Raw genomic sequence first — 72,089 nt, 5'->3', positions numbered from 1 at the left:
ATTATAAGTTTTTTTTTTATTTATTTATGTTAATTATTAATAATTAAAGAATAATTTTATTTAATGATTTATAGATAATATAATTAAATACAAATAAAAAAAATTAATATAACAATACAATTCATAACTAAATTGAAACACATAATTGAAATACAAATGCAACTTGAAACACATAATTCAAATACAAATGCAAATACAATAAATTAATATATTTAATATAAACATTATTCATAATTAAAAATATATTAAATAAAATATAATAATTAATATATGTAAAATTAAAGGAATATTTCGAGAATATTCTTTTTAGTGTAAGATTTGAATTAAATGGGTCGGAGATGGATGTTGTATTTGATGCAGAAATCGCACTATTTTAGTGTAAAATTTGCACCAAAATAGATTTTGTGGTTGGAGATGGTCTTAGTACATTTAACAAAACTTACGAAAAAAGCACGTGCGAGTCATGTAAATATTCATTAGATAATATACTAATTAAATAATTATTGCTAGATTTTCCTATGTATTTTATGCTATAACTCGTCAGTTTTGGTTGACAGAGTAGCTGCTTCTTGTGTTCTAATCCATAGTGATTATTTGGTGGGGCCGCAAATGGCTAAATATTCTTCGTTTTGATATTTTTTGCATTAAAAATAGACAAAATTACCCTTGATGTTCCTTTTTTAATTTCACTAATAAAAATAATTTTTATAGCTATTTATTTTTAATTTTGTTAAAAAGCTATATTAATTACAAATTATTTTATTTATTCGGTACATAAAAATAAAAAGATAATCCTGGTTATACAATTTAGGTTAGTTACACTCAAAACTTATATTTTACATTATAACTTACAAAAATTTCATTGAATCTAATTACATCTGTTTTATTTTTTTATTTTCTGTTATCCTTGGAAAGTACATCATCTAACATGACTCATAAAAAAATCTAATCTTTAATTTTAAATGGATGATTGGAAAATAAAATGTTAAAATATATTGTAGAAATTTAATATTTTACATCATAATATTAATTACTAAAAAACTTTTATGAGATCGTTTCACAATTCAAGTTTGTGAGATAAATCTCTTACCCGACTCGATCCATGAAAAATATTATTTTTTATGACAAAAATATTATTTTTCACTCTAAGTATAGATCGGATCGACTCATCTCACATATATATACTCGTGAGACGGTGTCAAAGGGCATACCTCTATTAACTAATCACCTAATCTTAAAATTCCTCTATTAACTAATCACCTAATCTTATAATTTATTCCACACAATCAATTCGAACTATTGCATGATAATTTAAAATATAATTTTTTTAATCTATTTTAAAAATAAAATAACTTTTAAAATCTCTATTTTTCTCACTTTTAGTTGTAGTAAATAAAAAAATGAACAGACGTGTAACATATACAAAAAAAGAAAAAATTATCTCATCAAAATATTAAACTCAAATTGAAAAATGAATAATTAAAATAATGGCACGAATTTAAAATGATTTATGAGTATATTAAAATAAAAATAATCAATTCATAGAAATGTTCACCCATTTAGAATTTATTGGTTAGGAAATTTAAAATCTTATTTTGAGAAAGTATTATCCTAATAATAAAAAACATATAGGAAAATAAAAATAAAATTACTAAAACTTTGCATATAAAAATAAGGAAATGAGTTATGGTTTGAAATGAGTAGTACAAGTCTCATAAGAAAGTGTGATGAATTTAGTAACTTGGTCTTATTCTGATGTCAACGTTGCTAATTTCATTATATCATGATAATATAACATTACAGACATATTGTTGAAATATTAAATTTTTTATTTGATTTAACAACTTGTATTTTTTTAAAAAGCATAACAGAATTGCAAATAATTGAAAAAAAATTACAATTACATATAATTAAATTTTAAAGCTTACACGCAATTTTAAAAAAACTAACACAATAAATTTAAAAAACATTCATAATTTTAAAAAATGCACATAATCTAAAAGCAGGTTTATTTATAAACAAATGCTTGAATTTTTAAAATATGATGGTTAGTAATTTTTTTTAAAAAAAAAAATTCAGATTATTTTTTCTATTTTTTTTAATTTTTATAATATTTAAAACAACCAAATTAATCTGGTCGTTTACCATTTCAACCTGACCATTCACAATTTTTTTAAAAATAAAATAAATAAAAAAAGAGGTAATTGGTAATCTTCACCGCGTAAAGAATCTCCACGTAGGCCCTCCAACGTCACCACACAGGATAATTTGTCATTCCTCTTACGTATTATTATTTTTAAATAATGAAATTATTATATTTTTATTTATTAGAAATGTCTTAATTTGACTAATCTTTGTATAAATAATGATATGTATTTTATCATTATTTTAGTTTTTTTAACCATCGAAATATGACGCTTGAACTGCATTAAAATTTTAAAAATTTGAATTGTATCATTACCACTAACTATAGTTTTATAAAACGCTACATTTTGAAACAATATTTCAGCCATTATAGAAACTTAATTCATTCTCTTTAATATATTAAGATATCAATCAATTAATAATATAGTTTTGTTCTCCTCAAACAAAGTTATAATTAATAAGTTTAATACACATTTAAAGTCTACACAAGATATACACACATGTATGCAAATCGTTTTCACGCGCAAAACATTTTTTAAAACGATACCCAAGAAATTTTGTATTCAAATCGATCATAATCATCGTCACACTTTACATGTACATAAATTAATAAATGGGTACGCGTATATATGCATTTATACAATCAGATAGATTTGAAATCTAGCGATCAAAGCAAAATGCAAGTGACGATAAATTCTTATTTCCTTAAAAAAATACAAAACTAAGCCTACACTCTTTCTTTTTTAAATAATGATACAATCTTTTTTTAATTTAAATTTTCTCGTCAAAAAAGCCAAAAACCACTATAGGTCTTTAAATAAACATCACAAAGACTTGTCGCAAAACTTGATCATCATGTCTAAAATCTAAACAAAGACTCATAAACTTTGCTTTTTTTTTTTTTTTCCTTAAAATTTTTTTTACTTTGTCTTGGTCTTCGCCATTTGCATAAATAAACAACTAAAATCTATATAAATGCCCTATTTTTTTTAATTAAAAAAAATATCTAAATCATATAATTTGGAAACATATAATCGACTATTTCAAATCAATTATCCCTTCAGCGCAAAAGATAAGAAGAAAAAAACGATGAATCATTGTTTAATGAGTAGGTCTTTTGTGAGACGATCTCACGAATCTTTATCTGTGAGACGGGTCAACATTATCGATATTCACAATACTCTTAGCCTAAAAAGTAATACTTTTTCATGGATGACCCAAATAAGATATCTGTCTTACAAAATACGATCCGTGAGACCGTCTCGCACAAGTTTTTGCCTTGTTTAATTATATATTTAGTATTATTTTATTTTTTCGTTTAACAATCTAATCTATACATATTCATTAAATGCATATCATGGATTAATGGATCATCCAATTGAAAATAAATCATTCAAAGACCAACTTTTAAATCTTGGATGGAAATTGTATTCGATACGAATTGAATTAACAAAATTATCAGTAAACAAGATCAAAATGTCCTCAGTAGCTCAGAGTTTCACCTACTTGAATCGGATATTTAATATCGATTTCCAATCAACAAAAAGTAGATCTATAGACGATTTCGGGCTCTTTCCACCCGGGGATCAACAAATTGACTCTCCCGATCATTTTCTTTAATCAGTACGAAATACAAGTCCGAGGGGAGCGGAGGGGAGGGGAGGGGAGGGGAGGGACAATCTTGTGCCCTAATTTGTTATACCAATCAACGAAACTATACAATTTGACTAGGAAAAAAAATGAGAGTGATGGGTGACAATTAACAATTGTTTAATACTTGAAAATTACGAGTGCCATTCTCAAAAACAAAAACAATAATAATTGGGATGACAAGTTCCGAAGTCTACGAAGGACGAGTTCAGTAGCATTTAATCATTCGGGTTTTTAGTGTTTTATAAATGAAAAAACTTAAAATGTGTGTTAATATAAGATTTTTGTAAAACGTTATTGAAAAATAGTTTTAAAAATATGTTCTATAAGTATAGTTTTTAAAAACAATTGAGAGATGTTTTTTTGATTTTTTAGAATAACCAAACATTTCATCAACTCAAAAAACATTTTTATGGAATAATTATACAAATATATATTTATTCTTAAAACAACTTTTGAAATATTTTATAATTTTTTGGTATAAAAAACTTTTGTAAAAATATTTTATAAATACTTGTTCAAGCGAAGGCTCGTTTATCATATTTAATATTCTTTATATTAAAAAAAAAAAGTGATGGCTTCAAGCAGACCCAAAATAATGATCTCATGAAAAAATTACTAAAAATGTTCGAAATGGAAAATGATTATGTTTTTTCACTAATTCTTTCAATTTTGAGTTTTAGTTTACTGAATTTTTAAATTTTGGTTTTGGTATACTAAATTTTAATTTTTTTTGCTATTTCGATACAATTGTTGACTTGAAACAAGTCAGCAATTTCTGATGTCATATCTGTATTTTCTGGTGTTACGTCAATACTTGACCAAATAAGAATGAAAACCAAAAATAAAAAATAAATCATAGTATGCCGAAACTAAACTTTGAAAATTCTGTAGATAAAAACTCAAAATCTGCAAAATTAATGGATCAAAAAAGGTCTATAAGGATAATACAATACTCGAAATCCTTAAAAAAAATCAAGTAATACTACGTATGTTTCGAGTATGGTACAAGTATACCAGTGTCAAGAATGCTTTATATACAACAAAAAATATTCCAAAAAACGTAGCAGAACAAAGACCCGATAAACAACAAAGAGATTGTTCATAAACTTCAGAGATGAAGTCGTTGATGGAAAAATTCTCATGGCTGTTTAATACAGTTTCAGTATCGGATATCGAATATGCAGAAGAACTCCAATTCCAAGAAGTTCTGGATGCCTCTTTACGCATGTACAACATAAGGCATGCCTCGTCCTCCTCGTCGAAAATTTGTTGTAAAATTTGTTACGACGATAAAGAAGATAAAGAAATGTTCGAAATCCAGGGCTGTGCCGACTCGTTTTGCTCGGATTGCGTGTCGAGACACGTAGGAGCAAAGCTCCAAGATAACATCGTATTCATTTCTTGCCCTGGTGAGGATTGTACAAGTGCAATAGATCCCGAGACTTTGAGTTCTATTATCCCATCAAATGTCATTTTCCGGTGGCAGGAGGCGTTGAGCGTGTCGGCTATTCTTGCTTCGAAGAAATGTTACTGTCCTCATTGCTCAGAGATATTGTTAGACGAAACCGATGAAGGGGATGTGGTAACAATATCGCAATGTCCCTTCTGTCAAGAATGGTTCTGTCTGCAATGCATTGTTCCTTGGCATTATGGAAAGAGTTGTGAAGAGTTTAGAATATTCGAGAAGGATGAGAAAGGAAACGAAAAATTAAGGCAGTTGGCACAAGATAAGGAGTGGAAGGAGTGTCCTAATTGCAAGATTTTCGTGGAGAAGACTGATGGCTGTAGACACATGACTTGCAGGTGTGATCAGTTTTATCTATTCATTAAAAAATCCGAATAATATCATCGTAATAATCTTGTCTGATTCGCGGTTTAACTCGAGGATCAATGTTTTCTCAGGTGTAAATTCGAGTTCTGTTACTTGTGCGGATCCAAATGGAGTTCAGAGCACTGGAATTGCAAGGATGAGGAGTGATCCGGATTTTTCTTTTTTTTTTTCCCACTTTTTGAGCAAATTTAAAGTTTCCAGTTGTTTAAGAGCTGAATTTTGTCTTCCTGGAATCGTGGTTTGTATACTTTTGTCTTTCTAATCTGGGAAATAGGGAAGTTTTTTCATAAGAATAATCTTTCAAAAGATTATCCCGGAGCTAATAATGACCGCTATTTTATAATGGTTTTGTTACGATATTTAATTAACGTCCACTACTTTGCGAAGATTTTGACAAAAAAAACCGTCGTTATTTGCGACAATTTTATTCAAGACTGTCATTAAGTAGTAACTGTTTTTGATTCAAACCGTAGACATTTGCGAAGGTTTTTTTTTCAAAAACAATCACTGAATTTAAAATTTTCAGAAAATTAAATAATAATAATATAATTATGATATTTAAATATTATCCATCGCCATTTGCGTTTGTTTTTTTACTCTAAATTAAAATTTTCAAAATATTAAATAATCATATATTATATATTATAATTTTCTTAAATATTAAATTACTATTTAATATTAATGTAGTACATTATTTTAAGTAATAATTAATATCAATAATTATATATAACTTGCTACATAGAAAATGTAAATTTATATAATTATTATCAAATTAACATACATAAAGAAATACACTACAATACATGCACAAATATACTAGTTAGATCTAACATATAATTAAATAATACAATAAATCAAATAATCTAACATACATAATTTTCATATCAAAATCTACTAGTTGACAATAAAACTAGGTATATGAGATGCAAGTCCTCTACTGCATATATACGTCTAACATATAATTAGAAAATATATAACATGCTTGCAATTCCATACAATATATGACAATAAATTAAATTTGGACGTGAGCAAAAATCGTCCAATACGAGAATGTACGAGTATACAAACTGATATGATGCATGCGTAATGCAATATGCTTGGATATCAAAGATCAAGTCAAGAATCTCACGCTCAGTCTAGAGACGCCTGAGTGTGTAGTCTCTGATCTGCCCTAGGCATGTTTTGGCTCCCACACTCATCATCAAGACGTGTACCTACAATGTCCAGTCATCAGAGCTCGTGGGTCCCGTCGGACACTGTAGCTCTCGATGCCCCATCGTCCACAATACAGGATAGGGCTGAGCGGCCCCAACAAACGAGGTATATCTCAAAAGATATCAGGCTCAACATGATATGTCATGCATAATATGCCAAAGCAGTAAAACATGTATAATGCAACACATAAATATGCAGCATAAAAGTGTGTATATTATGCTTGGATATCTCAGTCAGTACATCACGTACCTCACTAAAACAATCTGATAGAAAGCTCTTAACCTAGACAATACCAACAATATGAAATCACTATCAAACCAGATTCTGAATTACCAAACATGCTATAAAGTTCTTCCTAAAGGCTTTAGGATTATACCTGCGTCCGTCGTCAGCCCACTGATGATGTTTCGATCTCAGTTCACCGACCCCCCCTCGAGACGACACTAGCTCCGAAACTTCCCGACACCAAAGTGCCCTAGAAACTGGCTAGAAAACCTAAGGTAAAAGACTAGAACTCTCTCTCTGAAGGATGCGGTGTAGGAAACAAAAGAATTCGGCTTTCATTTATAGGCTGCATCCGGACTATTTTAAAAATCCGAATCAATCTTATCTGCCACGTGTCAGAATCTCATTCGTCTGGTTGGATTTCTCGAGATAACGTAATCGGAAGTAGATCAGGTTATCCATTTAAAATTCGGTGGATCCAACAGATTAATCCCAAATTATCAATTCGTTAATAATACTTAATTAACAACTCTTTAATTATCTCTTAATTAATACTTCATTCAAAATAAGAATTTGGGTCATTACACGTTCCATACAATGCACCTAAACAACCCTATTATGTATGTTTTTCATACACTTCAAATTATTCGCAAAAACATTTTTGGTTGCTATGCTTCAGATGATGAATTTAAATGCATGACATCTATATAATGAGTAAAGACACTTACCTTGAACCATTTCCACGTATTGTTGGAGCAATTCTCATCCACTGGAATTGGTTTCACAAGTAGTAGGGGGTGTAGTTTGAGAATCAAACGGAGTACTTCGTGGAAATGAGAGCTCACTGTTTGTCCACTTCGTAAATAATCATGACCAATTATTCTAACTTTCTTGTGATGTGCTAAAATAGATAAAAACATTGCCACCTTTTCCTCAATACGAACATATCTCAAATCCACTACGCCACTCACATTTTTTACCAAATAACAAAGACATGCAAATGCATTACGATCCATTCTCAAATTCGAAACACACTGCACATCTCCTAATTCAGTAATCCTATGTAGATGGTTGATTTAAGCAGGTATTCTCCTAGTAAAATTGTAAGAACGGTCTCTTCTACGGTATCTACGAGGTGACCGTGCTACAAACTTCGTCAAAAAACGTGTTAACAGCACTAAGAACATGAAGGACCAGCTCAAATGTTGGTGTACCGCTACAAATTTTGCGATGTGACGATGTACTTCAGCCATGACAGAAAGATTTATGCCACAAGTTCTAACCATTTAAAGTGGTCTACTAAAAACCAAGAACACCATATAACAACGTATATCGCAAAAAGTATATAAGCTGTACAACAAAAAAATCCATAAGAAAGAGGAAGTAAGTACTACGAAAATGTAACAAAACCAACAAAAATACAGAGAAGTGAACAAAGTACTCCTTCGCCTCGGAAAAAACACAAACAAAATAATCAGATCTTCTGTAAAAATGATGGATACGAAAATATCTAACCCTTTGTAAGAAGATAGTAGATGGCTTCCAGTTTAATTCTTACATGAATTTCATGGATGCTGCATTCCCATTTACGGCCGCGGAAAGAAGAAAAATGAGATTTCTCGGTGAATGTTATAATAAATGCTAGGGCTTGGAGGTTATTTTTGTAAAATGTGTTTGTGTACTACATGAAACTGTACATATTGCATATAATTGTCTTGGGTTGCAGATGGTATTGATAATATATGCCATACAGTACATTGTAACGGGCCCATACACAAGCACACATACATTGTCTTCGTACCAATCATGGTACTAAATCTGAATTTAATATAAAATAGCCACTTATACAGGTTACCAAACGGTGCCAATAAGTACAAATCACGTCAGTCGGTAAATTGCACTAAGTTTGACCGATACAAAATGTTGGTAGGAGAAAATAAACTTGTAACCATTTGACATTGCACATGTATACTTTATTAGCTAAGACACCCCAACGTAATGTAGATAATAGTTAGAAAATCAAGAGGGTTATGTAAATATTTCTCAATATGTATAACATTAATACCTAATGGGCTCAAAACTCTTTTAAACCACTTAATTTTTAATTAGGGCCCATTAAAGTGTTATTATATTAACCTAAACCTAGCTTTACAAACCCTAAACACCCCTAACCATCAGAAGCCATCCCCTCCCCATCCTTGCAGCAGCTTTTCGAAGCACTTCAGCAGCCAAGTCTCGGTTTCCCCTTAGATTCCAGAAAAGATCATTCCCCGCTCATCTGGTGCCTCTCCGACGTGGATTTCTTCTAGTTTGTGAGCATATAATCATCAAGGCATGTTTGTATTTTTGTTTTCTCATCATTCACACCCATATTATGCTGAAAATTATGTATGTGCTCGAAAATGTAGTGATCTATGTTGAGGTTGCATGTGTTTACAAGTTATACATGAAATCTTGCACCTTTTTGCATCTTATTCACGTTTTTCATGTGGATGTGCAAGGGAGTGTCGGTTGCTGTTGCTAGGAGGGATGAAACATGTCAAGGTTTAAGGGAAAATAGTGCTGGAGTCGGTGAGGGTTCGAGTGGTTGAAGGGTCGGGCGCTTTCCTTGAAGGTGTGGCTCGGTTGTGGGGTGATTGGCGGTTGGGTTTGAGCTGGCGGTGCAAGGGCCAATCCAAGGCATGGACCAGATCCTGTTTGGTCTGAGACATGGCTCAAATGCTGCTGGACCTTCCCACAAATCCGATCGATCGGGTTAGTTAGAAACGGCCGCGGGTGGTGTTTCTTTGGTGACTTGCGGCTGTTGGAATGGTGCAACGTGCATGGGGCCGAGGGGTTGGTTTGAGCAGGTCTAGGAAGGTCCTAAGGAGGGCTAGGAAGAGTTGGTCCAAGGCTGGTCCAAGCCGGTAGAGCCTAGGGCCGATAGATTTCAAGTTTGGGGTATTAGGGTTTTCGGAGGTGGGTGCGCGATAAATTCCATCAGCTATTTGGACACTTTTGGGAGCCTTAATTGGTCCGGTATGTGAAGTTTAGGGGCTGTTGGAATGTGTTTTAGGGTGGTAAAGTTTGGAAAAAATTTGGCTAAGTTTCGGGTCGATCCGGGTTAAAACCGGGACCCCAATCCAAGTTTTAAAACGAATCGATTAAGTTTTGAAACAGACTCGAGTTTACGTATAAGAAATACTTTTAAATATGTTTTGAGGTGTTTTAAGGAGTTCGGTCGAAAGGTCTAGGGGTAAAATAGTCATTTTGGGTTCCAAGGGCAAAATGATCATTTTGCACCCGGGGTGAGTTTTTAGTCCTGAGAGCGGCCTGAGCACAAAATTATCATGTTTTTACATGTTTATGCATCATGTATATAATTTTTATGTAATTATTAAAAATACGGTGCATGCTTGATTTTAAGAGAAAATTACGTATATGCATGCTTTTATTAAATGATGAATGTGATGACACGTTTTTTAAGGATGAGAGTTGGTTGTGACTAATACATTGACACGATGACATGTAAGGCCAGGGCTCAGTGGACGGATAATGCTGTCGCTGATGTCCTCGCCGTCGGGTACCTCGATCACACGTAGATGGATCCATCGACTGACATGATAATACGAAAGTCACAGCTGACGAATGAAATTCAAATTCATAAATGAACACGTATATGTTGATATGATGATATGTGCTATATATGACTATTATTATGTTTTGACAGGTTACGATTATGCATACATTTTTCCATGATCATGAAATGTATGTTGAATACGGTATTTTTCACTGCTGCATGATATGTATATGTATTTGATATCAATGTACAGGTGTGTTGAGTCTTTATACTCACTAGGTGTGAATGATACAGGTGAGCATGTCGATGAGGAGACAGGAGGTGCCGAATTCTAAGTAGGCAGGGCTGGATATGCGGACAAGACCCGAGGACCACACTTTTCCGCACATCACGTTTTTATGAGTTTGAGTGGACATGAACATTTTGATACATTGATTTTTTTATGGTGTTGATCATCATGATGTTTACTTGAGTTATTTTTACGTACACATATTATGGTCGTCTCAACGATTTTACATTGCAGTATTTTAATTGTCAAAAGAAAAATTTACGATTATTTTTTAAATGACATATTTTTCAATAGGGTTGCATGCATGCAAAATATTTAAATGTTTATTTTCGAAAAAATGTGAGCTTTTAAAAAAAATAAAATATTTGGCAGCATTTTAAATTAGTAGACGTCACAATTGGTATCAGAGCAAGGGTCCTGTATAGGGTTGTGTCACCGTCAGCTTCTGCAGCTCAGTCTTCAATCCTCAAGTCTGTAAGCTTTAAATGTTTTAAATGATTTACGGCTATCACCTGCATGTTTACATGATATACGTTTTACAGTGATTTACAGTGCATGTTTAGATGCTTTTATGATATAAGGACTTATTATTTTGAAAAACTAGATTAAATTGCATGATGAGTTACATTTATAATTTGGACTGTATTCAGATATCATGCCTCATAGACGCCTCCTAGTACAGATCGTCAGGATGAGATTCTTGGAGGCGACAGAGGCCCTCTGCCACCACCGTCGTCAGAAGATGCAGCTGCCCGAGTACTGGAGGGGATATCTAGGCTTATGGAGCAAGAGCAGCAAGCACCCTGACCGCATGCTGATGTTTATGAGAAGTTTAGACGGCTCAACCCGAAGAAGTTCGGGGGTACCACTGATCCATTCTTGGCAGAGGGATGGATTCGATCGCTGGAGCTGCACTATGAGTATCTGCAGATGAGAGATGGTGATCGGGTTAGGTGCGCTATATATATGTTGAGGGTTGATGCATCCCTATGGTGGGAGGGAGCCGCTCATGCAGTGGACTTGGCTACTCTCATGTGGGACAGGTTCAAGAAGATGTTTTACGGCAAGTATTTCCCAGCTGATGTCAGGCGCCGCCTGCCGAGGGAGTTTATGAGTCTCCGTCAGGGAGACTCGTCTGTGGCAGAGTTTATTCGGAAGTTTGATAGGAGCTGCCATTTCATGCCCATTATTGCTAGGGATGCCGTTCAGAAGCTAAGGCATTTCATGGACGGATTGAGACCCACCTTACGTCGGGATGTTATGCTGATGAGGTCGGTGTGCAATGATGAGGCCACCACCTGCGCTTTTCAGGCGGAGAAGGCTCTGCGGGACATAGACTTCGAGATGCATAGGAAGCGACATCAGGCTCAGTCCAGTTCTCAGCCGCAGAAGAAGCAGTATACAGGGCCGTCGAGGCAACAGGGGCAGCAGAAGCCCCAAGGGCAGTATAAGGGGCTAGGGCAGCAGCGGCCACCTCAGGCACCAGGGGCTCCCAGGCCGGAGGGAGGACTACCGTGCAAGTAGTGCAACAAAATTCACTATGGGAAATGCATGTGGGGCACCTTCAGATGCTTCACATGCAAACAGGAGGGGCACAAAGCAGCAGATTGCCCTCAGAACAAAGGCCCCACTATTGGCAGGGCATACGTGATGCAAGCCGAAGAGGCTGAGACGGAGTCCGATTTTGCTCTGATCACCGGTAACTTTTACGTTTAAGTTTTATGTGTTTACCGCTTTGAATGCATTAAGTGATTTGATTATTATGAGAATTAATTGCTGAAATTGAGAACATAGAAGAATTAGGATCCATGCTCTACCTAGTTGGATTAGAGATTGAATTGAATGAATTTTAGAGATCTAATTTTTAGTTTCGAGAATTTTACGGTTACCAGGGGGCTAAATTCGAAACTTTGAGGGGCCAAGAATGCAAATTTCGAGAATTTTGTAGGACCATAATGCAATTTTTGAAACTCTAAGGGCTAAATGCGAATTCCGAAATTTTTTTAGCCTAATTTTGAAATTTTTGGATGAATACTTGGGTTAATTCAGTTAATTTTCGTGGGATACTTGGGATTAATTCCGTGAATTTTTGAGGATTTTGGGATAATTGCCGGTAAGAAATTTTTTAAGTTTCAATGCGATCAAATTTGATGATATGTTTTGTCGCAGGAAGGATATATATTGCAGGTGTAGCCACACATGCATTGCTAGATTCAAGAGCTACACACTCGTTTATATCCAAGACGTTCGTCCAGCGACTAGGAATTATACTTGTAGCGATGGATTCAGGATTCAGAGTATCGATTCACATGGGGATTAGATGTTCACTTCTCTGATTGTGAGGAAATTGGAGCTTCGGTTACAGAAATATGCAGTGCAGGCAGACTTGATTGTGCTACTGTTGCCAGAGTTTGATATTATTGTGGGTATGGAGTGGCTTTCCTTGAACGGAGCTGTCATAGAATTTTGACAGAGATCAGTATCTGTCCGACCGCCCAACGGTAAGCCGTTTGTATTTGAGGCGTCTAGACACCAGCAGATGTCGAACATCATTTTCTGCATGTGTGCGAGGAACCTCCTGAAAAGAGGCTGCCAGGTGTTTTTGGCCAGTATTGTATCAGTGTCTGAGCCAGCCAGTCAGAGGCTAGAGGATGTTGATGTGGTCAGAGATTTCTCCAGTGTTTTTCCTGATGATGTTTCAGGCATTCCTCTAAATAGGGAGGTGGATTTTTCTATCGAGCTTATGCTAGGTACCGTGCCTATTTCTAAGGTGCCCTATCGACTAGCACCGACAAAAATGAAGGAGTTGAAAGATACATGATTTTCTAGATAAGGGTTTCATCCGCCCTAACTTTTCTCCATGGGGTTCACCGACACTCTTTGTGAAGAAGAAGGATGGCAGTATGCATCTATGTATTGACTACAGAGGGTTGAACCGTGTCACAGTGAAGAACAAGTATCCGTTGCCCAGGATCGAGGATTTATTTGATCAGCTTCAAGGAGCATCAATATTCTCAAAGATAGATTTTCGATCCGGATACCATCAGCTAAAGGTGAGAGAGTCTGACGTGCATAAGACAGCCTTCCGGACGCGTTATGGGCAATATGAGTTTATGGTGATACCCTTCGGTCTGACGAACGCTCCAACGATCTTCATGGATCTTATGAATCACGTGTTTCAACCATATCTGGATCACTTCGTCATAGTTTTTATTGATGATATCCTGATCTATTCGAATAGCAGAGAGGAGTACAGTCAGCATCTGAGGACCGTATTACAGGCACTACAGGACAGACGGCGGTATGCCAAGTTCAGTAAGTGTGAGTTCTGACTTGAGAGAGTGGCATTATTAGGCCACATTGTATCTCAGGATGGTATAGAGGTCGACCCCAGCAAAGTTGAGGCAGTCAGAGATTGGCCAGTGCCTAAGAGCGTGACAGAGATCCGTAGCTTCTTGGGATTGGCTGGATACTACATGAAGTTCATTCAAGGATTCTTTTCTATTGCAGTGCCTACAACCTCCATGACGAAGAAGAATGCCAGGTTTATTTAGGGATCGGAGTGCCAGGAGAGATTTGACAGACTGAAGCAAGCATTGACCACAACACCAATTCTAGCTATGCCATCGGGGTAGGGTGAGTTTGTGGTATATAATGATGCTTCAAGGCTAGGTTTGGGTGCAGTGTTGATGCAGCATGACAGAGTTATAGCTTATGCGTCCAGACAGCTGAAGGTCCATGAGAAGAATTATCCGACTCATTACCTCGAACTAGCGGCCGTAGTTTTTGCCCTGAAGATCTGGAGATATTATCTGTATGGAGATAAGTGCATGATTTTCACTAACCACAAGAGCCTGAAGTACTTCTTCACACAGAAAAAAGCTGAACATGAGGCAGAGGAGATGGCTAGAGCTAGTGAAGGATTATGACTATGACATTAGCTACCATCCGGGTAAGGAAAATGTGGTGGCAGATGCACTGAGTAGGAAGCACGCAGTGGTTGCTCATTTGTCGGTACAGAGACCGCTGCAGGCGGAGATTCAGAGGTTCGAGCTTGCAGTTTATGCCAGGGACGATGCCCCCAATCTTGCTACTCTGAAACTACAGCTGACATTGAGAGACATAATTCGGGCAGGGCAGACTTCTGACGAGCAGTTGCAGAAGTGGAGACAGAGGGACGAGGCTAAGGGCCAGAGACCGTACACAGTTTTGGATGACATAGTCAGATATAGGGACCGTCTATGGGTTCCTGACAGTGATTCTCTTGGAGCAGATATCATGAGCGAGGCCCACAGCACCTTGTACTCCATCCACCCACGAAGTACGGAGATGTATAAGGATCTGCAGACTCTTTATCGGTGGCCGGGCATGAAGTGGTAATTTCGACTCCCAGCTGCCCTAGAAGTCGATCATGCAAGCTCGAAGTAGGTCCTCAAGATCTGAATCACCCTCTATGATTGTTTGCTGTCTGAGGATGGAAGGCATACTGAACAGCAGCTTAGTACCCAATGCCTTGTGTAGACTCTTCCACAGTTCTGGGCTGGCAGGGATGTCCACTACCACATACATGAGATCTCCGATCATATTTTACCGGATGGATTGGTCCCTGGTCATGTTTTATCACTTTCCAATCCTGATCTAAACTCGGTCATGCTTTACTGGGATGGAGAGGTCCCCGGCCACGTTCACCGGCTTCCAAACCCGTTCATATTTGATCACAAGACATTTAGCATACCTCAAAAACATAAAATATTTTCTTTTGCATGTCGAACATACTTACATGGCGTTAAGGGATTCGTTGGATCTCTCTTGGGCTACTGCGACACATACTAACACATTCTCATGCACTTAATTTCCATAACTTAGACGTAATAATCGTGCTCACCATCGAAGTAAATAAATGATTTATGACGTTCTAGATCACTCGGGACTTGACCTCGTTTAATCATCACACTAAACCATGACATCGAACCTCGAAACAAATCCTTAAATGATGTATGAACATTGCCCAAACAATGGAATACATGGACCTAAACTAGTGGTTTGAAAATCCTGAACAAGCGCCTAGGCGATGTGCATTGATGCTCTGCGGCGTTGGTTAACGCCTAGGTGCTAACCAGTACCGCAGCGCTACGTGTAGCGAAGCACTAGTGCTACGGCACCACAAGGGCAGTGTTGCGGCGCTCGTGATGCGAACCGCGGGCGCTGCAGCGCTCCCCAACAGCGCTGCGGCGCTAGACCTGTGCGAACAACACCCAAAAGTGATGACTCTTGATCCAAACTCTAAGCCACGCCCAACCGACTGCAACCAACACATCGAGACCCATCCTAGGACGCTATGGCATAGACTTCAACCACAATGCAACACAATCCCATAAACACGAATTTTTGATGCAAAATGCTTCATGCGACTTCTAATGCAACCAAGTGCTTAATGACACGAAACGAAGCACCAAAATACGGTCTAACACGACACTCGACATACCTAGATGCAGCAATGATCAAATGCCGATTCCCAATGAAGCCTGCAACAAAAAATTCTCAAGAACACGCGAAGAATACGTTTTCATAACAACACCATTTGATCAGTCGCACGAAAATGATCATAACTCACTCGTTTCTCGTCCAAAAATTACAAATTTGCTATCAAATTGAAGGTATCAAAAAGTACTATGTTTTGTATGTTGAAAGTTTTTTTAGAAAATCAACCAAAAATTCACAGTATTAAAAATGTAGTGAAAAATTGATTTTTGAGATCTAAAAATCGTTTCAAAAGCGATCCAACCATTTTTGCTCAAATTTTTCATAACATACATGCATTTTTACACACAATAAACATCAAAACATATACTATGACAAGATCGATACAAAAATGAAAGAATATACATGTCTTTAATCTTTAAAACTCACGACACGACGATACCGAAGCGGAGAAATGCGAAGGCCGATCCGGGACGATTTGCGGCACGATTACTTGAAGAAAATGAACGTGAATTCGCTGAAAAATGCGAATGGGAAGGTGGCTGCTGCTGAAATAACTAAAAACCCTAGGTTTTTTCTCAAATAAAAGAAATGAAATCTCAAGGGAAAATTTTGTGTGTGTGTGCCGTGTATGTGTGTGAGAATGTGTGCGCGCGTGTGTTTTAGTTAATTAGGAGAAGAAAATTGCTTAATTAATTATCTAACATGCTAATTAAAATGTTAAACCAATACTAACTTTACTAGAATCCCCTAATTAAAAATAAAATACACATGAAACAAATATTTAAAAGTTGAAAATCCTCAACTAGTCATTTTAGTATTTTGAAAGGCTTAAAATCTTAAAATCACCTAATAATTAAACTAGGCTTTAAAAATACTAAAAACTTCATGAATGATTTAAAATACTAAATTTTTGACTGAACAATAAAGTACCACATTTTCATAAATCGCCTAAATCGTCACCGGTCTCTTTTCCCGATCTCGCATCGAATATTCGTCTGAAACATATAACTCAAGAAAATATTTTAACGTACATCAAATAAACATATAATATTTTAAAATAATTCAAATCGTAAGTCATGCACCGTTAAAAATCATTTTAAACTTAAATAAATAATTTAACAATTTAAATAAATGCATGAGTTATACGTGTACTGATTTTGGGTTCTACAAGCCCTCTCCCCATCCCGAGTCTCTCTATCTTCTTCACCTACCCCACGTGCAATCATACGTTTAGGAGGCATATTGTTCCACAATTTACCCAACACGTAAACCAACATACAAGAACATACTATCCATATCATAAGATGAACGTAATCGAACTTAAATATGTACATGTTGAAATCGTGATCTTGATGCTTACTACATGATAGAATTTTAAAACTTTAAAACTTACAGACTTGAGACATGACTTCGTGAGCTTCTCGCAACCGGCAGTAGGCATAACCCTTTACAAGAACACCGCTCTGATACCAACTGTGACGTACCGTACTTTTAAAACTACTTAAAATTTGCGGAAAATAAAATTTTTTTCTTAAATAAGTAATAATCTCTCAAAATGAATTACAAATAAAATGCTTGTCTAAATATTTGAAATGTAAAAGAGCTTGCAACAAGTACTTGTTTAAACAACGTAAAGTAATTTCATGAAAATCAGAGTAAATGAATTTAACGTGCATAAAAATTCTTGTAAACTTAGCGGTCCTCGGGTTAGGCCTCCGCACCATCCGAGCCAACTCACTGGTCTCCGCCTCTCGCCTCCTCATACTCGTCCTCACCTGCATCGATCAAGTCTAGTGAGTCTAAAGACTCAACATGTATAAACTGAGAATAGCAAGTAATACACAGTAAATTCACATGCATTTTTAAAGTAGCACATACATACTTAATGTGGGGACCCGGACGCTAATTCAATTCTTAATCATCATTAGGATCAATTTACTAATCAAGTAATTTGGGTCATAAATTTTTTTTTCTTTAAATGCGGAACGTAGGGAAATAAATCTCATATACATATCAGTATAAAGGTACAAGTCTTGTACAACATACATTCATCTAAATCTAAGGTTCAACAACTAATTATCAAATGGTCAAACCCTATTTACATCGAAGTCCGTAGTCTCCACTCTAATCACGATCTCTCCTCATCTCTTTGACCCTAATCATGTCCCACCTGTTGCCATGCACACATACAAACACGACAACAGCCGGATAATTCCGGTGAGAAATACATCCCAGTATAAATCAACAAAACATGCAATCATATAATCGATATAAAAGCATGAAACAAATATCAATAACATGTATTAAATCTGAAAACATAAATCGATATAAAACTGTAAATAACTCATGACTCTACAGCTCAGACTAGACTCATTCCTAGTTTAGGGATCCCGGTTTCTAGACGTTGGCGTACTATATCGAATCTCAGTAATAGAAGTAAATCCACTCCTAATCAAACATCGATATAAACCAAACATCTAGTGTCTTGACCTATCCGTCAAAGACTTTGGCACCTCCGCCAATAACTCCTCTGTGACAATGTGCAATGGGCCAGTGACTACTCTATCACAGTCTGGCACCTCTGTCACAAGACCAATCGTCTAATCACGCTTTCTATAAATCAATAGAACAAGCATATCAATTCAAATCAATGCATATAATAACAATAAGTATGTGGTTTAGGGAAACTCAAGTTATATCTAACTCGAGTCATTCTCCCGGGTTCGACATTGACTTATACCTTTCTTTCGTAGTCTCGGTCTGAAGCAATATAAGTGCTGAACTCAAGACTGTCTCTGTAAATCTGAAATGACATATCGAGAATAGCAATATCAACATTCCATTCACAATTCAATACCGAATCTGATCAATCTGAATTTAATTCAAATCAACGGCATAACGGCACAATCCCGATATCCCCGTCAATACAATAGCAACATATATCAATTACAAACCATAACCCATATCCGTTACAATCTGTAATCAATCCATAATCCAAATCTGTTCAATTTCAATCGATAAAATTAGAAAATCATAACAATTCCAAAATCAACTTGTTCTTCGATCTGACTTCGATTCTACGATCTCTAGTATTCCCAGAACACATAATAATGATCAAATAATAATTCCTCCAATATCATAATTTTTGAATCATGATAAAACATAATAAAACTTACGTCCTTTTGAAGCTATTGACGAGAGGATCACAGAACTGTGCTCAGATCGAAAATCTGAAGGCCGGATCTTTCAAAATCACAATTCTAGTATATGAAGAACTTGAAGGGATTCTATGGAAATTTTGCTCAGTTGTTGCTGTTGAAAGTATGAAAGAATGAAAGCAATTATATATCCAATTACATGGTGGAGACAAGTGTCTCACTCAATCCATAATTGCACTTTAGCCCCTGAAATCTTCACTATTTGCAATTTGGTCCTCAATAACTCTTTTTAATTCCATTTCAATCCTAATTAATTACAAAAACCATGGAATCTAATTCATCATTCCAAAATTCATAAATTAAATAATTTCGGATTAAAATGATATAATCTCGGGCCTTACACTTAAACTCTGAACATACTTATATAAACATAGACGTGCCACCATTTCATAAACTTTTTCATAAACGTGCTTGCGTCATACATACTTAAACATGCATAATCATCATCATTTTGCGTAGAGATATGTTTCAAAGTAAGTGACCCATAACATAATGCGCCTGATCAGACTAAATCACAATACTGGGCTGGCAGGGATCATCACAGCCTTTCGACCGAACGTCCACTCCCACACAACATAACCGGATTCGAAATGACAGCAGATTCGATTTTTGAGATCTAAAAACTGTTTCAAAATTGTTCCAAACATCATTGCTCGAACTTTGCAGAATATAACCCGATTTTTACATACAATATGCATCAAAATATTTACTATGACAAGATCGATGCAGAAAAATGAAAGAATATACATGTCTTTGCATTAGAACGCACGAAAGATAACGAATACTGACGCGGTGGATTATGGGAGATGACTGGGAGACGCTTGCTACACGATTCTTGCTCGAAAAAAGGGCGTAAATCTCCAGAAATTTGCAAGGAAAAGGTGTGGCTGCTGCTGTAACTCTAAGAACCCTAGATCCTTAAGAAAAAGATTACAAAGAATGTGTGTGTGTCTCGATGGGTGTGTGAGTGTGTAACGTTGTGAGTGTGTGTGAGTGGGGTAATTAGGGAGTTAATTACGAGTTAATAAAATTCTTAGTTAAATAATTAGTGATAAAATATTACCAATCTAAATACTTAATCTCACTCAAAGATTTAATAAAAATAGTTAAGTACCAAATTTTTAAGATTAAAAACTCCAAATGATCAAATTAGTATTTGAAAAGTTTAAATTTTAAAATCATCTAATAAATAAAAAAATTAGGTCTTAAAATGCTAAAATTTTCATAAATCACTTAAAATATCAATTTTCTTGACTTGAAATAAAATACCACATAAATAAAAAAACGCCTAAATCGTCACCAGTCTCTTTTTCCGATCCCGTATCAAATTTTTGACTGAAACATAAAACTAAAGAAAATGTTTTAACGTGCATCAAATAAACATTTAATAATTTAAAATAATACAAATCATAAATCATGCGTCGTTAAAAATAACTTTTTTTTTTCTCTTTTTCCTAACAATTATGAACTTGAATAGTAAGTCTTGATTTAATATTTTTACATTTGAATTGAATAGGAAAGTGCAAATTTAATAATAAAAATATTGAGATTTTACACGTGAGGGAGGTATTTTTTTTTTTAAAAAAATAGTTAATCAAGATTTAAAAATATAAATAAGCACCCCGGACGGACTTCTTCTTCAACGCTGCCTTGTTTCTCTCATTTTTCAGTACTTTCCAAATTCTGACAAACGGAGGCGAGCTAAGATCACACCGAAGCCCTAATCGGAATCATTGCTCAATAAATATGTGGCGAAGGCTCTCACATCAGCTCCGAACTCTTCCCCTCGCCCGATCTAATCCCAAACCCGTCCGATTCGTCGTTGGTTCTTCTGCAGTTCCGACGAATCTCCACCGTTCTGCCGCCTTCATGTCGCGCCATTTAAGTACTGCTCCTAGTGCGTTTCTAAACCATAATCGTCGTATTCTTTTCGGCTATGTGCCATCATTTAAATATCGCGATCTTTGTGATGCTTGAAATAAAATGAGATGTTGACGCGTGGGTGCAGGCACAACGATAACATTCGACGATGTAATGCCGATTGCTACTGGTCATGAGCGTGAGGAGCTCCAAGCCGCGCTTACAGTGAGTATTTTATTGAATTCGGCTTATTTCTTGTGTGTTTCGTTATTATTTGAGTTAATTTTTTGTGTTTTAACTAATATGTGCTTGGTTTTATCGCATTTATTTGATTAGGGAAAGGACGTTCTCGAAATTAACTACCCTTCTGGTCCGTATGGAACAAAGGTCAGTGTATATTATCTTGTTTAACTTGCTATTACGGGTTGATAATAGTCTGAGATAGTATATACCCCGAGCTATTGAATAGCCTGTAATTAATTACTCACTCTCTTTGTTGTCAGCGACAGGCTACAAGAGTGTGTGGTGAAATGTATGATATGGTTGCTTAAAAAATAAATAATTTGATGCTTGCATGGTTATGCGGTATGAGTAATGGTAGAGACTAGAGTACTGTATAACATGCCATTCAGGAGTTTGTTTTGACTCCACACCCTTAACTCAATTTCGCTAAATAGCTGGGCCTCAACAGACGAGTCAAGTGTTTAGTGCTAGGAAAGTTAGGTTTGAGATCTAATTCCATATCATGTTCTTTTTTACGCTCATTTTCTTTACTATTTTGTCCATTAATTTATCAAAAGAAGCCAGTTCCTTGCTGAGTTGCGGCATTTTCCAGTTAAGGTTTGAGAACACTTGCTTTCCTATGATTTTTAGAGCTCATTGTAGAGTTTGATGATTAACTGGAGTGCATTATTTGTTAGGTTTGTGACAGAAAACATTGTCTTCCTTTCCTGTGATGAAATTCTTAAATCCTAAGGACTTGTATTTAATTTAACATTCCAGGTTTTTCATCTGCTTCCATGAATTTCTTGTAGCTTGTGTATTTGATGAAAAAAATTTATGCTGGCAATACAAGAGAGGCGCTGCCCAGAGTGTTTGAGTTGCTTCTGCACTGCTAGGCATCGTAGCACAGTGAATACGAGTACAAAGGCTTTTACATGCCTGTTGTGTTCTTTCTTGTTTCTCTCATTTTCTTGGCTTAGGAGTACTCTTGAGATTCATATATAGAAGCTATGTGCATGTAACTGAAGGTACTGGCAGATTAATATAATTGGGCTGCCACTTGAAAGCTATGAACCAGGTGTCTGTTTGAGCATGAAATTCATTATGTACTTTTCGATCTCGTGGATCTTGCCGTTAATACTGTTCATCCTAGATAAGAAATCTGAGTGAGCATGATGTGCCATTGTGTAAATTTTTAATCTATTGGTTCTTACTGCGAAGACATCTCATCCTCCCCATTGATACCCAGCAGATAGCAAGAGGGAGACAGAGAGAACGAGAGATATTACTCGTATGAATCAATTAAAGTTTAAATATGATATGACTTGAGCGTTGTTGCAGTTCAATCAATTATATGTACTCCTTTTTTATTTCAATGGAGGTCTTGCATTTAAATTTTGTGTAAAGTGATGCTCTCTACATCTGCATGAACATCTGCTAATAGCAATCTGTTGTTATTTGCCTGCAGGAAGAACCTGCTGTGGTCAAGTCTTATTATGACAAAAGAATTGTGGGATGCCCTGGAGTTGAAGGCGGTAAGTTTTCATCTGCATGTGAAATCATTTTACTTTCTTGTCCATTTAGTTTAGACTTTATTTCGAACTTTTGTTGTACACTCCAAAATTCAACAGAGGACGAACACGACGTTGTTTGGTTCTGGTTAGAGAAGGGGAGACCGCATGAATGCCCAGTATGCTCACAGTACTTTGTTGTAAGTAAAGTTACCTTTTAAAATTTGACTACTAATACATAGATATTACTTAGTGAACATGGAAAATTACCAAATTTCATATCAATTGAAAGATATATGCGTAGTCGTGATTTTTGAGAAATCTATCAGTCATTCTTCTTTTAGTTCTTCCATGTGTAGTAGAGGGTCCTCGCTTCCTTTTTAATATATCTTGTGGAAATTCACTGACATACACGTGCAGTGTGGATATTTTTATAGGAACTTATTTTCAGAGGTGATAAATTGTTAATGTGCATAAATATTTATTGGCCGTGTGACTATAGTTGGATACCTTGTAAATCTGATCCAAAACTATATGAAATATTTCTTTATACTTATAAATATGCACATGATTTTCCTTTGCAATGTCAAATAATATCTTTGACGATGTTGTTAACTGTAATCGAGAATAGTCAGAGAGAGTACTTGGTTTGTCCTGAGATGGTTTTCATATTCGTATTAAGTTACTCGGCAGTTTTTAAAGCATACCGATCCTTAGGTAGTGGCAAATAAAATCTTTTGGAATTTTGTGTGTTTTAATTAAATCGAACCTGGAATTTTGTTTATTCTTGAAATTTACTTCTACAGTACATTGATTGCCCTTTCTCTAGTTATAGTTTCTCTACTTTCTTCTAGTTATTCAACATGATAGCTTCCACTCCACCACCCTCCTAATTTTTCAATGTCAATTTTGTTCTCGAAGTGTCGACTGCATTGAGGAGAATGAGGATTCTATCTGATTTAAAAATTAACAAATGTGTCTGCCTCTGAATTTGAATGAATGACTCGTTTGATGACTAATCCGCATAATCTCTTTCTTTAAGCTTTCTTCTTATTTCTATCAAAGTGTAATCGAGCTTTTTTTATTGACAGTTGGAAGTGGTTGGGCCCGGCGGACCTCCTGATGGTCATGGAGAGGACCATCATCACTAAACAAAGTCATCTATGTTGCTGCCAGAATAAGATCTGGTGACCTGACTAGTGATTATGTAGAGTATTCTTCCACATCTGAACTGTCTCACGAGCTTTGATTGAATCTGCTGGTCACACAATTGTTTTAGGCTTCATTTTAACTTGGTAAAACATGAACCAGTTATCCATAGGAAATATGGACTTTCACCCTTTACTATCCAAACAAAATAATGGCTACAACTATTTGTTCATTCGTGGCTAATTTCATTGTTCTATTAAGTCCCATAAACTAACTGCATATTTCAAAAAAATTTGGATTCATCCATTTTACGGTGTTCATAAGTTGCCAATTTCAATGTTCTAAAAAGTCCCCCTTTTTCGTATAATCTTTTCCTTATCAGAAATAATCTAAAAAAGTATCAATCTCCGTCATTTAATTAGTTGACCATCATTCTTATGCAAGAAACAAAGACATCTCATGACATTATTTAACATTCGACTGTATATAACGAAATTTTAGGTTGGAGTTGAGTGTGTAATAAAATCCAATTCATTCCGTAAGTTTGATTAAATAGCTTCTGCTATGAAATCGATTTTCGACTTAGTGGATGTTTGGTTAAACTTAATTAAAAAGTTTATAAGCTTTTATTGGTTGTTTTAAGTGATTATAAGTTGCGATATCTTATTTTGTAAATAAGCTGTTAAAGTGTTTGAATGAATTTATTCTAAACAAATTAATGTGTTTAGTATTATATGATCTTTTTATTCTCAAAATTATCAAAAATGATATAATATTATAAAGTTAATGTAAGTAGTTATATATATATATATTATATTTAGGAAAAGTTATGTTCTTTGGATAAAAAATATTTAATATTATTTTTATTGTACGCAAATAAAATGTTGATTAAAAAAATTGTAGTTAATAATTTACTCTATAAAATATTATCAATTTTGTTTATATATCCTAATAAAAAAATAGAACAAAACTGTATTTTAAATTTGATAAAAAAAACAGTTATAAAATAGAGATTTAAGAATGTATATAAGAATATATCCTAATAAAATAGAGTTATAAAATTTTTTTAAAAACATCTTATAAACTGTCAAGTATCTTATTTTTGACAGCTTATAAGCTGTTTGTAAATTTTTTTATCAAACAAATTATGAGAGTTTATAAACTCAAAAACAACTTATTAGTCGTTTTTAGATCTTATAAGTTCTGCCAAACATCCTCTTAGTTGGATTGAATATTGAGAACTCATTTTTGTTCGAATATGAATTGATTTAGGATATCAATTAAAAGAAACCTTGGTTTAAACAAAAAAAATTGCAAATTCAAATAGAGTAAATAGGAAACCGAAATTTTTTATTTTGGATAAAAATGTTTAACCAAAACTTATATGATTCGTTTCCGGATTGTATCTGTTAAAATCAAATTGATAGTAAAAATAAAAAAATTAATTAGATTAATAATTTTATTTATATATTTTTTTAATAGATCATACATTTTATAAAATGATATTTAGTGACCATTTAAACTTAATAGTTAGAGGTTTTTTTTTAAAAAATTAACTAAAAACGCAATATATCATATTTTAAAATATACTTTAATTGCTAATTTAAATAAAAGTAGATCTCTTGTGAGACGGTCTCATGAATCTTTATCTGTGAGACGAGTCAACCCTACCGATATTCACAATAAAAAAGTAATAGTCTAACCATAAAAAAATAATACTTTTTAATGGATGACCAAAAAAGAGATCTGTCTCACAAATTACGATCCGTGAGACCGTCTCACACAAGTTTTTGCTTTTAAAAATAATTGTTCAATAGAAACAACTAGACTGTTTTAGTAAAAATCAAATCTAATTGAAGTAAAACGATTAAAATATCAATTTATATATTTTTAACCCGAAAATCCAAAAATCGAAATAAAATTATGTAAACTGAATCGAACAAACCGGTGAATATTGTAGCCTCGTTAGCAACTTAGCATGCAATGAGAAAAGACCATTAAGTTGGTAAGTTAGTTAGGTTTGAAAAAAACAAACAAATCCTTCAAATAGCGCAATTCGACAACCACGCTTTTGTTTTTTTGGGGGTGAAACTGCAGCTGAGAGATTAGGGTTTAAGAGTATAAACCCTTTCCAAATTCGTGAATCCTCAGTGAGTCAGACATGAATTACAGGTTCCAAAACCTAATTGGCGCTCCCTACCGCGGTGGAAACGTCGTCGTTGTGAACAACACCTTGCTCGTCTCACCGGTTGGTAACCGAATCTCCGTCACAGACCTCTTGAAATCCGAGACCATAACCCTCCCTTGTCAGGCCTCCACCAACCTACGCCACATCGCCGCCTCGTCGGATGGTGTGTTCGTGTTCACCGTCGACGAGAACAACCGCTGCCTCTTTATAAACCTCTCCCGCCGGGTTGTCCTTCATCGCCTATCTTTCAAACACAGAATATACGTTGTAAAATTCAGCCCTGACGGGCGATTCATAGCTGTATCTGCGGGAAAGCTACTCCAGATATGGCGTTCTCCTGGTTTTAAGAAGGAATTTTTCCCATTCGAGTTGATTCGAACATTTGCAGACTGTAATGATATAATTACGTGTCTGGATTGGAGTCCAGACTCGGATTACGTAATTATTGGGTCCAAAGATTTGACTTTGAGACTTTTTTGTTTGAAAAAGGTGAAGAAGAGTGACTCTAAGAAGCCGTTTTTGTTTTTAGGTCATAGGGATGTCATTGTGGGTGCATTCTTTGGAGTGGATAAGAAAACGAATGGAATAGCTAGTGTTTATAGCTTATCACGGGATGGAGCAGTTTTTAGATGGGGGTTTAGTGAAGCAGAGCTGGATTCTCCAGGGACACCAGAGCAGAGGCAGGAGCAGAGTTTGGCAAGTGGGAATGACACAATTTTGAAGAAAAGGAAAGAAACTGATGGGAAAGACGATGAATTTGATGGAGGGAATGGGGTTTTATTGCATAAAATGAAATGGGAACTGATGAAAAAGGATTATCTAATGCAGGCTCCTGCAAAGTTAACATCGTGCGATTATCATCGGGGGCTTGATATGGTGGTAGTAGGGCTTTCTAATGGGGTCTTTGCTCTATATCACATGCCTGATTTTGTGTGCATCCATTTGTTGTCTGTTTCGAGAGAGAAGATCACTACAGCTATATTCAACGGCCTGGGAAATTGGTTAACATTCGGGTGTGCCAAGCTTGGTCAGTTGCTTGTGTGGGAGTGGAAATCAGAGAGCTATATACTGAAGCAACAAGGGCATTATTTTGATGTCAATTGCCTTGCTTATTCATCAGATTCGCAGCTCTTGGCTACCGGAGCAGATGATAACAAAATCAAGGCAAGTTCGACACATAATTTATTTTTCATTTTGTTGGTAACACAACCAATTGACTATAATTATTTATATTTTGTTGTTGTTGTAAATGGAGCACAAATTGCTTCTGCTAACTGAGTAGTGCTGATGAGGCATGGATCTGAAATCCAATCGGTTTATGCGATTGAGCTCCATCGTGTCTTTGTATCTATTTCTTTCTATATAGATCAAACTTTTCCCAAGGACAAAGGCGTTAATATATATTTTTTGAATTATTGTCTTGCGTATTGTTATTTTCTGGTATTTCCACGACATAAATCAGAAATTTAAAATTTGTTGGTACAGGTGTGGACTGTTTCATCAGGCTTCTGTTTTGTCACATTTTCTGAACACAATAATGCTGTTACTGCGCTGCATTTCATGGCTAGCAAGAATTGCCTCCTGAGTGCTTCTCTGGATGGGACTGTTCGTGCATATGATCTGTTCCGCTATCGCAACTTTAAAATATTCGTGACCCCTACACCAAAGCAGTTTGTTTCTTTAACATCAGATCAGAGTGGTGACATCATTTGTGCTGGAACTCTCGATTCATTTGAGGTCTTGATAACTCCTATTTTTGGACTTGATATTGAAAAGATACGAGTCATATGACTTTATATATTTTACTGATAAAATGGTAGTTGGCAAATACCTGTAGATATTTGTTTGGTCCATGAAGGATGCACGATTACTGGAAGTTCTAAGCGGCCACGAGGGTCCTGTTCATGGATTAATGTTTTCTCCCAATCAGGTAAATTCTTTGTGAAAGACATTTTTTCTCATCTGTCACGATTCATTTACATCATCATTAATCTTAAATTTCAGATGTGCATAGATAATTGCATTTTGGAGCTTAGAACGAGAGAGATTGTTGGTTATTAATCCGTATTAAGAGTTTCCGAGTTACCTTGCAGGCTATTTTGGCTTCCTCTTCGTGGGATAAAACTGTTCGCCTGTGGGACATTTTCGAAGGAAAAGGTGGAATCGAAAAATTTGATCATACACATGATGTTCTTACAGTTGTTTATCGTCCTGATGGTGGACAGATGGCTTGTAGCACGCTAGATGGTCAAATTCATTTTTGGGATCCTATACAAGGCTTGGAAATGTTTACAATTGAAGGGCGTAGGGACATTGCTGGTGGGCGTCTGATGACCGATCGAAGGTCAGCTGCAAACTCGAGTGCCGGAAAGTACTTCACAACTTTGTGTTATTCCTCTGATGGTAGCTATATATTGGCTGGGGGAAATAGTAAATACATTTGTATGTACGATGTAGCTGACCAGGTCAGTTTTAATTCAAGCCATGTGCTTTACTGGAGCTTTTGTAGGATAATAGTATATTTTGTTGCAATTTTCTTTTTTGTTTTTCAGTAACATGATTGTGATAAATTATTTGTAACAAAACGACATGAGTTAGCACTTACTATTAAGTATATATGTCATATTATGACACTTAATTCTAATAAACGTATCAGGTCCTGTTGCGGAGGTTCCAAATCACACACAATTTATCACTAGATGGGGTTCTTGATTTCTTGAACTCGAAAAATATGACCGAAGCAGGTCCACTGGATTTGATTGATGATGATAATAGTGACACAGAGGAAGGCGTGGATAAGCAATCACGAGATAGATTGGCGTATGATTTACCTGGTTCGATGCCAAACAATGGAAGACCCGTTATTCGAACAAAATGCTTGAGAATTGCACCAACTGGCCGGAGTTGGGCAGCAGCAACAACAGAAGGGGTGTTGCTGTATTCTATGGATGATACCTTCATATTTGACCCCACAGATCTTGACATTGATGTCACTCCTGAGGTTAGTTTAACATTCAAGTTTGATCTCAAGATTTGGAAAAATGAACTTCAAGCTAGTTTGAATTAAAGCTCGATTTGTTCAAACTTAATCATCGAGTTCTATTAAGGAAATATTGTTTGAACATCAAAATATAGTTGAACGTCTTGGTTTTAATTCGATAGCCTACAAAGTGAATTGGATAGAATTCTTAGTTGCTTTAAAAGCTCACCAGTAGATTAATCTGCACTCTAATCCAGTCCCATTTCTTTATATTGTACTGAAAATCAATTGCAATTCATGTCGGTCCTTTGAAATACTCCCATAACATTGAATTTTCTGTTCCCTGCCTATCGTTGTTGAGTAGGCAGTTGATGATGCATTGAAAGACGATCAGCCGAAAAGAGCATTATTTCTCAGCCTGCGTATGAACGAAGATACCCTAATAAAGAAGTGTATTCTCACAGTCGCCCCGGCAGATATATCAGATGTTGCCTCTTCAGTCCCTGCCAAATATTTGCAGAGATTAGTGGAAGCACTGGCAGATCTTCTGGAAAATTGTCCGCATTTGGAGTTCATTCTTAGATGGTGCCAGGTTACACAAAAGCTACCATTAATCGATCTATATTTATCTTGCAAATGAAGAAACAGAAATTTGCGTTGCAGAACAAATTGTGACATTTTTTGACTTTTTTTAGGAACTGTGCAAATTCCATGGCACCGTAATTCAGCAGAATTTCACAAACCTGCGACCTGCTCTTAGAACCTTGCAAAATGCAATTACTCGGTTGCATACAGATCTGTCCGATACTTGTTCCTCAAACGAGTATATGCTTCAATATTTATGCTCCACTAGCAAAAAGAGATGAAAGTCATCCCTATGATATCAATTTCCAGTGATGGTGAGAATTTTTTTTCAATTCCTTGTTTTTAAGCTTAATATTTCATGATGGGTTTAAGGTACACCCTGATTCATATATTAATGTATATTATTGGAACAGAAGATAGGTGATCCCACCTCCAAAAGAATACACGTCTGTGTGGCCATAAATGCCACCAGCTAGACCTGATCATGTTTCTGTTCGAAATATGCACTGAAGTTAAAACTGAAGGAGTTGCGGTTTGTTTTTGGTTAGTAGAAAGTTGTAACTAGAATTGAATCCGACACTGAATCCAGAATTGTAGAATCATCTTACATTTTAAGGTTTTGAGCATACATAGACAACTTGATCTGTATAATAACCCACTTCATTTCACAGGGATTACTGTGGACAAATGTTTGAAATTCTTTATACGAGATGTTTTTGAAACGCATACATAGCTTGAACCTGATGAAACTGGATGCCTCAAGAAAGAATGGCAGCCACAATGAGTTTAGCTTTGTTTCTTTTAAAGATTTTACAGGGCAAAATCATTGTACCTGGTAGAATTGATTTGTGGGCGGATCTCATCGGACTTCTGATGTTGTAGAATAACTTGCAACTGTTCGATCATTTGGCCTGGCTAAAGAGGTGGTTTCAATCACACAAGATGAATGATATTTTGCTGTTCTGCTCATCAGTTTTCTGAATATGCCGAGGCAAGTTGGTTGATTCATGACATTGGCGGAAGTTATATTAAAGACTTTTTTGTTTTTTTCTGTCCGACGAAAATTCTTGCATTTGTTTTGTATAGAGATGTTCCTATAAATGATCCTATGTTTGGTAGGATATTTAGGCAATATCACGCTCGATTAACCGATACAGTCAACAAGATTTTATAAGCAATATAAGCATTTGGAAAACATCCATTCAGTTCTCATTACATCAATTGCCCTTTTTGTTTTTTTTTGACGAGCACTTCTAGAATGTCAACTTCAAAAATAAATCTTCCTTAATATCTGAATAATTTTTACGAGTCAGAATAAATTTTATATTGTGTCAATTTATTGTAATATATAGGGGTGTGAATCGGTCGGTTCGATTTTCGGTTTTTTATTTTGATTTTTTCGGTTTTCGGTTTTTTACAAATATATAATCTGATATCCGAACTATTTTTCTTCGGTTCGGTTTTCTACCGAAATGGTTCGGTAATTTCAGTCGGTTATTTCAGTTTTGATACAATTATTTAAATTAATAAGATAAATATATTATAAAATATAATATGTTATCTTTTTACATGATTTCTTAGTTAAACATTTAAATATAAAATCTAAATAAATTACATAAACAACAATTAACTAAATATTATTCAAAATAATTTATTATTCACTGATATCATCTCACNATAATCTGATATCCGAACTATTTTTCTTCGGTTCGGTTTTCTACCGAAATGGTTCGGTAATTTCAGTCGGTTATTTCAGTTTTGATACAATTATTTAAATTAATAAGATAAATATATTATAAAATATAATATGTTATCTTTTTACATGATTTCTTAGTTAAACATTTAAATATAAAATCTAAATAAATTACATAAACAACAATTAACTAAATATTATTCAAAATAATTTATTATTCACTGATATCATCTCACAAAATATATAATAAAAATAAAATTATTAATTTAATGAAATTTTGATTTTTTCGGTCGGTTCGGTTTTGACATATATAATTCGAAATCGAACCAAATAAATTTCGGTTTTAACATTTATATCCGAATTATAAAATTCAGTTTCGGTTCGATTCAGTGTTCGGTTTTATCGGTTTGGATTTTTGGTTTTTTCGATTTTATCCGAAATTTGAACACCTCTAGTAATATATAATAAATTTAGAGAATAAATAACTATTTTTTTTGTTTATTCTTGGCCTAGAAAAAAAAAATTTATATTAGAAACAAATTTATCACGAGACCCAAGATTAATAAATTTTATAAATAAATTTATCAAGAAACCAATAAATAATAATAAAAATTTATATTTAGCTAATTTTTTTAGTGATGTGTAATAAGAAAATATCCACAAATAATAATTTATATTGAGCAATTATATTATTATATAATAGGGTTTTTTTTTCCCAAAATTATGAGCTTATAAAAAAATGAGTCTGAGTCGGATGGCTCTGGGGAAGAGCCCGTTGACCGATGGATATTCTGATAAGTATATAAATTCGAACCCTAATCAAAAGAAGTCAATGGACTACAGGAATGCCAATTCAATATCAAGAAACCAAACCAAAAGCTAAACATGTCCAAAAGAAATACATCTTGAACTCAAACCCCATTTCGAAGAAACAACAAAAGATGCATTTTTGGTACAATTTTAGATAGTTCTTCAAGGCGACCGTTGTCTTGAAACAGCAGGAAAGTCCCTAAATCCAGCTCGTCTTGCAAAACGAGCGTCTTCTCCGGTGAGACTGCTTGTTCTTGAATTTATTGACGCATTCTCCCCTCTATAACTTGATCTCGATCTTGAATAAGTAATGTAATTCTCTCTTTCATAACTTGATCTCGATCTTGAATTGGTACGATTGTTTTCTCTATCATACCTTGCTCTTGACCTTGAAATTGAGAAGGAATTTCCTCCTCCACTGTTTGACCTAGGATTCGGCCCTGAAATGGTTGGATTGTTTTCTATGGGATAGCTCGATGTTGATCTTGAAATCAACAAGGGATTCCCTCTTTGACTGAGTGATGTTTGACTGGACTCGGAAATGGTTGGATTATTCTCTCTGTTATACATAGATGTTGGAACTGAACTCGACGAGTTACTTTGATTGTTAGAGCTTGGACTTGAATTGTCTGCCGTTGATCTCCAATGAAGACTGTCGTATTCTCCTGAGAAATCAGAATCACTCACCTCTGTCTCCAGAGATGTGAACAAAGTGGAATCAGATAGAGGTAGACTACCAAACACGTCATCGTCAAAATCAGACATTTCTTCCATAGGGAAATCGAAAAAGGTTCCATCACTCCAAAAATCAGCATCCCCCAACTCATCCCAGCTAGGCCACCCATCCCAAGCATCTTCAAAATCCAACTGGTACACAAGTGCATCATTGATATCTAGTTGTCGCTCCAACATTGTCCAGTTTGATTGACGGATTGCACTGGTTTCTGATGGATGATCAGAGGGGTGTTCAAGTCTAGCATGCTTCCTTAGCTCGGTATAATTTCCACTGATATTGCATGTTTCTAGAGAACAGCATCTTGTTTTCGAGTTCATGAACCTCCTTGCAGGCTCTTTGACAACCCATCCTGTGATACATCCCCGACAAAGGGGGCAAATGAGGTCAGACTTCTGTCCGGTCGTCGTTGAAGATGAAAATGACTTTCGATATTGATCAAGGCAATTTGAGTGTCGGTAGCTCGTGTCGCACATGAAAGGGCGACAACCTTTCTCCTGGGAGGAACATAGTAACAGGACAGCATTGTGTGGATGCTCCATGCAAATGGGGCATCGGGCTTCTTCCCATTCTCTTTCATCCCCAACAAGAGGCGACGAGCTTCCACCATCGTTGCAACCTGTGTCCTTCAAGCTGCAAGAATAAGGAGATACTCTAGCCCGGTCAAAAGATGCCCTTCCATCTTTTGGCATTTCAGAAGTGGAGCAATTTTTTGGAATTTAGTTAGCCGCAACTGGCTGGGGCTTCTAAAAATTTTCAAATTACAATTTAATGAAGAAGTTAGTTATGAATTGTTCACCGTTTCAATGCATAAAAGAAACAATAATACTGTATTTCTCTACAATTCAGACAACTTAAAAAATTCAGTTTAGTTATAAATTAATATGTCTACACAAGCCGAACCCAACAAACAAAATATTCTAAAAACTGCATAACATGAGAGGGTTTAAAGATTTATGCATAACCTCCGCATGAGAGAAATCACAAGGAAAAAAAAAGTGTAATTCGAATTTCCCTTGTGCTTTGGGTGGATTAAAGAATCTCGTTGCTAAATTGAAATCCTAGGTTTTATCCATGTCAACAAGCCGAATAATTTACAACAGAAAAAAATGAATCTTTCTTTCTGAAATTTATCTAATATTACAGATCTCGTGATTTTTGTTCTTCTATGAAACTTTATGTTATTTCCGATATCATTCAACTAAAAACAAAAGGATAGAATTTCTTAAAAATCCGGTCACCGAAACCAACAGCTAACTTCGTTTCATTATGTTCTTTAAAAAGCTAGAATTAATTTCAGAATTCTAATCAACGCAGTATATTGACTTTACAGATACCAGAATCGAACACGAACGAATCATGACGAGTAAACTCTCGAAAATCTTCTCCAAATAAGAAATCAAAACCCGAATTCACACATAATTACCCAAATCAAACCACCAAAAACAGAAATTACACAAACAATTAGGCCCCCGAAGAACTAAAAAATACTAAATAAACAAAAAACCAGAAATCATGTACCTCAAACCTTAAATCGCAAAGTGATCGACCTCCGCCGACTATAACACCAGCAAAACAATTCCCTGCGGCGATTAAATTTCTCAGATTTACACTTGCAGAGAATTAACACGAGGTAAAGTAATAGGGCACAGGGCTTTGACAGATCGGAAATTCATATGAACCCCTGAACCGACTCGCTTCGAAAGTGACCGTCCGGTCGGAGGATTTGATAGCTGCGGAAAACCAGTGCCCAAATATATTTGACCGACGCTGTAAGACGAAAGGAGGTTCTTTTATAGTAATTTATTTAAAAGGAAAAAGGAAAAAAATATGGAACTTTTTGAGGTGTCTTACTCAAATTTGTAGTTTAACATATGATCATTTATATTTTTTTCGAAGGAACTAATCACGTGTTTACATTTGTGTCACTCTTATTTAATAATTTAATTTTAAAAGCTATAAATATTATGAGTATAATAATTTTTTTATTTTCTTTTAATTCGTAGTCATAAGATTATTATTTCAAGTCAGAATTGTGCCTAAGAAAGTAAAAAAAAAAAAAGAAAGTAGAAAGAATTTATAAAAGTGAAAATAGTTAAAAAAAAATTTGTGTTGTTGTTCAAATGAGAGAAGTTTAATAACCTGCCTCTAATTAGACATAAAATATATGTTCATCTTAAAATCTAATCATGTATCTATTCCATAAATAAGTTATTATAAATTTAAAAATAAAGTATCCATATTTAATTCATGGTAGTAGCTATAAGGGTTTCCCACTTAATGACACTGCTGATGCTAATGGATTTACGAATATATAACTTTAATTTAAATATTAATTGTAATATAAGCAATTAAACAATCGATAAGTGCACTTAAAACCTTAGTGTAACAAAAGAAATTTGAAAACTCGTATTAAGAAGAAAGCACATGTCAGTAACATGTAAGTAAAAAAAATTTAACAGAGAGACGGTTGATGTACTGTGAGGAAAATAAAAAGTAAATACACAGAGTAACGAACTGGAAGTAGTTTTCATATACGTTGGTTTGATCAAGTATAATCTAAAAATTTTAAAACTTTTACACATATGTACTACGACTAAGGTGCTTCAAAAAAAATATATTCTCCATGAGCTTCAATAGCTCATGTTCTAAGAATGTAAACACCGATGAATTAAATCGAGTTTGTTTTTTAAACCAAGCGAAAAATACTCGAAATAATTTTTCGTTAAGAAAGCCGATTAATTTAAAAGCCCTTTAGCTTGTGTGAATTGAATAACCGAAATAAGAGAGATCAGTTCGAGCTTATATCAGTTCAGTTATTGAAAGAATTGAACTTATATCAGCTGAACTGATCAAAACAGTTTTAAAACAATAGTTAAACAGTTAGGAATACTAGATACGTTCACGGATGTTCGGAGACTTCAACTGCTCCCACGTCACCTCTTCTACCACCTCAGGTAGGATTAACTAGAAGACTTTGATTTATACAATGCCTTGTACAAACCCACTCAGCTTAGGACTTACCCTACTGCCTAACTGAGCTCCTAGCCTAGACTAGGCAGCACCTTACAGCCAACACTTGTTTTACGTCTATGTGTTAAAGACTACATACACAAGTTTAATGTCTTTGTGCAAGACTCACTAAGCTTATCAATACGCTCTATTTTCTGTATGTATGTGAGTGATTGTATGTGCGTGTGTGAGAACTGAGCTATGAATACAACACGAAGGTGTTCTCACATAATGAAGGAAAAATACTTCTAAACTAAACTGATAACACTTTGAAGTGTTCCTTCAAATCTGGGCTGATTGCTTCTTGCAAGCTGATGTGCATTATGTGTGCCCTTCTTCTTTCACACAGGTATGTATCTCTCTGTTTTTCCACACTTGTATGTTGATGATCTTTGTCTGGTATTTATAGATACAATGTGACCGTACACCAAGACTCATCATGTAACATCTACTACTTAAAATGCTAATTTTTTTTAAAGCTAATACTCGAAAATAGTAACTAATTACATGCATGCGGTACCGCTGAAATTTTACATTTAATAAAATTGTAGCCATCAGCAAACAGGTAAAAATACTGCAGTTTTAAAAAGAGAAAAATCGTCGAACCCCAACCTACGTTTTAAAATAATGCAGATATGAAACAAGTAAAAATCCTCACAGCCAACAACATGTCAAAACATAGCGTAAGAAATATTCATGTCCTCTCCTAACTCAAAACATGATGTGCGGAAGAAAATAAGGTTCTCGGGTTCGCGCGCACACATTCAACTTTGCCTACTCATACTTCGGCACCTCCAGCCTCCTCATCAACAAACTCCCCTATATCATTCACACCAAGTGAGTCTAAAGACTCAATACACCTGTAACGTTAATAGCCAATACATATACATAACATACAACGGTGAAAAGTACAGTACCAAAAATACATCTCATGAACTTGAAAAGAAACATGAATCTAAACATTTCAAATCATGGCATAGCGTGTAAAAAACATCTCATCATATCATCATATACTTATACATTTACTTTAATTGAATTCAGTTAATTAGTTGTGACTTTCGTATCAGCTCTAATCATATAAGCTCTATCGTATCAGCTTGATTCGATGAATCCATTTACATATAACCGTGGTAACCGACGGGGACATCAGCGACAGTATTACCCATCTACTGAGCTTTGGCCATACAGCTCATCGTATACATATATCATTAGTCACAATCAATTCCCATTCTTCAAAAATATCATCATTTTCATCACTTATCAAAATCATGCATATACGTAATTTTCCTTAAAATCAAGCATGCTACATATTTTTCATAATTTCATAAAAAGTCATATATGTGGTACATAAACATTTAAAAACATGTAAAATCGTGTTTAGGGCGCTGCCAGGACTAAAAACTCGACTCGGGTGCAAAATGTCCAGGGGCATTTTGTCCCTGGAAACCCAAAATGACAGTTTTACCCCTTGACCACTAAATTTCGACCCGAAACTTATCAAACTCCATAAAACCTCCTAAAACATATTTATGAGAAATTCTTAGATGTAAACTCGAGCCCGTTTCAAAACTTATATGATTCATTTTAAAACTTGAATCGGGGTCCCGGTTTTTAATCTGAATCAACCCGAAACTTAACCAAATTTCTCCCAACTTTTTACCACAACTTATACACATCCTACCAGCCCCTAAAACACATATACTAGTCCAATTAAGCCCCTCAACAGCCTTGCAGGTTGCTGGATTTTTCGGCCCTTTGATAATCCACAACCTTAATGCACCAAGCCTTCAAACCTTCGACCCTAGACCTAACCTACTCGAACTAACCTTGAACCAATGTTATCTAGGACCAAGATCAAGCCACGAACACCCTACTGAACCGACCTTAACCTCATCTACAGCCCCACGCACGCGCCTTGTCTGATCTTGCCAAGGAGTGACACAACTAGCCCTTAACCCTACCCATTCCTTCTACCTTCACGTCCAGCTACACACGGCCATTTCCCAGCCTAGTCACGGACCCAATAAGGTTTGATACACGGCTGGAATCAAGCCATGCATGGCTGCACCAACCCTTTCCCTCGAGCTAGCCACGAAAACCCTAGGTCCTTCACTCAAAACCAATGTGCCTTCCCTCAAGCCGACCATGTCTCGAATCCAGCCTTAAGTTCTCCTCTTACTCAACGTGTACAACCCCATAGCAGCATAAAAATCGACAGCCCCTTTGCACAAACGAAAGAAAACGTGAGAATGAAGCCAAATGATGCACTTTCATGTCCAAACCTTGCATAAAATGATACCTTAAGATATATAAATGAATTCTCATGCATTTACATAATTCTCATGCATTTACATATATTTCAGCATAATATTGGCGTGAATGAAGAGAAAGAAAAGACATGCGTGCCTTAGCGATTATGTGATCAAATACTCGAAGAACTACGCGCGAGATGTGAACCGGAGAGACGGGGAGGAAGCTTTCTTTGGAAACTGAAGGGCCCGAAGGTTTGCTATGGTTTTGCTTCTGAAAAGTCAAGGGAGGCTACTGATGGAGGGGAGGGATGGTTTCTAGGGTTTTTTTAGGTTTGGGGTTAGTTTAGGGTAGTGTTTAAATAAAATATAAACCACTAATGGGCCCTAAATTGAATTTTAAAAAGATTAAAAGGGTTTTGAGCCCATTAAGCATTAAAAAAAACCCAACAAGCCCAATAACACTCCCGAAAAATATTTCGTTTTGATACGTTTTGGAAAATATTGCTCGAACCCTCAAAAAGTCCTCCAAATCGATAAAATTTGTGTACCGGTAAAATATATAACCTAACGAGTAAAAATACTCAACCAAGGCTCATTTTCAAAAATCATGCTTTAATACACCATATATTAAATAATTAAAATCAATTATCCAATAAATTTTTTTTCCTGATTATCCCCGGTCTCCGTTACCCGTTCGAGTGCGAAACGCAACTTAAAATCCTAATGCATGAAACTTAAAAATAATCATGAAATAACCCTTATCCATGCATAAATCGTGAAATAAAATGCATAAAAATCATTAACCACATATTTTAAATAAAACCCTAGACTGCATGCATTCAAGTTACGTAGTTCGAATTTCCTAGACCTTACACATCAAATATGTTCGTTGCAATTTGAATCTGTTCCTCGAAATATGTCTGTACTTTCCGACAGCCATTCTGGAACGTTTTGGCTTTAAGCTCTGCTGCAACGTCCATTATTGTCATTCGACAGGAAAAAAGTTTTTCCTCAATACGCACAGCTGGATTCCATTTGAATAAGCTTGTCGTGTTCTACAAACTGATTGATTCCTAACTGATGTTCTGAACTGGTCAGTTGAACTGATCTTGAACTAGTTTAGTGAAATCAGTTGGCAAGTCAGCTGAACTGTTTTTACTGATTCAGTTGAACTGGTCAGCTGGGCTCTTCATCAGTAGAGTTCTTCATCAGCTGGCCGGGCTTCTGAAGGTCTTCTGCTAAACTGCCTATCAGCTGGTCAATAAGTTGAACTGGTTCAGTTTGAGCAATTAGTTGGCGCTTTCAGTTTGCGTCTCGATAGCTTCAGTTTTGGCTCGATAACTGATCAGTTCGAATCCTGATGAGTTTCAGCTTCTGCGCACTTAGGTAAATTCATTAGAAACAAAATAATACATTTTGTTAACATCAAAATCAAGATTGCGAACATGAAATTTTCCAACAATTTCTCTCTTTTTGATGATCAAAGAACTTGAGCAATTTAAAGCGATCTATAATTTTAAAATTTAATACTGATTCTCCCCCTTTGTGAGAATAAAAAACATTTAAGACTATTGAAAAGAATTATTCAGTTCGAGGGATAAGAAGATCCCCATCAAGAACTGAATTAAAAACGAGTTTAAAACATTTGTCAGTTCGAGGGATAATTTTAAAGAAAACCCCCCCTTAAGAACTGAATTAAAAACTAATCCTTAAAAACATAATAATTTACGTGATTTCATGATGTTTTAGTATTTTTTAACATTCAAGCAGTTTAGGCAACACATTAACTAAAAATATCAGTTCAGTTACATTCAAACTAACTGAATAAACATGATTATTTAATCAAATAAGCGTCCCTTGTATTATACATTTAAGCACACCAATATGTGAAAACGAAATGCTACTACAATTACAAGTTTTAAACAACATCAAATATCAGTCAGTTTATACATAATAGAACTGGATATACTAATAACTGGTTGCCTTGAACGCTTTGAAGTGCTGCATCGATCTTGAGACTCTTTTTACCAGAAGAGCAGCTAATTTGCCTTGACATTGATCTCTGTGCTGGCTAACTGGTCGAGTTGACTCAAACTGGACTCAACTGATGTTGAACCGCATTGATCATCTACTCTGATTTGATATGGCAATGGAGCGGTGGTATACTGCTGATGATTAAGCTCCTAATCATCCAACATTTCAGCGTAGCTGGGTTTCGTCTGTTGATCAGCTGAACTGGTAGGCTGACAACTGAAATCTTTTCCACCAATCAGTTTAGCTGTTCTGCTGTCAGTTGAACTCAAAACCCTGCAAGTTGCTAAAGCAACAAAATCCAGAGTCGAGAGAAGTGGCTACAATGTTAGTTACAGATCCAACAATCTTCTATCTTCCCACGGCAAACTCATATAAAATTTTTAAGAGGGTTTTGAAAGCCATTTTAAACAACATTTTGAAACATATTTTAAAATATCAGCTTTCAAATGTTCTTCTTAGAACAGCTAGCTTTGGTACCAATTGAAGGATCGGTTCTGACACCTACGAAGGTGCTTCAAACACAATATTCTCCATGAGCTTCAATAGCTTGAGTTCTAAGAATGTAAATACCGATGAATTAAATCGAGTTGGGTTTTTAAACCAAGCAAAAAATACTTGAAATAATCCTTCGTTAAGAAAACCGATTAATTTGAAAGACTTTTAGCTTGTGTGAACTGAATAACAAAAATAATGGGGATCAAGTCGAGTTTGTATCAGTTCAGTTATGGAAAGAGCTGAACTGATATCAGCTGAACTCATCAAATCAGTTTTAAAACAATAGTTAAATCGTTAGGAACACAAGATATGTTTATGAATGTTCGGAGACTTCAAATGCTCCTACGTCACCTCTTCTACCACCTCGAGTAAGATCCAATAGAATACTTTGATTTATACAATGTCTCGTATAAACCCACTTAGCTTACACTACAAGAAAAATGATTTTCCGCAGCACGTCATCAACAGCGTGCATTAAAAGCACGCTGCGAATATTACTTTTAACGGCGTGCATCCATATGTGCGCTGTTAATATTATTGCACTTGACAGTATTAACGGCGTGCATTAAAAGCACGCTGCGGATAGTAATATCCGCAGCGTGTAGTTATATGTGAGCTGTTAATAACTTATGCAATTTTCGCAGCGCACAATAAAGGCACGCTGTTAATAATATTATTAACGACGTGCATGTTTATGTGCGCTGTTAATAGTAAATCATTTTTTTTAAAATCATTCTTTTAACGGCGTGCATATAAAAGCACGCTGAGGAAAATGGGTGCGCCATCATTTAGCGACGGTTTATTTAACCGTCGCCGATTTAAATTTAGCGACGGTAGTATTCATACCGTCGCTATTAGCGACGGTTTTTATTAAACCGACGCCGATTTAAAACTAGCAACGGTTAAAAATAACCGTCGCCAAATTTAGCGATAATTTAGCAATCGTCGCTATATTTAGCGACGGTTTTATTTTACCCATCGCAAATTTTTAAATCGACGACGGTTTAATATACAACCATCGCTATTAGCGACGGTTTTAATACAAATGTCGCTAATAGTCTATAAATATCCGCATTTCCTTCCCATTTTCTTCACAACACTCAAAATTTTTCTCACGATTTTAGGATTTTAGTTTCGATTTTAGGATTTTAATTTCGATTTAGTGTACTTTTTTGTTTCAATTTTTACTTAATTTGTAAATGTTATTAAAAATCATGAGTATTGTTATTAGATTGTAAGTTTTTTTAAAAAATTTATAAAATTATAAAAGTAAATTTTTTTTATTTTAACAAAAAGATTAGCGACTGATTACGAAATCCCGTCGCTAGCGACAGTTTAAAAACCGGCGCCTATAAATTTAGCGACGGTTAAAAACCGTCGTTATTAGCGACGACAATTTTAAAATCGTCGCTAAAATTAGATTTTGCACTGATTATTAACGGCGTACATATGCACGCCGCGGATAATCTTGAACTTTCAACAGCTTAGAACTTTGCAGCGTGCAATGTGAACCGCGGAAAACGAATTTGTGTGCTGCGAAAAGCCATTTTTGTTGTAGTGTTAGGACTTACCCTACTACCTAACTGAACTCCTAGTCTAGACTGAAGACAGCACCTTCCAGCCAACACTTGTTTTACTTCTATGTGTTAAAGACTACATACACATTTTGCAAGACTCACTCAACTTATCAATACACTCTATTTTCTGTATGTATGTGAGTGATTGTGTGTGCGTATGTGAGAACTGATATATGAATACAACCCGAAGGTGTTCTCACATACTGAGGGAAAAATGTTTCTAAACTAAGCTGATAACAATTTGAAGTGTTCCTTCAAATCTGGGCTGATTACTTCTTGTAAGCTGATGTGCATTATGTGTGCCCTTCTTCTTTCACACACTCATGTATCTCTCTGTTTTTTCACAGTATATTGATGATCTTAGTATGGTATTTATAGAGGCAATGTGACCGTACACAAGACTAATCGAATAGTCCGTTGCAATTTGAATCCGTTACTTTAAATATGTCTGTACTTTCCGACAACCATTCTGGAACGTGTTGGCTTTAAGCTCTGCTGCAACGTCCATTATTGTCCTTTGACTGGACAAAAGTTTTTCCTCAACGCGCACAGCTGGATTCCATTTGAATAAGCTTGTCGTGTTCTGCAAACTGATTGATTCCTAACTGATGTTCTGAACTGGTCAGTTGAACTGATCTTGAACTGGTTTGGTGAAATCAGTTGAATCTGTAACGCCCGAAACCCGAACACACTAACCACATGCATGCTTGAAAATTTATTTGAATTTATTTAAATGTGTGGTCTAGAAGCATGTTTAAGTATGAGCATGGTTTAATGATTATTTAATCGAATGTTATGAATGTGAACTTTCTGTAGTCGAATACGCGATGTACGGCAAAGTCGAGGAAACCGGGGACAATTTTGATAAAGTTTCTACTTTTAGAAAGTTATAAATAGAAACTCTATAGTAAGTAAGTCCAAATTAGGAAAGAGGTAATCAATTTATAGTAAGGGACGAATTTAATCGATAACGAACTTTTATGAAAAAAACGAGTAGTTTCGGACATACGATACTAAAAACGAGTAGCAACAAATATTTTTAAATATTGTTGGGACTTTTTAGTATGAATAATTAAATATTTAATTAATTCTTTAATTGGGCCTAGATTAGCAAAGTTATAATTAAGTAATTATGGCCCATTAAGCAAACTTAAGCCCACTAAAAGTAATTAAATAGAATCCTACCCCAAACTCCCCAAAAACCCCACGTCTCCCTCACTTGGCAGCACACACTCACACAAACTAGAGTCCTAGAGGTGGCCGAACTATTGGGGAGAGGAAGGAAGGAAAAAAAATTAGCATCCTGTTCGTCTCTCGTTACGCCGTCTACCGTATTTCGTAAGAATAAAATATCAAGGCATGTTTTCAAACCCTTTTTCAAGCACCATTCAATCCATATTATTGCATGTATGCTGGTGTGTGTGAAAAATTTATAAAAGTGATTGTTTTTAATCTCATGCATGTGTATCTCATGTTTCCATAAAAGATTGTTGATGTTTATTGAAAGGTGTTGAGGGAAGAAAGCAAACCAAGGTAAACGAGGGCTGGTCTAGATGTTTAGGAAGAGGATTGAAGGAAAAAAAAAAAAGAAGAACCAAACAGCTGCATAGGGCTGTCCAGCCCTGCACGCAAACGCGTGCAGGCCATGAGGGCAAGGGATGGTGCGACTTGGGGTTCTATTGACCATGGTGGCTGCATGGGACCCTAGCCATGGTATTGAGGGAAGTTTAAGTGTCTTAGGAAGGTCTAGGATGGGTTTGACTAAGGCTTGGACGGGCTTGTTTAGGGCTGGAACCAGAACTCCAGAACTTGAACTCGTGGGGGCTGTTTTGGTGTGTCATGGTTCTAGGGGCTAAGAGGCTGGTTTAAGGGCTGGTCCAGGGGCTAGCGACGTGCATTAGGTCCTGGTGATGGGCTGGTGAGAGCCAAGAGTCGAACAAAGGGGCTAGGATAGTTGCTGGACGTGAGAGAAAAGCTGCTGCGCAAGAGACGCGCACGGAGGGCTGCTGTTGAGAGGGGTCTAGGGCGTGAGGCATCGGGTATGTGTTGGAAAGAGCCTGTTCATGGTCTTATTTAGTGTCTAAGGAAGGGGTATAGGGCTGGGTTTGAGGTCGTTTCGAGTCTTGGTCCGTTCGGGGTCGTAATTTGACCGAACGTTTCAAAAAAGGGGCGAAGTGAGCCTATGTTAAATTTTAAATCCTTATTTCGGTTTTGGCTTGGGTTTGGGGACTTACAGCAACTTATATTGAGTCTTAGGATGTTAATAAAGGTTTGGTCTTTGGTTGGTTCGAGTCGGGAGCGTGGTTTGGTCATTTGCTTTCCCGGAAACGCGAAAACGGTGGTAAAACATCCATCCGGTAATCGAATTGAGTCGTTTTTGAAACGTAGGACCTAAGATTAAATTTACATCAAGCTACTGGATATTTTTGGGTATTTTTAAAGTTTTAAAATCGAGTTGTCTCCTTGAGTCAAAGTCTAGGGTCGTCCGGATACGTATAGCGTTGAAACGTGTGCGGTCGGTTCGAGGAAAGTCGAGGGTGGTTTGCAATTCCTAAAACAATTCCAAATCATGTTAAATGTTATTTTTATAAGTTTTAAAGTATATGCATGATATATGCTATTTTTAGAAGTTTTAACGTATTTGCATGTATTTGCTATTGTTAGCAATTTCGATATATACGAATGATATGAGCCATTTTTGAGAATATTAAAGAATATGGAAAGTCATGAATGTTTTATGAAATTAAAAGGTAAAGGAAAATATGTTTGAGGAATATGAATTGATCGTGACGAAAAGGTAGTAAGGGATCCGTTGAAAACGTGAACGGTGAACTTACAATGACGAAAGAGAGTGAACCGTCGAAAACGTGGGCGTGAATCTCAATGATAACAGATCCGTTGAAAATGTGAAGGGTGAAGTTATGTTTATGATAGTCTGTGGGATCGTCGAAAACGTGGACGTTGAACTCGGTGGCCTAGTACTATGGTTTATAGATTGATCAATCGAATAAAAGCTGTCACTTTCGAGGAGCGGACTTCAAATAAAAAGGATAATTTTTAAAGTAAAAGGTTCATATTTAAGCATGATTTCAAAAGTTGCATATTTTGAAGGTTTCATGATTGCATGGAAAAATCTATTTTCAGTAAAAGTAGTTTTTATACATGTGATTGTATAGTTATGTACTTGCTATATGAGGTTTGAGCATAATGAGTCATTAGACTCACTAATGATGATGTTGAGTCTTGAGGTGCGGACTATCAAGTTATCCGGAGGGCGCAGTGCATACCCGATGACCTAGAAATTCCGCATATGTTAAAGACTTTTGATGATTTTATGGATTATCGCTTTTATTTATAGACTGTTAGGGTGCTAGAATTATTGAGCTAAATTTTAGACTTTTAATGCTTATGTTACTTATTCCGCATGAATGATTATGGATGACATGGAGTTTGTTTATTTGATTATTTATGCTAGTTTATTTATGATGAAATAATTATGTATGACTTTACAAAAAAAAAAAAATGGTGTAAATTAAAATGAATTAGAAGTTAGGGTCGTTTCAGTTGGTATCAGAGCCTATCTCTCCTAGTACGGTGTGGTTCGGGGACGAACCAAGCGGAAGCTGGTGGGCATGTAACGCCGGGGGCCGAAGAGGGCGGGGGTGATCGCCGGTGTCATGAGGTTGCACGGACAATGAGCGGCTCCTGGCAGGCTTCTAGGTGGAGGAAACATGAATGAACCGATCTTATACCGGAAGGAGAAAAATTCCGAAACTATTCAAGTATGGGACTGTGCAGTTGAGGAGGGCTTAAAAGATTTGATATGTACTACTCATATCAAGAAGGTGCATCTTCTTTTCGGTATCTTATCACATAAGAACTCCAAATTTAAGCGTGCTTGACTTGGGGAAATTTTGGGATGGGTGACCTCCTGGGAAGTTACCTAGGGTGCGTGGGAGTGAGGACATAATCACGCTGGAAAGACTTTTCTTGGTACAGTGAGGGTAGTCGTCAAATCTGGGGCGTTTAAGTTGGTATCAGAGCCAGGTTCTTGAAAAGGGTTATGCCTGCTGCAGCTTCCAAGGAGCTCGAGAAGTCACGCCTCAAGGTTTGTGAGTTTTATTGCTTTAAAATTTTATTATCTTCCTATGTATTAATTGATTAGATGTACTTGCTTACATGACTATCAAAGATAAATATTAGATGCTATTTATTTTAAAACTGCATGTTGGTTACGTTAGTATTTGGAAAACGTTCAGATAAAATGCCTCCTAGAGGTGTCCTTGTTAATGAGAACCGAGCTGAGAACAGTGTGAACCAACAAGGGAATTCACCCTCACCTCCTAATGGGGATGCTGCTACTCGTGCCTTAGAGGGGATGACTCATTTCTTCGAGCAGCAGTTACAGCAACAGCAGCTACAGCAACAACAGTTACAGCAGCAGTTACAACAGGCACCTAGGCTACAGCATGACGTATATGATCAATTCCGGAGGCTAGGGCCGAAGGAATTTTCTGGCACCACCGATCCTTTTGCTGCTGAGGCTTGGATTCGTGCACTCGAGGTACACTTTCGCTATCTGAATATGGGGGATGCTAACCGTGTGAGGTGTACCACTTACCTGTTTAGGGATGATGCTTATTTATGGTGGGAAGGAGCCGAGCATGGTGTTAATCTTACTACACTTACTTGGGATAGATTCAAAGAGATATTCTACGAGAAATACTTCACTGCTGATGTTAGAGGGCGATTGAAGAGGGAATTTATGATTCTCTATTTGGGAGACGCTTCTGTTGCTGAATTTGTGAAGAAATTTGATAGGGGTTGTCACTTTGTACCCTTATTGTGAGGGATGCTGCTAAGAAGCTTAGACACGTCATGGATGGTCTACGACCTACCATTCGGAATAATGTTATGATGATGCGTCCTTTGGATTATGCTACTGCTACTACTTATGCATTCCGGTTTGAGCAATCTTTGAAATACATCGAGTTTGAAGTGCAGCGCAAGAGGAACCGTGCCCAACAATCGAATCAACAGAATAAGAAGCCTTTTATGGAGGCTAGCAAGGGTGATCAGGGTTAGCAGCAACCGGGAGTGCAAAAGAATGATGTGAAGCCTTTGTGCAAGGAATGCAACCACCACCATTATGGCAAGTGTCTATGGTTCTCTGGGAAGTGCTTCAAATGTGGAGAGCAAGGATATATTTCCCTAAGCTACAGGCACTTGCAACTGGTAGGGCATATGTCATTCATGCTAAGGAGGCTGAAGCAGAGCCAGACACGACTCTGATTACTGGTAACCTAGTTGTTTAATGATTTTACATTGCTTTTATACATGAAATATTAATTATCGGAATTGATTAGGAAAATGAGGAACTTAGAGGAAAATATGTTGCATGCCCTACTTGAGCTGGATTTAAGAGATAACATTGAAAATTTTAGAAATTGAGCGTAAAATATAAGCTCTAATAAAGTAAATGAATAAATTGAACCAAATTAATAATTTTTGGCCTTAAGAATGGAGGAATGAAATTTGGGGCGTTGATTGTAAAGAAATAAAAAATTTAGGGATTTAACAATGAATTTCGAGAAGTTTAGAGCCTAAATTAATTGAGCTAGAAAATTTATTGGGAAAGAAATGCAGTTTTCGAGATTTTAAGGACCGAAATGAAGAACGTTAGAAACTTTAAAGGCTGAAATGCTATCTTAGGAAATTAAGAGGGCTGAGTGTGATAATTTTCAAGAACGACTCTGGGTTCCTAGTGGAGATTCACTGAGAGAGGTTGTTATGAAGGAAAATCATAAACATCCCGTAGTCCATTCATCTTGGAAGCGCGAAGATGTATAAGGATCTGTGGCAATTGTATTGGTGGCTGGGCGTGAAGCAAGACATCTTGCATTTTGTGTCCGAATGTTTGACATGCCAGCAAGTAAGGCAGAGTACCGGAATACGCAATGCAAGTGTGATAGGATGCAAAACTTAAGCCAATCAGATTAAGTATGAAGTGAATGAGGGAGCCTAAACTTTTCAATTATCAAGACAAGAAAAATTTCGAGGACGAAATTCTATTTAAGGGGGGAGGAATTGTAAAGCCCGAAAACCCGAACACATTAACCACATGCATGCTTGAAAATTTATTTGAATTTATTTAAATGTGTGGTCTAGAAACATGTTTAAGTATGAGCATGGTTTAATGATTATTTAATTGAATGTTATGAATGTGAACTTTCTGTAGTCGAATACACGATGTACAGCAAAGACGAGGAAACCGGGGACGATTTTGATAAAATTTCTACTTTTAGAAAGTTATAAATAGAAACTCTATAGTTAGTAAGTCCAAATTAGGAAAGCGACAATCTATTTATAGTAAGGGACGAATTTAATCGATAACGAACTTTTATGAAGAAAACGAGTAGTTTCGGACATACGATACTAAAAACGAGTAGCAACAAATATTTTTAAATATTGTTGGGACTTTTTAGTAAGAATAATTAAATATTAAATTAATTCTTTAATTGGGCTTATATTAGAGAAGTTTTAATTAAGTAATTATGGCCCATTAAGCAAACTTAAGCCCACTAAAAAAATTAAATAGAATCCAACCCCAAACTCCCCAAAAAACCCACGTCACCCTCACTTGGCAGCACACACACACACACTAGAGTCCTAGAGGTGGCCGAACTATTGGCGAGAGGAAGGAAGGAAAAAAATTTCGCACCCCGTTCGTCTCTCGTTGCGTCATCTACCGTATTTCGTAAGAATAAAAAATCAATGCATGTTTTCAAACTCTTTTTCATGCACCATTAAATCCATATTATTGCATGTATGCTGATGTGTGTGAAAAATTTATAAAAGTGATTGCTTTTAATCTCATGCATGTGTATCTCATGTTTCCATAAAAGATTGTTGATGTTTATTGAAAGGTGTTGAGGGAAGGATGCAAACCAAATAAACGAGAGCTAGTCTAGATGTTTAGGAAGAGGATTGAAGAAAAAAAAAAGATGAACCAAACAGCCGCATAGGGCTGTCCAGCCCTACACGCAAACGCGTGCAGGCCATGAGGGCAAGGGAGGGTGCGGCTTGGGGTTCTATTGACCATGGTGCCTGCATGGGACCCTACCATGGTATTGAGGGAAGGTTAAGGGTCTTAGGAAGGTCTAGGATGGGTTTGGCTAAGGCCTGGACGGGCTGGTTTAGGGCTGGAACCGGAACTCCAGAACTTGCACTCGTGGGGGCTGTTTTGGTGTGTCATGGTTCTAGGGGCTAAGGGGCTGGTTTAGGGGCTGGTACATGGGCTAGAGACGTGCATTAGGGTCTTGGTGATGGGCTGGTGAGACCCAAGAGTCGAACAAAGGGGCTAGGACAGCTACTGGACATGAGAGAACAGCTGCTGTGCAAGAGAGGGCTACTGTTGCGAGGGGTCTAGGGCGTGAGGCGTCAGGTCTGTGTTGGAAAGGGCCTAATCATGGTCTTATTTAGTCTCTAAGGGGTCTAGGGCTTGGTTTGAGGTCGTTTTTAGTCTTGGTCCGTTCGGGGTCGTAATTTGCCGTAACATGTCAAAAAAGGGGCGAAGTGAGCCTATGTTAAATTTTAAATCCTTATTTCGGTTTTGGCTTGGGTTTGGGGACTTACAGCAACTTATATTGAGTCTTAGGATGTTAATAAAGGTCTGGTCTCGGGTTTGTTCGAGTCGGGAGGGTAGTTTGGTCATTTGTTTTACCGGAAAGACGAAAACGGTGGTAAACGATCCATTCGGTAATCGAATTGAGTCATTTTTTAAAAGTAGGGCCTAAGATTAAATTTCCAGCAAGCTACTGGATATTTTTGGGTATTTTTAAAGTTTTAAAATCGAGTTGTCTCCTTGAGTCAAAGTCTAGGGTCGTCTGGATATGTATAGCGTTGAAACGTGTGCGGTCGGTTCAATGAAAGTAGAGGGTGATTTGAAACTTCCTAAAACAATTCCAAATCATGTTAAATGTTATTTTTAGAAGTTTTAAAGTATATGCATGATATATGCTATTTTTAGAAGTTTTAACGTATTTGCATGTATTTGCTATTGTTAGCAATTTCGATGTATACAAATGAAATGAGCCATTTTTGGGAATATTAAAGAATATGGAAAGTCATGAATGTTTTATGAAATTAAAAGGTAAAGGAAAATATGTTTGAGGAATGTGAATTGATCGTGACGAAAAGGTAGTAAGGGATCCGTTGAAAACGTGAACGGTGAACTTACAATGACGCAAGAGAGTGAACCGTCGAAAACGTGGGCGGGAATCTCAATGATAACGGATCCGTTGAAAATGTGAATGGTGAAGTTATGTTTATGATAGTCGGTGGGATCGTCGAAAACGTGGACGTTGAACTCGGCGGTCTAGTACTATGGTTTATAGATTGATCAATCGAATAAAATATGTCACTTTCGAGGAGCGGACTTCACATAAAAAGGATCATTTTAAAAGGAAAAGGTTCATATTTAAGCATGATTTCAAAAGTTGCATATTTTGAAGGTTTCATGATTGCATGGAAAAATCTATTTTCAACAAAAGTAATTTTTATGTATGTGATTTTATAGTTATGTACTTGCTATATGAGGTTTGAGCATGCTGAGTCATTAGACTCACTAGGTTTGAATGGTTGCAGGTAATGATGATGTTGAGTCTTTAGGTACGGACTATCGAGCTATCCGGAAGGCACAGTGCATACCCGAGGACCTAGAAATTCCGCATATGTTAAAGACTTTTGATGATTTTATGGATTACCGCTTTTATTTATATACTGTTAGGGTGCTAGAATTATTGAGCTAAATTTTAGACTTTTATTGCTTATGTTACTTATTCCGCATGAATGATTATGGATGACATGGAGTTTGTTTATTTGATTATTTATGCTAGTTTATTTATGATGAAATAATTATGCATGACTTTAAAAAAAAAAAAAAAAACTAGTGTAAATTAAAATGAATTAGAAGTTAGGGTCATTTCAGGCTCGTCAGCTGAACTGATTTCGCTGGTTCAGTTGAACTGGTCAGCTGTGCTCTTCATCAATTGAGCTCTTAATCTGCTGGCCGGGTTTCTAAAGGTCTTTTGCTGAACTGCCAATCAGTTGGTCAATTAGTTGAACTGGTTCAATTTGGGCAATCAGTTGGCGCTTTCAATTTGCGTCTCGATAGCTTCCGTTTTGGCTTGATAACTGATCAGTTCGAATCCTGATTAGTTTCAGCTTCTGCGCACTTAGGTAAATTCATTATAAACAAAATAACAAGTTTTGTTAACATCAAAATCAAGATTGCGAACATGAAATGTTACAACAGTAACGAAACAAGTATTAAGAGAGTGGAAGATGCTCGTGGAGGTAGAAATAAAAGAAAAACATGTTGATTTGAGATAAAAGTTGAAGCTACGAAATTGTTTTATATTTGACATGAAATATATTCCTAAATTAAAAGATGACAATGACATAAGTGGGTTATCACAAATTTACAAATAGAATACTAATATTGAATGAATGATAACAAGTATTGGGTTCCCATGTTTAACTATATTTATGTTGGTTGATCTATGAACGTCATAACATTGGTTTTTCCACATTTGAAAATATTAAATGTGATTCAATCTATTGAATATTCATAAAGCTAATGACTGCTGAAAAAAATTAATGAATCTAAGTAAAAGTAAGAAGCGGGAAGCAAAGCATGTTGGATAATACATCAATAATGTAATAGTGTCATTATTAACTTGGTGTACAATTTGATTATGCCGCATATACATTTTTGGTACCTATTTTTATTTCAATATTGATCGTATAAGTTAGGAAGTGAGAATATTATCATTCTTAAAATTGGATATTTTAAAAAGATTGATAACGGCCTACGAACTTTAGAGAAAGCTAAAAATAGAAGAATTATATAAATTTTTATACAATGAATGCAACAGTAATTAGTTATGAGTAGAGGGAAGAAAGATATTAATATTATGTAAATAAGATAAACAAAGTCTTTTAGAGGGAAAAACATGTTAATATGAAATCATATTATCTAACGGAGTACTTTAATATTTACTTGTTTATATAGGTTAATATGTTCTATAGCCTAAGTTATATTAACTGGTATTTTTATGTTTACAAAAAATTAATTAGAACCATAGAAACACTTGGCAAACCTTAGATATCATCAACGATATTATGTAACTATTTAATATAGTTTCTTGGGTCGATAGTTCACTACAATGTTATATTTGATTTTATTAATTAATGAATTTAGCTGTGTAGTGACTTAATATTTAAAACTAAGTTATATTAAATATTTATTTAACTTATTTATATTGTTATTACTTATGAGAAATATTTTTGGATTGTTTTTCAATACATAACAATCTTAAGATAATATTAGTATTATATATAAGATTCATAGTTGAGCTACAATGTAAGTATACTATAAGTATTTGAATTATAATAATATTATACACAAATTCTATTTTTATGCGAAAATGTACCTAAATTAGAAGCGTTAAGTACGTCGACTTTCAAGTAACTAATTATGTAAATATATGTAAGGTAAAATAGATTAAGCTAAGTGAATTTTTATATATTATGTGAATAAGCTCAACTATATATAACTTATGATAAATATTGTGACAACTGTTGTTAACTTCAATACAAGTAGGTTGGTCATCTGCAGTTATTAATAGCTGTCAAATCGCAGTTTGTTACTTTAAATTAAAAGCCTTAATCATCACATGATTTGGCTTATTTAATCTACATATAACATCCTAGAAAATTTAATCATCAGTTGTTTATGCTATGTGTTAATGGAATGAAACTTGTTATAAACAATAGAGCAACTGTAATTTATAATCCACTTGTGAATAAATTTGCAACTAAGAATATCTTGAATATTAACTTAGTATGTAGACAAATATATTGATGTTTAATCATATATTAAAAAAGTGTAGTTAATATTTGATTTTAAAAAAATTAGTTACCGATTTATATAGTTGTTTTTTTATACATTATGGTTAAATAAGTTTAGTATTAAGTAGATAATGGTAAGCGCCAAGTTATAATTTACAAAAAGTAACGAGAATGGGTCTACACATGCATGGTATGTTTAGGTATAATATGATATTTCAGCTATGAAAATTCACAAATTTACTAAATTTGTAAGCCTTGGAGGTTTAAAGTTGGAAAAGATGTACATGCAAACACACACACACACACATATAAATTTCCATTTGCAAAAGATTTAGCTATTAGTCTGAGAACTGATTTAGTTAATCGAATCGAGTAATCTGGTTAATATTTTTTGCGTGAACCTATATTTAGTTTAATTCCAGTTGTGTTTACATTCTTTCATATTCATAGCAACATAGTTATTATTCTAAATTGGGATTGTAGTCAAAGATGTAAGAATGACAAAAATGAAAGAAGCTTGTGGAAGCAACACAGAAAAGGTTGTGTCGCAATAATCGTGAAAGGTATTAGGCTTTTTTAAATTTAACATGAAATATATGCTCAAATTAAAATATAATCAGCTAAATAAAATATAAGTAAGTTATCACTTGCTCTAGAGTAGAATATTAAAATTGACTGTGTAACGTCTAGAAATTCGAAAGACGTAACCTGACTGCATGCAAATCTAAGGTATTATTAAAATGTCTTAATTATTATTGTAAATGCACTAAATACATGATTATGACATGATTATATGTTTTTATTTCATAAATTACTAGATTGCATTTATTTGGGCTTTTAGCAGTTTTTCACGCTCGAACGAGGAACGGAGACCGGAGACAGTTTGAGGAAATTTTTTTTATTAAATAATTATTTTTAATTATTTAATATATGATGTATATAATATGTAATTTTTGAAAAATAGGATTTTACGATATATTTTTCTCGTTGAACCATATTTTAAAGCGATAGTCGATTTTTGGCAAAAAGGACTTTTTGGAGGCTCGATAAATGTTTTGGAAAATATATTTAAACAAAATACTTTACGTACTCGTTAATGGGCCTGTTATAGTATGATTTTGGGCCTAAGATGCTACTCCTTTGTATATCAATAGATAGGCCCATTTTTTTTTTTTTTTATCATTTCTCATTTATTTCCACTCCAAAACCCTAGTTCTCAACCCCCTCACTCTGCCGCACCGTCTCTCATGTCCAGAAGCCAACCTCACGCACACACGTCACGTCCAGCAAGGGTTTTGATCATTTTTGTAACGAAAAACGCAGCCAAGGTCTTCCTCATTCCTCCGTGTCCGTCTCTCGCATCATTCACGTTGTTCTTCGAGCGTAAGGCACGCTCGAAACCTTCATTTTCTCGTCTTTCACACCATAATACATGTTTTCGATTGATTATGTATGATAGATATCAGATCTAATGTTGTATTTTTAAGTGTTGTCCGAAAATGCATGAGGAAACTCGATCCTTTGACATATGGTTCACGCTTTTATCACGGCTCGATGGGGGCTGCCGAGTTTGAGGTATAAGGCATGATCCACAACAGGTGTGTATGAATTTTAAGCATTGATATCAGATCTGGAACATGCGGTTTAGGGGATCTGAGTGAATTCTTCATGATGTGGTTGTTGGAGGTGTTAAGGCGTGAGTGGCTTGTGACATGGACGGGCTGTGCGTGTGGCTTTCAAGCAGTGACCATAAGGTTTGGGAGACTCACGTCATGGTCCTAGATAGGTTATATCACGCCTGGTATGGTGTAGGGTCATGACCGATCAGGTTCCTTGTTCGAAGGAGGTTAGAGCTGCGACGCTGCTCTTTCAGCACTGCAGCGCTTAAGCTGCGGCACTTGTAGCACCACAACGCTGGTGCATAGCGCCTAGGCACTTACCAAGCGCCGCAGTGCTACACAGCCAACACCTAAGCTCTAGTACAGTGCATGTGTTTTAATGATTTTAATTGGCATGGCTCGTTTTGGGTGTTCTAGTAGGATATGTCGATGTTTATGAGGTTATAGATGGTTTAAATTGGGTAATACGGGGTTTGGTTACGAGTCTTTGAACCATGGTTAAAGTTTGGTTAAGTTTCGAGTTGATTCGGGTTAAAACTGAGACTCCAATCCAAGTTTTAAAAAGAATTAAAGAATTTAACGCATGGGCCCGAGTTTACGTCTAAGAAATGATTAAAAGTATGTTTTAAGGTGTTTTGATAAGCTTGGATGGATTCGGGTCGTAATTTTAAGGTCCAGGGGTAAAATGGTCAAATTAGGGTTTCAAGGGCAAAATGATCATTTTGCACCCGAGTCAAGTTAGCAGTTCTTTTAGTGCTCTGACAACTGAAAATGTATGCTTAAAATTTTTATTTTATATGAATATTGAATTTTTATGAAAATGTTGAAAAACGTTGCATGCTTGTTTTCAAGAAAAAATTTATGTATATGCATGAAATTTAATTAAAGTGATGAATATGATAAAATGTTTGAAGAAGGTGACTTGGTTGTGACTAATACGAACCACGAACACGAAACATGTAAGACCAGTGCTCAGTTGACGGGTGAGAGTGTCGCTGATGTCTCCGCCACCTGTGTACCATGGTAATATGTAGATTGATCTATCGATTAGCAGCTGATATGAAAGTCACAACTAATGATCTGAATTCAATAAAAGAAAATGAATACGTATATGATGATATGATATGACATGATTTGATATGACCCGATATGTTGATGTTTATGTTTATGCTTTGAAAGATCACGAAACTTATTTTTTTTACAGTACTTTTCACTATTACATGATATGTATATGTCCTTGTTATAACAGTTCAGGTGTGTTGAGTCTTTAGAATCACTAGATGTGATTGATACAGGTGATCATGTGGATGAGAACTGAGGAGACTGGAGGCGCTGAAGACTGAGTAGGCTGGGCTCGGGGTGCATGTCAAAACCCGAGGACCTTTCATTTCTTCCGCACAATATGATTTTTGAGACATGAGTTAAAACAATATTTTTAAATGTTTATGAATTTTTAATACGTTGTTGATTTGACAGATTTTGATAACATGTTTGAGTTTTTCTTTTAAAACAGTAGACTCTGATATTGATTACATTTTCAAAATTTGATAACTGCAGTTATTTTATTCAGTCAATGGTTGGTTTTTATACTGTGTAGGTTTCGAATTTCCCTGGATTTATGTAGTTATTGTTTCGACCATTACTTAAAAAAAATAAAAATTCAGTAGTACTTTAGCAGTAAATGTTTCAGAATGCATGATAATAACTATACGCTCTTTATGTTCAACTCTATTGATGTTTATGAACAACTATCGGTAATTCTTTTTCTTAAGATCTGAAAATATTGGCGGCGTTGTTTACAAACAACATAGGTATAATCAAAATTATTTTCACTGGAAAAATATAAAAATATTTAAATAAATTAAGTAATATTTTCTAAATAAATTTTAGTTATTATAGTGAGGTTGACATAGCGATTATAATGATAACAATTATAAAAGTAATGATAATGTTATATTGATATGTATAAAATAAGTTCACTTTAAAAATTTAAATGAAAGCAAAATAGTTAGAATATGTGGGCTTACATACTACCTATTTCTCTTTTTCATTTTTTAGTAAAAAATATGATAAGGAGTGGAGAATAATATAAGAATTAGGATAATTAATGCACTACATTGGGAATCACATAGCATGGAGGGTAAATGTTTAATGATAGAATAACACAAAATAGTTTTATATTTATTTTGTTTTTCTATATAAGAATGTATGTAATATGAATTTACATGTAATAAAATAGACTTTTATCGTTTTTATGCAATTGAGGTAAATTGTAAACTTTAAAAACACATGAGATGATATACAAAAGATTAAAATATATTCTTAAAAAAAATTGTGTATATTTCCTTAGAATGAATATAAGATTGAAAGTGAATAATTAGGATAATGTTAGGTAGTGAGATGGAACGTTGGGGCAAAAAACTGTAGAATTAAATAAAAATTTTATATAAACAATGTAAAAGTATTTAGTCACGAAGAAGGGTATATAAAAAGGTATTAACGTCATATAACCGCAAAATATAAAGTCTTTTAAAGAGGGAGAAAATCTGTAACGTCTATTACTTAAAATACTAATATTTTTTTTTTGCTCAGTTTCGAAATTAGATCTTTATGCATACATGCAATACTACTGCAAATTACACATTTTAAAATAATAGTAATTAACTAACAAGTAAAAATTATTGCAGTTTAAAAATAGGCAATTCGACAACCCTCGACATAAGTTTTAAAAAGTATAAAACAAATATGAAACGTGTAAAGATTCTGATAACCATCAACATAATAAAATAAATGAGTACGAAAATATACATCCACCCCTAACTCAGAACATAATGTGCGGAAAATACAGTCTTCGGGTTCACGTGCGCACATCCAACTCCGCCTACTCAGTCTTCGGAACCTCCATTCCCCTCATCAATATGCTCACCTGCATCATTCACACCTAGTGAGTCTAAAGACTCACACACCTGTAACGTTATAGCAAGTACATGTACATAACAGGCAACAGTGAAAAGTATCGTAATACAAATACATTTCATGATCTTAAAAAGTCTTATGCATAATCATGACCTGTCGAAGCATAAACATGTTCATAACATATCTCATCATATCAACATATACGTGTTTGTTTTCTTCATTTGAATTCCGTTCATTAGTTGTGACTTTCGAATCATCGTATTAGGCGATGGATCCATCTACGTATAACCGCGGTACCCGACGACGGGGACATCAGCGACAATATTACCCATCCACTAATCCTTGACCTTACATGTCATCGTATTATCGTGTCATCGTATTTATTCACAACCAACTCCCTTCCTTCAAAATCTATTATCATATTCATCCCTTATAAAAATTATACATATACGTAAATTTTTCTTTAAATCAAGCATGTAACGTATTTTTCATATTTACATAAAAAGTCATATTCTTGATAACATAAACATTTAAAACATGTCAAATCGTGTTTAGGGCGCTTCCGAGACTGCTAACTCGACCCGGCTTCAAAATTACCATTTTGCCTTTAGAAACCCTAATTTACCATTTTATCCCTGGACCTCAAAATTTTGACCCAAAACCAACCAAACTCCTTAAAACACCTAAAACCTGTGTGGACAGAGATGAGAATTCTCCGTGCCTTTTTCCACGAGAGGCAGGGCCATTCTGGATCAATTTCTTTAACTATCTCCACCAGATTTGTGTTGAGAACTTTGTTTTTATCTTCTCCCACTACTGATATCGAATTGTAAAATTGCCTATCCATCAACGACATGTCTAGTGACATCACTTCAGGATGTCGCAGCTGCATCTCAAGAATTCCCCAGAGAGCTTCGCCCATGTGCTAAAGTCGACAGAAGAATATGTTTTCAAAGTTTAAAAATAGGTACTCTACAAATATACACGCGTTGTAAATGCTTACACAAATAGTGACAGGCGAGTTCGCGATCGCCATGGGCCCGTAGAACGACTTGTCATATTTGACGTAAAACCCTTTAATCCTACTTGGCGAACGGACGAGTATCGATGCCCTAACTCACGCCAGCGAGTTGTTTACCTTGAAAGCCACGCTATCCGCAAATGGCTTCACAACGTCATCTATAATTGCCCCAAACTGACGGTTCCTAGCGTAAAATGATAAATTATAAAAAGTTTAATGCAAATAGGAATAGATAAGATGTGGTGTACTAACCTCTCGACGTGGTCGCCTCGCGACCTGACATAACCGCATCAGGAGTCACCTGAATATCTAAAAACATAAAGTTTATCGTCTATTATACTATACATATATATATAATCAAACAACTGCATTAACTAACCTTCGGAGGATTCCTCTATTATGGTTGGAAGGCTAGGTTCAAATACCGGTTGTGGGTGTGCTTGGCTACTACTGGGAAACAATTCCCTGACCATATTATCATCCACACCTAGCAGCATACATCAAACAAATTAAAATTAGAATGAGAATTCTAATAAATAAATCTCTTACGTAAAAATAAATATAATTAATAAAATTAACTCACCAACGTCTGCCTCAAGTACGAATGATTTCCTCTTCCGCCCTCTGCTATAGGCTATGCTATAATCACTCTGCTCATGCACTGGCGTCGAAGACCTGATCTCAGCAAGACCAGGCATTTCCCCCTTTTAGGTGTTTGAAAAAACTTAGAATAAGTGAACTGATCAACTGAATACTTTGTAGATAAAATAATTTCTTTATTGACAACTCTTCCAATGTACAGATTCGTACAAAGAATGAAAGAATAAAGAATCTTGTAACTGATTAAAATAAATCAAAATCTGCCATAATCTTCTACTGAATAAGTGTAGAGACTGTCTTCTAACTGATCTTCTATTTCTTAGCTCTCTTTTCAGCTGGTGGTTGATCAGTTGGTTGACTTCGTCTCTTCTTAGATTCTTTCGGCTGAAATTCCTTCTGCTGAACTTCCTCTTCAGTTGTGACTGTAGATAAAATATTCAGCTGAATATCAGAGGCGACTGATTGTATAACTTCGTCGATGTTCGCCAAAGATAAATAAGCATCAGTGTAGAGCTGAGTTTCTACAGTGGTATATTGAGGAGCAGAAGTAGTTGGTTGCGCATCCTTGGACGAGGGAGCAGTTACTTGTTCAGAAAATTCAGCAACTGGTTCCTGGGATGGCTTTTGAGGTTGAGCTGAAGGTTCAGCTTCTTCTTCTGATAAACGATCCTGAGAATCTGTTGGAATAATCAGTTCTTGGTCCAGTTCCCACTGTTTGATCGCCATCTGCAAAGAGATAAGATCCGAGTCCAGCTGATCATACACTGCCTTGTCATTAAAAGCAGTTAGACTGGTAGGATCATAGTTTTGCCGCAGCTGAACAATCATCTGACTTAGCTTCTTGGCACGGATTTGATCAAAGAAATATTTCTTCCTTTGCAAAGCCTGACGAATTGTAGCAGTTTTGACCAACTTCAGAAAAATATTCTCCAGTTTAATAAATTTCTTCAAGATTGACTTCTTCTGTAACTGCTTGGCAAACACGTAAGTTCTGAACCTCCATTCATCATAAGCTTTCAGCTTATTCTCAGAATATTCATTGATCTCGGTACAGATAAGATCAATGTGAGTTTGAATCACATTTGAGGGTCGGGGCTCTTCTGTTAACTTGCTCTTTCCCTTAGTATCAGTCAGAGCGTGAGGGATGTTCAACCCTGAAGAGGTTGCATCAATTTTTTCTCTTATCACTACCCCCTTTGGTCTGAAAAAAGGTAGAGAAGTTGGGCCAGTGATAGAGATTAGTGGAGTTTGAACTCCAGCAGATTTCTTCTTATCACCAGATTTGGTGATAGTCTTTTCTTGTTGAGCAGCTGAAGGAGGTAACTGAACCTCAGTTGCAGTTTTAGTCGTAACTGCCCTTAGCGGTATAGCCTTGATTGGCTCTTCAGCTGTTGATTGCCTTAGCCTCTCAGTTGGAACAGTTACAAGTTCATCTACTGGTTTTGTTTTTTGCGTCCTTGGCTGCTTGGGAATCTTCGGGGAAGGAGTCTCCTCAGATTCAGTCTCACTGACAATCAGTTTTCGTTTGGTTGTCTTTTTTTGTGAAGGTTTCTTAGCTCTCTGAGCCTCCTGCATCCCGATTTTTTTCTTTACTTTCAGAAATTTTTCAGGGGTTGTCCAGCTTCGTCTTTGGTGGTAGGACGTTCTTGGAATTGAAGACCTTGAACTTTGATGATCTTTGAGACTCATCAGTCACCATCCCCTTTTATTTCAGCAGGTAGCTCAGCTGAACATCAAATCCCTTGGATTGCTTGGAACACTGAAACATATTTTTCAGATTATTGAAGATGATGCTTCTCCAGTTCAGTATTTTCTCAGCCATTACAACAGTCATGGCCGGAATTTTTCCAGCGTTAGAACAGCAAAAGTCTCTGCTTAGGCTAATATTCCTTTGGCCACTATATCAGCCAGCAACTGTACTTCTGGCTTCAGTTCCTTCTTCGGATCGAAAACCTTGATTTTCCGTCCATTTGCTGATAGAAGAGTCTGAATCTCTTCTATGTCAGGGGCTTTAACTTCACAAAGATTAGCTATCCCATCAGTAGGCAGCTGAAATAGATTGATGAAAGATTCTTCATCAATGATCAGCAACTGGTTGTTGACAGAAGTAGTGATATTGCCATCGACAGAGATAAAAACATTGGCGTATAGATCCTGAATCTCCTTAGGATAAATCTCCTGGGAAGATAATCCCAAGAACAGTTTGAGTCCAGCCGATTCCAATTTATTGAATATGTTCTTCACTGCTTCATCAGGAACTGACAAGATGAATGCAAAATCGATTGCGATCGCGTTCAAAATATGAGCTGGGATTTGGTTTGCCATTTCTGATTAGTAGATTTCTGCGAAAAAGAGTTTTCAGTTTAGATTTAATCTGTAAATTGAAGTAAGCGTAAAAAAAAAATTTAAATGGAGCGGGGTGTAGTACATATGTGTGTGACACTTCAAATTTTGGACACGTGTAAGTCCATGAAAATTTGAATAAAAATGTGTGGTTGTGTGATAAAAACGTGTATGGAACATGTGGATCCACGTTTTAAAATGATATTAAATGAAAGACAACAACTAATGCACACACAAACAGTCACATCACTTATTATGAAATATTTAATGATTAATCAATTAACTTATGGGAGAAGATCAGTTGGGTCAGCAACTGAGTGATCAGTTGTGAGCTGATTCAGTTCAGTTGAAGACTAATTGACTATTGTCTTCTCAGTTAACTATTTATATTCGATATTCCCCCTCAATAAATGCATATAAAAGAAAGAGTAAGAAAAACTCAGTCTGGATAAGTCAAAAACTTTTAGTTGACGAGAGTCTCTTCGTCTTCTTCTATTATTTAATATCAGCCTGACTATAAATAAGAGTGAATACATTAGATGACAAAAAATCAGCAAACATGTCTAGTTCAAGAAGTTCCAACGTCCCTGTTTCTGCATAAACACTCCGTCAAATTGAGTCTGAAGGAAAGGATTGAAGAGAATGTCTGGTTAGGAGTCATGTTATCTTGGATAAAGGTGCAGGAACTCCAGAACGTTCATCATAATGGATTGGTTCCTACTGACAGACAGAATGCTGTTGTGAGAAAGTACATGCGGAGTTTCGATGTCAGCCATGTTACAGAACTGGCCACTGATCAAGTTCTGATGCATGTGATGCTGATGAAGGAGTGGAATATGCTTGAAAAGATCTCTTCTTCAGATGTTTCAGAGGACTTAGTTGCCATGATTTGAATAACTGGATAACCATCTGGCAAGATGCCGTAGAAAGGGAAATGAATCGTGTAACTTGGTTTCGATTTTATTCAAAATAAATGATATTACGATTGCTTATATCCTTGTGCTACAAGTCTTGCTTTGTTGCGCAAAACTGAACCAACTTCGTTCAGTTTGTTTCTGAAAACTCATTTTGTACCTATAATAGTTTTAGACATTGGTCTTGGAACTAAGTTCCAGACATTGTTATGGGTAAACTGATTTAGCTCTTCTTGCATAACATTTATCCAGTTAGGATGAACAAGAGATTCATCAGTTTTCTTCGGTTCCAGTTGTAAAAAAAAAAGTTGAATGAATAAATAAATTAAGCATTTGATTCCAAGTTATTACCAGATCAGATGGATTACCAATCACCAATTCTGGTGGATGTGATTTCTTCCATCTGTACTCATCAACTGTTGCGTCCATTTCGTCAACTGCTTCAGTTGGGAACTAGATGTTTTCTTTATTTTCAGTTGGTGCTGTATTAGTTGGTAACTGAATATTTTCATTTTGCTCCACCAACTGATTATCAGTAACAATTTCCTGTTCAACTGATTGATCCAACACTTCTGGTTCTGGTGTTTGAAAGATGTTTCGATTAATGTGATTAGCTTCTTCATTATCATCCTCCAAAATAATATCTGTAAGGCGATCCACTAGCTCAACTGGATAAGTTGGCTTATCAGTTAGCACAAATTCATCAAAAACAACATGAATAGACTCTTCGACATTCAAAGTGCTTTTGTTAAAAACTCTATAAGCTTTACTAACTGAATAATAACACAGAAATATTCCCTCTGCAGATTTAGCATCAAAGGCTTTTAAAAGATTTTTACCATTATCAAGAATAAAACATCTACAGCCGAATATTTTGAAATATGAAACCACACTTTTGGGTCCATACCATATCTCATATGATGTTTTCAAATGATTATTATTAATCATTGATCTGTTCTGAGTGTAACATGCAGTGGTTACTGCTTCTGTCCAAAAATTTTGAGAAATACCAGAATCTGCAAGCATTGTTCTAGCTGCTTCCTTAAGGGTCCGATTTCTTCTCTCAGCTACACCATTTTGCTGAGGTGTTTTTGCTGCTGAGAGCTCATGCTTGATTCCTGTATTTTCTAAAAATAGTGAAAGATTTTGATTGATTAATTCAGTCCCTCGATCAGACCTTATTTAATCAATTCCAACTGATTTTTCATGTAATATTCTTTTGAAAAGCTTAATCAGTTGTGCAGCAGTTTGGTCGTTGGATTTGAGAAAAATAACCCAAGTAAATCTTGAAAAATCATCCACGACCACCAAAGTGTATTTCATTCCCCCTAAACTCATTGCTGGTATAGGACCAAATAAATCCACATGTAACAGTTCTAAGTATCGGGAAGATGATTTACAACCTTTGTTTTTGAATGAAGATATTACTTGCTTACCAAACTGACATGTTGAACAAATTCTATCTTTTGAAAAATCTATTTTTGGCAAACCAGTTACAAGTGGTTACTCAGATAGGCAATAGACTTAAAGTTAAGTTGGTTCAACCTCTTATGCCATAACCAGTTTTTTGAAGAATTGGAAGCTTTAAGACATACTGGTGCATAAGGTTTTTCAGTCCAACTGACTTTGTAAGTTTTCCACAACGATTTCCAGTTAGTATGACCTCATCAGTTGAGTCTCTAACTGAACAAGTGTGTCTGTCGATTTGAACTGAGAAGTTGTTGTCCCATAACTGTCTGATGCTAATCAAGTTATACTTTAAATTCTCAACTAGTAAAACATCTTGGATAGTGAAATTATCTTGGATAAACTTACCCTTACCCACAGTTTTACCTTTGGAGTTGTCTCCAAAACTGATGTTTGGACCATTAAATTTGATCAGTTGGGATAGCAGTTTTGCATCCCCTGTCATATGTCGTGAGCATCCACTGTCCAGATACCAAATGGATTCTTTGTGTGTACCTGTCTCCTGCAATCACATACAATATATAATTTTGGTACATCCATCTATTTGGGTCCTAAACTGATTAGTCCTTTAGGAACCCAGACTTGGATCATTCTAACTGACTTTCCAGTAGTTGTGTTCCAGATGGTATTTCTTGGATTGCGTGTGCTTCGTGTGTAGTGTGTAGCTGAGATAATATGAGCTTTAGCCTTTTTCAACTGGTTGTTCAGTCGATATCTTTTCTGAACTGGCTTGGAGTTATAGTTATAGAAATAGCCATTTGAAAAATTGTTATTGTACCTTTTAGGTGACCAACTACTTGAAACATTTTGAGTTTTGGGGCTATAACCAGTACCATATATCCTGGCCTTGTTCTCATTTACAGTAGGCTGAACCACTGGTTTACTTGGCTCAAATTGTTCTTGTACCACTGCTGATTTTACAAAGTAAATATATTTCCCTTTGCTTATGTTCAGCTTTGGCGGCGTATCACTGGTGGACGTTTCATCTTGGCAGCTGAACCCTATGCCAGTTTTATCATCAACTGATTTTTGCTTACTTTGTATTTTAGTTAATGTAGCTGATGATTTATTCCATGCTTTAATCAGCTCAGTTTTCTTTGAGTTCTCAAGTGCCAACTATTGAATCATTAACTGATTCTTGCTTCTTTTATCATTGAGCTCAGCAATCTCTCGTTTAAGACTCAACAAATCAATTGATTCATCAATTTCAGTTTTTTTGTCTTTGGGATCATTTTGCTTTGCTTCGACCTTCTCAAAAGATAAGGCAAGCTTGTGATACTCATTAACCATGTCGTGAAGTGTGGAAATGAGTTCTTCACGTGTGAAATCAGTTGAGCTAAAGTCAAATACCTGCTAACTAGTTGACTCCAGTTCTGCGTCACCTGTCATCAGACACTTGACTTCTTCATCATCGTCACTGGAGCTGCTCAAGCTTTCAGGTTCTGAATCACTGTCAGATTCTGCCCATTTTGACTTGTTTTCCTCAGCTAGAAGCACCTCATACTTCTTTCTGTAAGCTTTCTTGTCATCTCTTGATCTTCTATTGTGCTCATGAGGTTTCTTTCTTTTGTCAGTTGAGCCTCGACTGCCCATTTTGACCCAAAGCTTACTGAACTTCTTAAAACATCCCAAAACATAATTATAAATATTTCTTAGACGTAAACTCTTGCCCGTTACTAAACTTAATCGATTCGTTTTAAAATTGGATCGGGGTCTCGGTTTTAACCCGAATCGACTCGAAACTCAACCAAAATTTTCTCAACTTTTTATCACACCTTATAAACATCAAAAAGGCCCTAAAACCATCAAGACTAGGCCCCTAAACCCCTCGTCCATGACCTGAAAGCTGCTGGAAAAATTCCTAATCAACCTACTCGAACCCTATGTGCAACACCCATCTAAGTTTTCGTCCCTGGCCCAAAACCAAGCGGACCAGCCTTGACTCGACCTCGTCTAAGCCACCCTAGGACCCTACTAGACTCCCTTGAATCGAGCCTACAGACCCATGCAGGCTGCAACCTGCTATGAACCGATGAACATCCAAACCATCATCCGCGGCCTCACCCCTTGCAATTGTACTCGATCGAACGGCCTTGAGGATGGGTCCATCAGCGGTTAAGCCTCTCTAAGCCATGTCTTAGACCCACCAGGGCCTGGTCCATGGCTTGGTTCATCCCTTGCACTGTAGGCTCGGCCTCTCACCCGATCAATGAAAAGAACGAGAACTCCTTCGACCACTACCCCTCTCGGCCCTCACTCTAACACAGCCAAACCTCACACCAGCCTCATGACTCCACCATACTACCCTGAACAGCACCTTAGCATCAACAAAATGGCATCCTCCTTGCACAAATTCATAAAACCGTGAGTTCATGACAAGAGGATGCAAATTTCATGTCAAACTTAACACAAAAACGCAACCACAAGCGAGATCGAAGGACGCACATACATATACATATGTTTCAGCATATTAGGGCATAAATGATGAGAAAAACGATAGTAAAAGCGTGTCTTGATGTATTTTACGCAAGAACGTCGAAGAAAAACGAGCGTCGGGGAAGCGCTAGAGGAATTTTCTTTAAAGAAAATTGTTATGGCCGATGGAGGCTGCTAATGTTCTTGTGAAAAGTTGCTGAGTGGGGGAGGTTGGCGGCTTGAAGCTTATGGGTGGGGATTAGGGTTAATTACACTAGATTAAGATGATATAATAATTTAATAATGTGCCCTTAATTAACATTTAAAATGATTAAAAATGTTTTTGAGCCCATTAAGCTTAAAAATAGGTCCAAAAAGTCCAAACACACTCTCAAAAAATATTTTGTTTTGGTAAATTTTTGAAAATATGGCCCGAGCCCTCAAAAAGTCCTCTGTTTCGTTAAAATTTACGTACCGAATTAAAATATGCTATGGCAGGTAAAAATACCCAAAAAAACCCATTTCTTGAAAAATACATTTAAAACACCTTACATTAATTAATAAAAATTAATCATGTAATTAAAATAATTTTCCTGATAATTCACCGGTCTCCGATCCTCGTTCGAGCGCGAAATGCAACTTAAAAAATCCTAATGCATGAACTTTAAAAATGTCATGAAATAAATCCCATCATGCAATAATTATGTATAAAATGCATAAAATTAACTAAACACATAATTTAAATAAAACCCTAGATTGCATGTATTCATGTTACATGAATTAAATTCATGGACCTTACAACTCTCCCCCCTTAAATAAAATTTTGTCCTCGAAATTTAGAACGTACAGAATAACTCCGGGTAGCGACTCCTCATCTTGGTCTCTGTCTCCCAAGTAGCCTCCTCCTTGGAATGATTTTGCCACTTGACTTTGACCATATGGATCACTTTGTTCCGGAGCCTCTTTTCCTGTCTGTCCAGTATCTGAGTGAGTTTTTCCTCGAATGACAGGTGCGGCGTCAGCTGAAGTGGCTCATAGTTCAGCACATGTGAAGGATTCGACATGTACTTACGTAGCATTGAGACATGGAACACATTATGAACTCCCGTCAGATTCGGCGGTAATGCGACTCTGTGAGCAAGTGTCCCCACTCTCTCTAGCATCTCAAATGGTCCGATGAATCTAGGGCTAAGCTTGCCCTTCTTTCCGAACCTCATCACACCCTTCATCGGTGTGACCTTCACGAAAGCATGATCCTCTACATCGAACTCAAGATCTCGTCGCCTCTGATCTGCATAACTCTTCTGACGGCTCTGAGCGGTCTCCATCCTATCTCGAATCCTGATAACTAACTCTGCTGTTTGCCTGAAAATATCCAGACTCAAATCTGCTCGCTACCTCATCCCAGTAAACTGGCAATCTACACTTCCTCCCGTACAGTGCCTCGTATGGAGCCATACCGATCGATGACTGATAACTGTTGTTGTATGAGAACTCCACAAGAGGTAACTTCGGCTCCCAGCTGCCATGGAAGTCGTAATGCAAGCTCGGAATAGGTCCTCCAAAATCTAAATCACCCTCTCTGACTGTCCGTCTGTCTGAGGATGGAAAGCAGTACTGAATAGCAGCTTAGTACCCAATGCCTGGTGAATACTCTTCCAGAACACAGACATGAATCTCGGATCCCTGTCTGACACGATGTATACTGGAATCCTATGCTGTCTGACTATATCTATGATGTACAGCTCTGCGTACTGAGTCATGGTGAAAGTATTCGTGATCGGTAGAAAATAAGCTGATTTAGTGAGTCGATTGACGATCACCAGATGGCATTATATCCTCCAATAGTCCTCGAGAGCCCTGTCACAAAATCCATGGTGATGTTCTCCCATTTAAACTCGAGAATAGGGACTGGTCTCAGCTTCTATGCAGGTCTCTGATACTCTGCCTTGACCTGCTGACAAGTAAAACACTCGGAAACGAAACGCAGAATATCTCGCTTCATGCCCGGCCATCAATAAAGAGTCTGAAGGTCTTTATACATCTTCGTACTCTCTGGATGGATGGAGTACGGGGTGCTGTGGGCCTCGCTCAAGATATATGCTCTCAGGGAATCACTGCCAGGAACCCAGAGGCGGTCCCTAAATCTTACTATGCCGTCTACAACTGCATACAGTCTCTGGCCCTTAGCCTCGTCTCTCTACCTCCACTTTTGCAACTGCTCGTGAGAAGTCTGCACTGCCTGAATTCTATCTCTCAATGTCGACTGTACTGTCTGAGTAGCAAGATTCGGGGCATCGCCCCTAGCATAAACTGCAAGCTCAAATCTCTGAATCTCCGCCTGCAGCGGTCTCTGTACCGACATATTGGCAATCATTGCGTGCTTCCTGTTCAGAGCATCTGCAACCACATTAGCTTAACCGGGTGGAAGCTAATGTCACAGTCGTAGTCCTTCACTAGCTCTAGCCATCTCTTCTGCCTCATGTTCAGTTCTTTCTATGTGAAGAAATACTTCAGGCTCTTATGATAAGTGAAAATCCTACATGTCTCCCCATATAGGTAGTGCCTCCAAATCTTCAGAGCGAAGACCACAACTGCAAGCTCGAGGTCATGAGTCAGATAATTCTTCTCATGGACCTTCAGCTGTCTAGACGGGTAGGCTATAACTCTGTCTTGCTGCATCATAACCGCGCCAAAACCGAGCTTCAAAGCATCTGTGTAAACCATGAACTCTCCCTGCCCTGATGGCATAGCTAAAACGAGTGTAGTGGTCAATGCTTGTTTCAGTCTAGCAAAGCTCTCCTGGCACTCAGATCCCCAGAAAAACTTGGCATTCTTCTTCGTCAAACCGGTCATAGGCACCGCAATAGAAGAGAAGCTCTGGATGAACTTCCGGTAGTAACCTGCCAAACCCAAGAAACTACTGATCTCTGTCACGCTCTTAGGAACTGGCCAATCTCTGACTGCCTCTACTTTACTGGGGTCGACCTCTATGCCATCCTGAGATACAATGTGGCCCAAGAATGCCATCCTGTCAAGCCAGAACTCACACTTACTGAACTTGGCATACAGCCGTCTGTCCTGTAGAGTCTACAGTACTGTCCTCAGGTGCTGACTGTGCTTTTCTCTGCTCTTCGAATAGATCAGGATATCGTCAATGAAAACTATGACGAACTGATCCAAATATGGTTGAAACACGTGATTCATGAGATCCATGAAGATCGCTGGCACGTTCGTCAGACCGAAGGGCATAACCAAAAACTCATAGTGCCCATAACGCGTCCGGAAGGTTTTTTTATGAACCTCAAACTCCCTTACTTTCAGCTGGTGGTATCCGGATCGGAGGTCAATCTTGGAGAACACTGATGCTCCCTGAAGCTGATCAAACAAGTCCTCGATCCTTGGCAGTGGATACTTATTCTTGACGGTGACCCTGTTCAGCTCTTGATAGTCAATACACAATCGCATGCTGCCATCTTTCTTCTTGACAAACAGAACTGGAGCACCCCAAGGAGAAAAACTAGGGTGGAAGAAACCCTTATCTAGCAGATCTTGAATCTGATCTTTGAGCTCCTTCATCTCTGCAGGAACTAACCGGTAGGGTGCTTTAGATATCGGCATTGTGCCTGGAATAAGCTCAATCGAAAAGTCCACCTCTCTGTCTGGTGGGATGCCTGCAACATCGTCAGGGAAAACACTGGAGAACTCCATGACCACATCAACGTCCTCTAGCCTTTGCTCGACTGGCTCAGACAATGACACGATGCTGGCGAAAAATGCCTGGTAGCCTCTCCTGATAAGCTTCCTCGCACACAAGCAGGAAATGACGTGCGGCATCTGCTGATGTCTAGCTGCCTCGAAAACAAACGGCTTCCAACTGGGCGGTCTGACAGACTCTGACCTCTGTCGAAAATTTATGACTGCTCCATGAGAAGATAGCCAGTCCATGCCCAAGATGATGTCGAACTCCAATAAAGGTAGTACTATCAAATATGCCCATACTGAATGTTTCTGCAATCGAAGCTCCAATATCTTCACTATTTGAGAAGTGAACATCTGGTCCCTGGATAGGATCGAGACTCTGAACCATGAATCCATCGCTACTGGTATGATTCCTAGTCACTTGAAGAAAGATCCGGATATAAACGAATGTGTATCCCCTGAATCTAGAAGTGCATGCGTGGCTACACCTGCAATATATATCCTCACTGTGACAAAACATACTATCAAATCTAATAGAGTCGAACTTAAGGAATTTCTTACAGGCAATAAACCCAAAATCCTCAAAAAATTACTGAATTAACCCATGTATTCCTCAAATTTTTTTGGAAATTGCAATTTAGTCCTAAAAGTTTCGGAAATTTACAAAAACACCCCTTAAAATTTTCGAAATTGCAATGCGACTCTTCCTCATTTTCGAATCCTAATCCCATAAAATTTCTCAAATCATACAATTAAATTCTTAATCCCAACTAGGTAGAACATGCATCCTAATTTGTTCTAAGTTATCAATCCCATAATTTTAATTCTCATAACAAACATACAACCCATGCAGTCGAGCGATACATTAAAATCTTAAACATAAAGGTTACCTGTAATCAATGTCGAGTCTGGCTCTACCTTGGCCTCCTCGGCATGCATCTCATAAGCTCGGCCAATAGTGGGGCCCTTGTTCTTAGGGCAGTCCTCTGCTTTGTGGCCCTTCTGTCCACAAACGAAGCCCCTTTAGGTCCCCCATAAGCACTTGCCAATGTGAAACTTGTTGCACTGGGGCCTCCTAAAGTGACCGTGGGGCTTCTACTGCCCCTGCTGTCTCGGTGGCCCTGAGAACTGTTTTTTCTGAGGTTGGGAGCTGAACTGAGTCTGATGCCGCTTCCTCTGCATCTCAAAGTCTATGTCTCGCAGCGCCTGCTCTGCTTAAAAGGCGCAGGCGGTGGCCTCATCATAACTTGCCGGCCTCATCAGCATGACGTCCCGGCGAAGGGTGGGTCTCAGTCCGTCCAAGAAATGCCTCAGCTTCTGGGCGGCATCTCTAGCTATCATGGGAACAAAATAGCAGCCCCTGTCAAACTTGCGGATAAACTCCGGCACAGATAAGTCTCCCTGTCGGAGACTCATGAACTCCCTCGTCAGGCGGCCCCTGACGTCAGCTGAAAAGTA

General features: G+C 36.4%; 4 protein-coding genes across 12 annotated transcripts; 3 read left to right on the top strand and 1 right to left on the bottom strand.

Annotated features, from left to right (window-relative positions):
- Nucleotides 1–4,912: 4,912 nt before the first annotated feature.
- On the top strand, nucleotides 4,913–5,776 carry LOC140959364 (E3 ubiquitin-protein ligase RSL1-like). Its single transcript, XM_073417217.1, has 2 exons — nucleotides 4,913–5,601; nucleotides 5,701–5,776. The coding sequence occupies exons 1-2, from the start codon at nucleotides 4,913–4,915 to the stop codon at nucleotides 5,774–5,776; spliced, it is 765 nt and encodes a 254-aa protein (XP_073273318.1).
- Nucleotides 5,777–21,251: 15,475 nt separating this feature from the next.
- LOC140958230 (putative cytochrome c oxidase subunit 5b-like) lies at nucleotides 21,252–24,615 on the top strand. Of its 2 annotated transcripts, none has more exons than XM_073415610.1 (6): nucleotides 21,252–21,504; nucleotides 21,628–21,704; nucleotides 21,816–21,866; nucleotides 23,170–23,236; nucleotides 23,333–23,412; nucleotides 24,304–24,615. In XM_073415610.1, exons 1-6 carry the CDS (start codon nucleotides 21,366–21,368, stop codon nucleotides 24,361–24,363), a joined length of 474 nt encoding a protein of 157 aa, XP_073271711.1. In that variant the 5' UTR covers nucleotides 21,252–21,365; the 3' UTR covers nucleotides 24,364–24,615. The 2 variants fall into 2 exon arrangements, with proteins under 2 accessions (XP_073271711.1, XP_073271710.1); XM_073415609.1 differs by having other exon boundaries at nucleotides 21,252–21,516.
- A 1,823-nt stretch (nucleotides 24,616–26,438) lies between these two features.
- LOC140959253 (periodic tryptophan protein 2-like) lies at nucleotides 26,439–31,335 on the top strand. 6 transcript variants are annotated; one of them, XR_012171956.1, is made up of 8 exons: nucleotides 26,439–27,713; nucleotides 28,035–28,286; nucleotides 28,387–28,479; nucleotides 28,643–29,014; nucleotides 29,206–29,550; nucleotides 29,894–30,121; nucleotides 30,225–30,657; nucleotides 30,786–31,335. XR_012171956.1 is itself a non-coding variant. In XM_073417124.1 (8 exons), the coding sequence occupies exons 1-7, from the start codon at nucleotides 26,523–26,525 to the stop codon at nucleotides 30,393–30,395; spliced, it is 2,652 nt and encodes an 883-aa protein (XP_073273225.1). In that variant the 5' UTR covers nucleotides 26,439–26,522; the 3' UTR covers nucleotides 30,396–30,428; nucleotides 30,786–31,335. The 6 variants fall into 6 exon arrangements, 5 of the variants coding, with proteins under 5 accessions (XP_073273225.1, XP_073273227.1, XP_073273226.1 ...); XM_073417124.1 differs by having other exon boundaries at nucleotides 30,225–30,428; XM_073417126.1 differs by having other exon boundaries at nucleotides 30,225–30,428; nucleotides 30,531–31,335.
- Nucleotides 31,336–32,566: 1,231 nt separating this feature from the next.
- On the bottom strand, nucleotides 32,567–35,161 carry LOC140959599 (uncharacterized). 3 transcript variants are annotated; one of them, XM_073417514.1, is made up of 3 exons: nucleotides 35,041–35,153; nucleotides 34,872–34,933; nucleotides 32,567–34,096 (listed from the first exon to the last, which is right to left on the bottom strand). In XM_073417514.1, the coding sequence occupies exon 3, from the start codon at nucleotides 34,040–34,042 to the stop codon at nucleotides 32,780–32,782; it is 1,263 nt and encodes a 420-aa protein (XP_073273615.1). In that variant the 5' UTR covers nucleotides 34,043–34,096; nucleotides 34,872–34,933; nucleotides 35,041–35,153; the 3' UTR covers nucleotides 32,567–32,779. The 3 variants fall into 3 exon arrangements, with proteins under 3 accessions (XP_073273615.1, XP_073273616.1, XP_073273614.1); XM_073417515.1 differs by having other exon boundaries at nucleotides 32,567–33,983; nucleotides 35,041–35,152; XM_073417513.1 differs by having other exon boundaries at nucleotides 32,567–34,093; nucleotides 34,872–35,161.
- Between the last annotated feature and the right edge of the window lie 36,928 nt (nucleotides 35,162–72,089).

Source organism: Primulina huaijiensis, chromosome 15 (genome assembly GCF_012295235.1).
Source record: "Primulina huaijiensis isolate GDHJ02 chromosome 15, ASM1229523v2, whole genome shotgun sequence".
NCBI classification, from domain to species: Eukaryota; Viridiplantae; Streptophyta; class Magnoliopsida; order Lamiales; family Gesneriaceae; genus Primulina; species Primulina huaijiensis.
The sequence above is the reverse complement of the archived record's forward strand: the minus strand, read 5'-3'. Positions and strand labels throughout refer to the sequence as shown.

What these genes read in the sequence shown, in the direction of transcription:
- LOC140958230 (XM_073415609.1), top strand. Translation starts at nt 21,366, where the DNA reads ATGTGGCGAAGGCTCTCACATCAGCTCCGAACTCTTCCCCTCGCCCGA. An exon ending in CCATTTAAGTACTGCTCCTA is followed by an intron (nt 21,517 to 21,627) that starts GTGCGTTTCTAA and finishes GCGTGGGTGCAG; the next exon opens with GCACAACGATAACATTCGAC. An exon ending in TATGCTCACAGTACTTTGTT is followed by an intron (nt 23,413 to 24,303) that starts GTAAGTAAAGTT and finishes TTTTATTGACAG; the next exon opens with TTGGAAGTGGTTGGGCCCGG.
- LOC140959364 (XM_073417217.1), top strand. Translation starts at nt 4,913, where the DNA reads ATGAAGTCGTTGATGGAAAAATTCTCATGGCTGTTTAATACAGTTTCA. An exon ending in TGTAGACACATGACTTGCAG is followed by an intron (nt 5,602 to 5,700) that starts GTGTGATCAGTT and finishes ATGTTTTCTCAG; the next exon opens with GTGTAAATTCGAGTTCTGTT.
- LOC140959599 (XM_073417513.1), bottom strand. Translation starts at nt 34,042, where the DNA reads ATGCCAAAAGATGGAAGGGCATCTTTTGACCGGGCTAGAGTATCTCCT.
- LOC140959253 (XM_073417124.1), top strand. Translation starts at nt 26,523, where the DNA reads ATGAATTACAGGTTCCAAAACCTAATTGGCGCTCCCTACCGCGGTGGA. An exon ending in ACATTGATGTCACTCCTGAG is followed by an intron (nt 29,551 to 29,893) that starts GTTAGTTTAACA and finishes GTTGTTGAGTAG; the next exon opens with GCAGTTGATGATGCATTGAA. An exon ending in TCATTCTTAGATGGTGCCAG is followed by an intron (nt 30,122 to 30,224) that starts GTTACACAAAAG and finishes GACTTTTTTTAG; the next exon opens with GAACTGTGCAAATTCCATGG.